At 49.4% G+C, this 69,513-nt stretch overlaps 2 protein-coding genes, 1 long non-coding RNA gene and 1 other non-coding gene across 8 annotated transcripts; 1 reads left to right on the top strand and 3 right to left on the bottom strand.

The window, feature by feature from the left end:
• The first annotated feature begins 13,015 nt into the window (after window positions 1-13,015).
• Window positions 13,016-27,953, top strand: ETV4 (ETS variant transcription factor 4). 4 transcript variants are annotated; one of them, XM_054510795.2, is made up of 13 exons: window positions 13,016-13,239; window positions 13,760-13,870; window positions 14,053-14,146; window positions 14,374-14,421; window positions 21,337-21,390; window positions 22,604-22,730; window positions 23,173-23,334; window positions 23,566-23,834; window positions 25,701-25,775; window positions 25,930-25,998; window positions 26,162-26,334; window positions 26,611-26,712; window positions 27,069-27,953. In XM_054510795.2, the coding sequence occupies exons 2-13, from the start codon at window positions 13,811-13,813 to the stop codon at window positions 27,291-27,293; spliced, it is 1,458 nt and encodes a 485-aa protein (XP_054366770.1). In that variant the 5' UTR covers window positions 13,016-13,239; window positions 13,760-13,810; the 3' UTR covers window positions 27,294-27,953. The 4 variants fall into 4 exon arrangements, with proteins under 4 accessions (XP_054366770.1, XP_064439219.1, XP_064439218.1 ...); XM_064583148.1 differs by having other exon boundaries at window positions 13,017-13,239; window positions 23,191-23,334; XM_064583147.1 differs by lacking the exon at window positions 13,016-13,239 and adding an exon at window positions 13,482-13,631.
• LOC129046236 (uncharacterized) lies at window positions 23,828-25,865 on the bottom strand. The gene is made up of 3 exons (XR_008507158.2): window positions 25,727-25,865; window positions 25,423-25,582; window positions 23,828-25,080 (listed from the first exon to the last, which is right to left on the bottom strand). It is a non-coding gene; the product is annotated as an uncharacterized LOC129046236 (long non-coding RNA).
• A 3,006-nt stretch (window positions 27,954-30,959) lies between the features above and the next one.
• DHX8 (DEAH-box helicase 8) lies at window positions 30,960-60,179 on the bottom strand. 2 transcript variants are annotated; one of them, XM_064583146.1, is made up of 24 exons: window positions 59,958-60,098; window positions 56,278-56,338; window positions 54,986-55,071; window positions 53,908-53,980; window positions 53,426-53,511; window positions 52,450-52,559; window positions 51,689-52,060; window positions 51,066-51,210; window positions 50,766-50,969; window positions 50,038-50,125; window positions 48,081-48,178; window positions 47,034-47,181; window positions 45,843-46,024; window positions 43,826-44,020; window positions 43,332-43,517; window positions 43,002-43,212; window positions 42,435-42,616; window positions 39,948-40,088; window positions 36,842-36,997; window positions 34,232-34,369; window positions 33,616-33,744; window positions 33,238-33,434; window positions 32,614-32,793; window positions 30,960-31,659 (listed from the first exon to the last, which is right to left on the bottom strand). In XM_064583146.1, exons 4-24 carry the CDS (start codon window positions 53,939-53,941, stop codon window positions 31,440-31,442), a joined length of 3,402 nt encoding a protein of 1,133 aa, XP_064439216.1. In that variant the 5' UTR covers window positions 53,942-53,980; window positions 54,986-55,071; window positions 56,278-56,338; window positions 59,958-60,098; the 3' UTR covers window positions 30,960-31,439. The 2 variants fall into 2 exon arrangements, with proteins under 2 accessions (XP_064439216.1, XP_064439215.1); XM_064583145.1 differs by lacking the exon at window positions 56,278-56,338 and having other exon boundaries at window positions 59,958-60,179.
• Window positions 38,289-38,361, bottom strand: TRNAM-CAU (transfer RNA methionine (anticodon CAU)). Its single transcript has one exon. It is a non-coding gene; the product is annotated as a tRNA-Met (tRNA).
• Window positions 60,180-69,513: the final 9,334 nt, after the last annotated feature.

Genomic DNA, 69,513 nt, shown 5'->3' with positions numbered 1-69,513 from the left:
TTCTCAGTCTGTTGAGTCCATTCACACAAGGGAAAGAGCACTAGACAGAATCAGAGAGCTTCGGGCTCCAACTATCATTCCTGGCTGTGTGGCCTTGGGCAAGTCACTTACCCTCTCTGAAAGCCCAGGTTGTGGTGATACTGTAGAGAGATGGGTGAGATTCAGCCACATAAAGCCACACAGAGATTATTCTGATGGCAGCTCCTTCCCTGTGACAGTTGCCTGCCCTGGGAGACTGGGTAGGGCGGGGTCAGAGCTAAATGTCTTGGGGTCTCCAGAGTTTGAGATCCGGAGGGGACCACAGAAGAGGGGTGGGATACAGAGTCACCTCCATTACCCCGGCCGTGGGAAGGTAGGGGACTTGGAGGGCATGGACAGACACCCTCCTACCAGGGGCACCTATGTGGCCAAGCACCATAGTGCGGCTCCGGACTGCCATGCTTCCCTGTCACGTGCGTTTGCCGGAATCGGATTAGGACAAAAGGCACAGCTTGATTCCCCAGCGCTGTCTGAGCAGAGAAAGCACACTCTGCAACTCCTAGAGAAGGAACAGGGGGGACCCAAAGTCTCAAGGCCCCCTCCTTCTCCCCGGGGAGGACAAACACACAGATCCATGTGGCTCTAAAATTACTCCACCGGGGCGCCTGGGTGGCTCAGTCAGTTAAGCGTCTGCTTTCAGCTCAGGTCATGATCCCAGGGTCCTGGGATCGAGTCCCGCATCGGGCTCCCTGCTCCGCGGGAGGCCTGCTTCTCCCTCTGCCTCTGCCTCTCTCCCTACTCATGCTCTCTCTTTCTCTGTATCTCTCTGTCTCAAATGAACAAATATAATCTTTTTAAAAATGAAGAAATAAATTTACTCCATCCTTGGCTAGAGCAGCAGAGACCAAATGAGGGCCTGATACCCCGAAGTACGGGTGTGAAGGGCCCAGCGTGGAAGGACCTCCAAGAGAAGCCACTGGTGAGCAGAGCAGGGGGCTCCGAACCTCTTTGGGCTAGAATTGGGGATGCCCCCTCTGAGAGCGGCTCCCCCCCACTTCATGTTGACTTCCACTCGGCTGGGTTGCCTTTGGTGCCTCAAACTTGAGTTATGAAAAATGTTATTATTATAACATCACACTGCCCCTCCCCACCCACCTCCCCGACTAGACAGGAAGCCCCTGGCAGGTAGAGGCCTGTTTTCTATCTCTGTGGACAAGCCCCTCCCCCCAGCACCCACTCACTGCTTCCTTCCTTCCTTACTTCGCTAATATTTATTGGCTTCTGAAATCAGACAAGGCTGGGTTAATAGGCTGGCTTTGCCCCTTCCCAGCTGGGCGACCTTGGGCAAATTCCCTCTCCTCTCTGAGCCTGTGTGTTCCCTGCTATAATAAGGGGATAATGATAGGCTCTCCTCTTCCCCCACAGAGTTTTCGAGAGGATTACATTATTCTCAACAGGCTTAGAATAATGTCTGGCACCTAGTAAGCTCTCAATAAATGTGAGCTATTGCTATTTGACTGAGAAGTGCAGGAATGAGGTGGGGAGCACCAAGCACCCAGCTCGAACCCCTTCTTTGTAGGCGGCGGAGGGCAGGCCGGGGCGGACTCCAGTGACATGGGGGCTGAGCTCTGCTCTGGGTGAAGCTGTCACTTCTCATCCTGTAGCCTCAGGATGGGGCTTGTGGTGACAGGCCGGGCTCTTCCCTGAGGATTCTAAAATGTGCTTCTCCATCTCATCCGTAAGTTAGGCTTCAGGAAAGTAAGAGCATGGTGTTATTTGGGGCCCTTTCTTCCCCTCCCGTGGGTTCCCCATTCCTCCATACTCTGGAGGGCTCTGGCAAGAAGCTTGGAACTGGAGCCAAAGCCCCCACCCGCTTGTCACCTAAATTTCCACCCCTGCAAAGGTTCTTCTCGGCCCCCTGGGAAGGTTCCTGCTGGGAAGATGGCTAATGGGCTGCCTTTGCTCCTGACTTGCCCAGAGATACTTGGGCCCCTCCCTTGAACTGCCCAACCTTCAATGCCCAACTCCTACTCTTTGAATTAGGTCCTCTACACTTTAGAGGAAGGCTCGGTGAACTTTCTCTGTCAAGGGACAGAGAGTAAATAATGTAGACTTTGAGAGTCTTACATACCATCTTTCCTGCACCTGAACAACCCCTCTGTTGTAACACAAAAGCAACTGGGCAATATGGAAACCAGTAAGCATGACTGTGTCCCAGTAAAACTAATCATAGACACTAAAAGTTGAATTTCTTATATTTTTCATATGTCTTTAATGTTGTTTTTCTTTTGATTTTCTCCAATCATTGAAAAAGGTAAGAACCCTTTGTAGCTTACAGGCCATACAAAAATAAGCACTGGGCCGGACTTGGCCCACTGGCCACAGTTTCCTAAGCCTTGCTTCAGAGACTCCAGTCCTTCCGCATCTGCCCTGTGAGCATTCCCTGGCCACAAACTCAGTTCCACAAACTCATCTTCAATTCAGCTTCAGCAGGCCGTTTGCAAAGCCCTCACTCTTCCAGGGGCCGGACTGGGCACCACAAGGGGGTACAGAAAAGGAGTGGGGCCCCCAGACTGCCCTCAAGGAGCTTTGAACCCAACGGGGGTGTCCAAGACAAGTCCAAGGAGGAGTCTAATACAAGGTGGAGGAAGGTCAGCGTCATGAGAGAGACCTTACCTTGTCCAGTGAATAAATTTCTGGCAATGTGCTTGGCGAAGCTGGAGGAGAGTAACCAGCTTCCTGGGGGAAGAAATGTACCAAGAAAGACTTCATGGAGGAAATGACATTGGAGATGAACTTGTGGGAACAGGAACTCTAGGAAAGAATTGGTCACCCCTAGTCTACCTTCCTCCACACAAAGGGTGCTCTCTGGCTTTTGCACAAAAACATTGTGACCTGTTAGCTATTTCCCTGGCCTCATACCCATAATGCCATCACCAGATGGTGGGCTCCTCAGGGCAGGGGTAGGGACTTAACTCATTTCTGAGCCTCTGGGTCCCAAGAACATGGTTTTTGCACAAAGTATATTTTAGTAAATGTTTGTCGAGATTGAATTGAGGTTGGGGTTGGGAAAGAGGATGACAAAGGTTTTTTTTAAGATTTTATTTGAGAGAGAGAGAGAGGTGGAGAGGGGCAGAGGGAGAGGGAGAGAGAATCCCAAGCAGACTTCAGTGGAGCTGGACGAGAGGCTTGATCTCACAACCCTGAGATCACGAGCTGAGCTAAAACCAAGAGTTTGATGCTTAACTAACTGTGCCACCCAGGTGCCCCAGATTTTTTTCCTAAGATTTATTTATTTATTTTAGAGAGAGAGAGCACACCCACACAAGTTGGGGGGGGGAGAGTCAGAGAGAATCCTCAGACTCCCTGCTGAACAGGGACCCCAAGATCATGACCTGAGCTGAAATCAAGAGTCGGACACTCAACCAACTGAGCCACCCAGGTGCCCCAAGGATGACAAAGATTTGATGGAAATTGAACCAACTAGGTTGTGTTGTTCCCTCTATTTCCTCCAGCTCCCCAGGCCCCAGAAAGGCACTTCCCAGGGAACGCACCAGCTGTCTTGGGCACAACGTAAGAGTCTCAGAGGAGACTCCTCATTCTGGAAGAATTACTGCAGCCTTCTGACTTCTTGAAAATGAGAAGGGAAGTGGCGACTATTATCTGTGTGTGTGTATACACACACACACACACACACACACGCACGGGGACCCACAATCCTCCTGTCTCTGACAGCCACCTCCTGACTCTTAACTAGACCCCCCACTTCTCTGCCAAAAAAGGTGAAGTCCCTTAGACATCCCAATAGCCACAGCAGACTGGGCTCTGGGGGCCTCAAAGCCAACTCCCCTAGAATCCAAATGAACCTGGCCACCAACACCCAGGGAATGGGACAGGTCACTCCCTCAAAGCCGGCAAACCAGAACCACGGCTGAACAGCTACTGATGCATGCCCAAGCAGCATGCGGAGAAGTGGGAGGAATAGTCAGGATGGGCTGAAAAGAGCCCTCTCCTCCCACCCCTACACCTCTTGCTTTCTCCTTCTCACCCTGGCCACCAGGGCTGACTGATCTCTCTGAGAAGAGTTCTCAGGTGACTGGGACTCAGCTCCTCCCACCGTGGGTGCCCTTGACCCTGAAGCTAGCCCACCACTGCCCACAGGCCATGCTGCCTGTCCAAACATCAGCCCGTACACTGGGAGCCTGAAGTGGAGGAGGCAGCGAAGTGAGGGTGTACCAGGAAAAGGGGACAGCCACGGGGACCTCGCACATGCCTATATGTTGCCCAGACATACAGAGAGAGACCAGAAAATGGCTTGTTCCTGTTAACTTGGCATTGACTACACATTATCTCTAGTCCTCTCACTCCTATGAGGTCACTGAAATCAAGAGCCAAGGGACGGGTGCCTGGGTGGCTCAGTCGTTGAGCGTCTGCCTTCGGCTCAGGTCATGATCCCGGGGTCCTGGGATCGAGCCCCGCATCAGGCTCCCTGCTCCATGGGAAGCCTGCTTCTCTCTCTCCCACTCCTCCTGCTTGTGTTCCCTCTCTCGCTGTCTCTGTCTGTCAAATAAATAAATAAAATCTTAAAAAAAAAGAAAAAGAAAAGAGCCAAGGGAGATCTTATTATCCCTACGGTACAGATGAAGAAACTGATGTTCAAAGAGATTGCTTGACTGACCCAGATCACAAAGCTAATCAGAGGCACAACCAGGATTTGGATCCAGGCCTGTCTATCTCAAAACCCATGCGACTAACCCCCAGAGCCTCGGGCTAAGCAGGGCTTAGCCTAGGGCTTTGCTAAGCAGAAGCACCAATTTTTTTTTTCTTTTAAATACTTAGTTATAGGGGCACCTGGATGGCTCAGTCGGTTGGGCGGCCAACTTTTGGTTTCAGCTGGGGTCCGGATCCCAACGTCCTGAGATGGAGTCCCACATCGGGCTCTGGGCTCAGTGGGGAGCCTGCTTCTCCCTCTGCCTCTCTCTCTCTCTCTCTCTCCCTCTCTCTCTGGCAAATAAATAAATAAAAACCTTAAAAATACATACAGACAGACAGACTTTGGTATTGGTAGTCGGGATAAAAATCAAACCTTTTTGGACTTCCTCTAAGTTATTCTATGGTTTCTATTGTTTGTATTTTAATTGCATGGCAGGTGGGACAATAGGCACAACCATCTTAACAATACATAGAACAAACTCCAGCAGCATGAATTGCTTCTTGAACTACTTGTTCTCTGGTTGTGCCAGGCTCTGTCGGGATGAAGTTTCTTTAGCTCATGATAGATTCAGGCCTCGGTGCTCACAGTTCCACACCATGTGTGTAAACAAAGGACAGATTACTGTCTGAGTGTGAGGTCTGGATTTGCTGTATATAGATATGCAGGGTCTACGTCACCAAGAGCACACAAGAAACTGAACATCTTGGCTGCCTCTAGGAAGGCCAAATGGGTTGCCAGGGGAGAGATTATAAAATCTCACCAGAGAATATTATATGACTTTGGAATTTTGTACCATGTGGATGTCTTACCTACTCAAATAAATAAATAAGTGCTTTACAACGTTTACAACCTTGGTTTAAGCAAAAACAACATAAAACGTGAATTCGGTAACTTTTGTTTTCAATTCTGCCGACCTACCTGGGACCAAAAATCAAAGGTCTGGTTACTGCGTCGTAACAATGCAGAGAGACAAATACAGAGAACCAAATACAATTTAAAGTCTCACCAAATGGGATTCATGCGGAATAAGGATCCAGCCTGGGAAGTCAGGAAAGCGCGAGGGAGGAAACTGGGCAGAGAAGAGATCTGGTACCAACTAGGGAGGCAGAGAAAGGGGCTCCAGAGGCCAAGCCCCTCCCAGCATGAGTTTGCATTGAGGTTGGGTGGGGGGAAGGGGGAGGCATTTAAAGAGAGAGGAGCCCAGCCCGTGATTCCAGCCCTTGAGATACACCGGGAAGTCAAAATAGGGGAAGAAGGTGGAGGCACGGAGAACCAGCCCCGCACACATCACTGGAACTTCAGGGGACCCTTCACGAATCTAAGACTTCGTTTCTTTGTCTATAAAATGAAGGGTTTGGCCCAGAAAGATCTCCAGGTGCCTCACAGCTCTAATATTCTCTGATTTGATGGCTGCAACCTTCTGCAAACGTGCATAAAATAGATTAGTTTTAAGCAGTAGTAAAAGCAAAACTGAAAATCAGATTTATCATTTTAATTAAATATACTTTACATTCTAATTTCTAGGAAGCAAAATGCTACCCCACCCCCATCAGTTTTCCCTTCGTGGGAGACATTCATGTCTGATGCACAATTTAAGAAAATGCCGAACCACCCCCTAAGAAGATCCACAATTAACAAGACCCTAACAGGTATTTCTTATCAGGAAAGTGGGACTTGTGGAGTGGCGGGGGGAAGAACATAAAAAGGAAATGTCAGGGAAGGGAGGGTCAGGTGGGGTCAGGGTATGGAGGACTAGGAATGAGCTGCTAAAAACAACTTGCTTTTGTCTCCTCTCTCCCCTCAGAAGCCATAGTTAACCCTGGAACTGGGTGGAGCTTGGGTGGGACTCAGGAGCTAGGAGTTTGGTCCCCCCCCCCCACCGTGACATAAGGCAAATTGCTCCCTGAACTTTAGGGCGCTCAACTATAAAATGGAACTAAAAATACCAATTTCAAGGAGTGCTAGGCAAATGTAAGAGAACATATCTGAAAATGCTTAGGAAAGCGATAAAGTATAAAGCGTGTGTGCAAACGCCGTATTTTGGAAACTCGAATTGGGATCCAGAATGCCTAGTCCCCTCTGATTAGGTACTATGTCCTCTCGGCATGCGTCCCCCTCCTAGTCCTTCCTCCCTGCCACACACTTTCTCCACCCAGGCACTTGGTCCCCACGGAGAGAGAAGAAAGCAGAGCTTCCCCAGAGGGGAAGTGTCATTTCCTGGGCTCTGGGCTCCACCGTCCCAGCCCGTAAATTAACAAATGTGGTTGTAAATTACCAGGTAACTCTGGGCTGGGGTCACCAGCGGGATGGATGAGAATCAACAGAACTAAATCTACAGCGGGGGCTCCCTGAGTCACAGGGGAGCCCCCACGATGCCTCAGGAGCGGTCAGGGGCGGGGGGGGGCGGGTGGTAACAGAGGAGTTTCTGTTGTGAAGAACAAAAACACTCAGAAATAAAACTGGGAATCCCCACGGCCACCACTCTTCCCCCCAAAACAGTCCAGAATGAGTCAAGGGCCCAGGCTTCTGCCAGCCGTGGCATTCCCTGCCACAGCCTTAGCGAGTCAGAGCATCCCCTCAGTTGCCCATTAATCGTGATGACAAGAGCAGATATAGACACTCTCAGAGAACTGAGGAGAGACTAAGTGAAATAAAGGGTGTTTAGTCTTTAAAAAGAGAAGTTGCCTTTACTTGGTAGAGCCCCGCCCCAAAGGAGCTGCGGCCCCTCATCACGCAAGTCTGCACTTAATTAAAAAGGGGAGCATTCTGGACTCTGCCCAATTGGTACCAATTCCATTCTAATCCTTCAGGCTGCTGACATTTGTCTGTTTGTCCCTCTTTGACAAAAAGCGGAGAGGGGGGGAATCAAAAGAGGAAAAAGCATCTCCTATCCTGCAGCTTTCAGACAGGGCCTGAACTTGAGCTGGGGCACTTGGTCTCTAAGTAGAGGGTTGAGAGCTAAATTAATAGGGGAAGAGACAGAACAGAACAAGGAAGTTTTTGCATTTTGAGGGAGTCCCGATTGGCTGCGGGCAGCAAATATGAAAAGCTGAAGTCACCAACACCTTCTAAAATAAAAATGACTCTCCTGGGGGCACGGTTGGTCTCTCTTTGAACTTCCAGACTCTTGCCAGCATTAGGCTCAACCTTTCTCCTTGGGACAATATTCCAGATGAAAGGAGGACACATGTATTCCGCCTTGTTTAAAAATACTGAAATGCTAGGGGCACCTGGCTGGCTCAGTCGGTAGAGCATGTGACTCTTGCTCACAGGGTCATGAGGTTGAGCCCCACGTTGGGTGTAGAGCATAGAGTTTACTTAAAAATATATATAAATAACAAAACAAAAAATATATATAGGGGCACCAGGCTGGTTCAGTCAGTAGAGCACGCAACTCTTGATCTCAGGGTTTCGAGTTCAAGCTGCACACTGGGTGTAGAGATTACTTAAAAATAAAATCTTAAAAAAAAAAAAATTTAAATGCTCTTCACTGGATTTCTGACAAGTTCTTATACAGCTCCCCAAAAGATGGCTCCCCAGGAGGAATCCTAAAATCAGCCACTCCCAGGGGTTGGCTTGGCGCCACGGAGGTCACTGTGTCCATCCGTCTCCTCCTGAGAATATCACAGCTGCCACACAGAAGCGGGTCTCTGCCGGGAACTGGAACCTCCCCCCTCAGATTCCTGACTGCCAGTGCCATCTGCTCTGTCATGGGTTCCCATGCTGCGGGAGTTAGACTGGTGCGATCACCTTCTAGTTCTCCCAAGGTCTTGAGTATAACCACCCTACAATACCCAAGAGAAAGAGAAGCCCGGTCTCCAAGGATTCTTTTTTTTTTTTTTTTTAAGATTTTATTTATTGATTTATTTTAGAGAGAGAGTACAAGCAGGGGGAGGGGCAGAGGGAGCAAGAATCCCAAGCGGACTCCATGCTGAGCACTGAGCACAGGAGCTGGATGCCTGGATGCGGGGCTCGATCTTACAACCCTGAGATCATGACCTGAGCCGAAACCAAGAGCCAGATGGTCAACCGACTGCACCACCCAGAGGCTCCTTCTAAGGCTTCATCTTTAGGGGGCCCCTGGGTGGCTCAGTCGTTAAGCGTCTGCCTTCGGCTCTGGTCATGATCCCAGAGCCCCGCATCGAGCCCCAAGCCCCAAGCCCCACATTGAGCTCCCTGCTCAGCAGGAAGCCTGCTTCTCCCTCTCCCACTCCCCCTGCTTGTGTTCCCTCTCTGGCTGTTTCTCTCTGTCAAATAAATAAATAAAATCTTTTTAAAAATAAATAAATAGACTTCATCTTTAGGACTTTTTTCCTGAGACAGGGTGCCCTCTGGAATTGAGCAAGACGTCAGCTTTACCTGTACCTTTCCTCTTTAGCCTGACATGCTCCCAGTCAGCTGACTAGAAGGAGGGCTCTCTCTTCTGTGGGGTCTCAAGAAAGGTCTCAGGCCGGGGCGCCTGGGTGGCTCAGTCGTTAAGCGTCTGCCTTCGGCTCAGGTCATGATCCCAGGGTCCTGGGATCGAGCCCCGCATCGGGCTCCCTGCTTGGAGGGAAGCCTGCTTCTCCCTCTCCCACTCCCCCCTGCTTGTGTTCCCTCTCTCCCTGTCTCTCTGTCAAATAAATAAAAATCTAAAAAAAGAGAAAGGTCTCAGGCTAAGTGGAAGGTAGAGATGAACATGGAAGCAGTTGCACACCACCCCCTCCAAAAAAGGCACATCCTCCAAAATAGTGCTTTTCCAACCATTTTTAAGGTAATATATATTGGCAGGAGATGATGAAAGCTGTTGGCATAGTGGTTCTTAACCTGGAGATGGAGGAGGTGGGGGGGGTCACAGACCTGCTCTGGATGACCCCGAGAAAAGCCATGGCCCCTCTCGTCAGCAAAGTACATACGTGTGTGCACACGCCAAAGCAGCAGCTGGCCTAGTGGGTGGCACATCAGTGAACTCTGGCTTCAGACGCCCTATGCTTTGGAGGGAGCAATGTGAAAGTGGGACTGGGAGTCAAGGACAAAAGGAAGCCCATGAGTGGCACTTTGTTTTTGGTGGTCTTGACCCACCAGTCCACGGGGAAGACCCCATGATTCCCCACCCCTACTGCCTGATCCTGTTCTCTGGTTCATTCCCCCTGGTGACAGATCTAGTCTGGGAGCCACTAAAGGGACATAGGACACCACTTGACCCTGTTTATCTCATCCATCTGGCCTTACCGAGCTGTCTCCCTGGGTTACCTCCTGAGTTCCACCCTTTATGCCAATGGGACTCTGAGCTTTTCCAGACACTGTGGAAGCCAGGCCTTTGGAGACATTTTTGTCCTCCCTCATACTCACAGGTAGGCTGGACAGGTCACCCAGCGCCCCTCCACTACGCTCTCGCAAGGCTGCCCGGGAAAGCCGGCTTCTCTGATGGCTCCTGGGCTTCCCTGTCCGATCCAGGGGCCTCTCCCTTCCCATTGCAGTGCTCAGTCCAGCCGTCTGAGCAAGCCCCAGGCTGCTTTTATATGAATATTTGCATATCTAAAACCCACATTGACATTTTATAACTTAGGCTCCTGGGAAACGGTCAGAGTCCAGCCCCAATATACTAGGAAGAAGCATTTCCCTGGGCACCACCCCCAAGGTGTGTTGGGGGGGCGGGGTACCAGGGAGTATGTTGTGCTTCATCAGCAAAGCCGTGTGTCCAAGAGGGGACTGTGAACATCCTTAATCTGGGTGAGTCCACATGTCCTGTCCGTGTCCTGGCTCAGGAGAGTCCTCCAGCCAGCCTGTTGTGTGCTCCCTCAATGAAGAGTCTCTGTGACAAAAAGTCTGTTTGGGGTGCCCTCAGTCTGTTGAGTGGACCCTTGGGATAGATGTGTATTTGCAAGGCCTCAATTTCCCCATTTGTAAAGTGGACAAGACCCCTCACTGGACCATGTGAAAGTTGCATGAGTTAATGCAAGTCAAGCACTGGACATGCTCAGGAAATGTTGCTTATCATGACGTGATTTCCAACAGAAACCTCCGGCCCATTTATTCCTTCCCTTCCCTAACTATCTCTAGCCCTGGAAGAGGCTTGAATGTTCCCTCTAGAGATGTCGCTGCTCCGAGCCTGGGTGCTGAATCAGAGGCCAGGTGACGGCAGGGGCATTTTCTCTCCCTCAGCCAGCGTGCTGAGCCAGAGCCGGCGGAAGATCAGGAGGAGGGGGGTGGCTCTCAGCTGGGACCCCGGATGGGGAATAGAAAGGCAACACTTACTCCCCAGAGAGCCAGGGGCCTTCCAGAGAAATGCAAAAGCTCAGAACCACTGAGAGAGTCCCCACCTGGAGTGCCCGCTCTGGGACCAACAGGAAACTTCTTCATTGTCATGGAGACTACATCAGAGCTACTTTCCTGGAAGAATCCTCTGTCCTCCTCCCCCACTTCTTTTGGCCTTGAGACACACGCTCCTCCCTAAGCTGGTTCCATCCAGCCCAAAGATGGGATTTGCTGGGGCTTGTCTCTCCTGCTTTGGGCAGGGTTCCTGCTAAGCTCGATTAGTTTGGTCTTTTGCACCTATTTACTGAACTAGTATTTCAAGGGACTCTCCTAAGCATGAAACAGCTGGGGAAGATTTTAGGAGACAAAAGAGACCTCCTCCTCAGGACCTGGAGAGCTCTCCATACTTAGGGATGACCATGAGGCAGAATGAAAGATATCTACAACAGAGATATAGGCGAGAATGTTGGGGGGTCCTTTAGGAACTGACTCAGGTTATCTGAAAGGCTCCTTGGAGGAGAGGGGCAATAGACATGAGCCTCAAAGAATAGCTCCTCAGAGAAGAGAGAGAAGTTTGTTTTCATCTGCCCACGATGATCTCCTGGAATGAACACTAAATAAAATAAATAGCCCTAGACGCTAGAGGTTTGGTGTTCGAATCCCAGTTCTAACCTTGAGCAGCTTAAAGAGCTTACCGGTATCATTTCCTTCTCTGAAATGCCACTGCCTCATCTGTAAAGTGGAAGTGTTAGATTAGACAATTTTTATGGTTTGTTTATTACACAAACTCTCCGGCCAACGTGGGGTCTGAACTCACAACCCAGAGATCAAGAAAGAGCCCCATGCTCTACCGGCGGAGGCAGCCGGGCGCCCCAGGTTAGATGAATTTTGAAAGCAGTCCCAACTGGCCTGGGGTTCAGCTAGTCTCTAGTGTGTATCACAAGTAGGCAGGGGGCAAAATCGGGCTCTCCTCAAAGGAGTGCATGGACTGTAGACTCAGAGATTGTCTCAGAAAAAGGGCCCGGGGGACTTCATGTACTGTGTGCCCCCATGGCTACAGCCTAAACAGCCCAGCTCTTATCGGGGGTCTGTCTCGGTCACAGCTGCCTGCCTGGCACCCAGCACTTGTCTGGCACAATTAATGTTTATCCAATGAATTGGTGAATGATTAAGGGACCAGAGCCTATGACCAGCTACCCTGAAACCAGTCTTACCCCCAGGTCATCAGATCCCTAAGACCCTATGTTTGCTCCCAGGATTAAGAGGAAAGATGGCTGAGAGGGAACTGCACTTTCAGAGGTCCATTCTGGGGCCTCTGGTTTCTGGTGCAATCAACAGAAAGTGGGTCACACAACAGCTCTGCAAAGCAGACCCTCGAGGAAAAGCCTGGATTCCGTGCTAACTTACATTTATTGAGGGCCTACTGTGTATCAGTTGTTGTCACAAAGCCTTAATTCATTTAACTGTGTCCTCAAAGGGCTGGACAGGATAATGTGGGAGATTGGGGGCTGTAAACCCCAGCTGCGCTGAGTTACTGCAGCCAAGTCATCACCCCTCACTGGGTTTTCATTCTCAATCTCTGTAAAATGGAAACAATGGAATCACTTCGCCAGGTTATGGGCATGAAATGAGCACGTGGAAGCGGAGCGCTTCATAAATGCTAGTTATTATTGTTCCTCTGGGCACAAGTCCGCTCGCCTCCCCGCGGGGCGCACACACAGACATGTTCCCCCTCCCACGTACACGCAGATGCAGAGACGTGTGCAGACGCCAGCCGGGCCAGCCCGAGGAGCTCGCCGAGCCTCACACCCAGGGACACCGCGGAGCCCCGCAAGGAAGCCGTCGGGTCCTCGGCTTCGCTCCTTTTCTCTCAGCTCTTTATGAATGAACTCCGGCCGCTGAGGAGTTTATTTTTTTATGAATGGGAGCCCGAGCAGTGAATGAAGCCGGGAGCCAGCCCCCGCGTTCTGATTGGCCCCCGCGTCTGGGAAACTCCGCCCCTCACGGCTCGGCCGGGCGAGTCTCCGGATTGGCGGGCGTGCCCGGCCCTGGGGTTTCATTCACAAAAGTCAATGAAACAAAGGGAACGGGGTGGGGGGGGTAAGAGAGCCGAGGCCGAGGCGAAGGAAATGCACCAATCAGCGGCTCCCCGGGGCTCACAACTGTCGGCGGCGCCCGGAAAACAAGCCGGTGCGCGGGGGACCCGGGGCCGGGGCTGCCTCGCTCCGGCCTAGCCCCGCGGCCCTCGGTGCGGCCCCGGGGCAAGCTCGCGACCCCCCGCGGCTCCAGCTCAGACGCCCCGGCCTCAGGTGAGGCTGCGGGAGGGGGAGGGAGGGAGAGCGTCTGTGACTCCTCGCCTCGCCTCCAACACACTGCACTCTCTAACCGCCGCCTCCGCAGATCCTAGGGCGGGGGGGTGGGAGGCGCTGGGATTCGGGGTTGGAGGGGGTGCGGGAGTTGTGGGCGTGCGAATGGTGCGCGCCTCGCCCGCTCCTCCGCGCTCGAGCGCGCGCGCACACACACACACACACACACACACACACACACACACGTCTTATGTAACCGAGCCTGGGCAGAGCAGGGCTGCAGAAAGCAGCCGAAACGGCGAGCCCGGCTCCCAGGAGCAGGTGGGACCTCCTTTGGCGGGAGGGGAGTGGTGGCGGCGCTCAGCTCGGCAGGCGGAAACCTCCCCATCGCCTGAGTGAGTCGGAGAAGTTTTGCTGTCGGACCCAGAGCCTCGGGACTGCCCCTCCCTGTTGCCCTTACCCACCCCCACCCCGCTGCCTTCCCTGGACGGTGTGCGAACGCAGCCCCCCCCCCCCCCCGCAGGTCTCTGCCCCCGCGCGGGGCCCGGGCTGTGCGGCCGGAGGGAGCGGCCGGATGGAGCGGAGGATGAAAGGCGGATACTTGGACCAGCAAGTGCCCTACACCTTCTGCAGCGTGAGCGCCGCGCCGGCCTCCACTCCCGCCCCCGCCCTGCACCCCGCACCACAGCCCCTTCCCCGCGGCCCCCACGGGGTCCAGCACTGCCCGGCCCCTGTGTCACCCGGGGACCCCAGCCCCGCCCCCCCAGACCGGGCGGCCTCAGGGTGACCCGGGGGCATTCTTCCCCTTCCCCGCAGAAATCGCCCGGAAATGGGAGCTTGCGCGAAGCGCTGATGGTCCCGCAGGGGAAGCTCATGGACCCGGGCTCCCTGCCGCCCCCCGACTCCGAAGGTAAAGAGCCCGCGAGACAAACCGTGACCCTCCTCACCTCACACACCCCGAGGGCTGATCCTGGAGCCCCCACCCTGTTCTCCAAAAGACTCCCCTCCAAGGAACTCTGATCATTCTTGGGCCCCTACAACCAAGGGGGGGGGGCGGTCACCACCCAGCTCGCTAGGGCTCCCTCCCTCTTACCATCTCCTCCACCTCACCTCCAATTCCATTATTCACCCCCTCAGATCTCTTCCAGGATCTCAGTCACTTCCAGGAGACGTGGCTTGCTGAAGGTGAGTAGTTTTGTGACCTTTTCTATTATTGGGGCGGGGGATGCTCTCTACCCCTGATATTCCAACCTAACCCACTTCTCCTCTCTCCCTGCCTCAAGGAACTCTCCAAAGACACCCCCCCCCCAGTCCCCTTACTCCCCGCTCTCCCCAGCGCCCATTGTGGACACTTATATTGATATTTATTTTCTCTGCCCTGAGCCAGGCTTGTGTAACTAGGCCTGGGGATGAATCAGACCATTGTGTGGGGTATTTGCTTATTTGAATGGAACTTGGCCCCAGGCCCGTTTTCCTGGTTGAAATTTTCATTTGCAAAGTTTGTTTGGCAGCAGCCGCCAGGCCGAGGTGTGTGTTGGTGTGTTGGGGCAGGGGGGTGTGTGGGGGGGGATAAGGGACAGGAGGATGTGGAGAAAGAGCAATTAATTGTAACCTATCTTTAGGATTTGCCAAAACATTGATTTTTGCCCCCTGGGTTTCTCTTCTTCCCCGCCCCCAGCGCTAAACAATTTACTGTCTGAGCCAAAAACACAACAAAAGTTTAAATAATTCTTTTTTGCAGCACTTTGGCAGAGAGGGCCCAGGGCTTCCCCAACAAATAGCCTTGATTGTAATTCTGATGGCAAGTGATCCTCCCTCCCCCTTCTCTCCTGAATACCTCTGCCCCAGGCAAATTCCTCCTACTTTGGCTAGGGTGTTTGCTGGGGGGTTAACTTCGAGCCGGCAGGGGTGGGGTCAGGAGCTGGGCCTCCTCTGGGTAGGGAGCTGTGTTCTCAGCGTCTTCTGGTTGAATCCCTTGGTGCGTTTTTGTGGGGCCTCAGGGTGTCACTGGTGGAGTGGCAGGTAGAAGGCTTATGGTGTTTAGACAGTCTGAGAGGGAAGGGTTAATATCCCATCTTAGGGTCCCTTTATTTTAACACTCTGAAAACCAAGAAACCATTACACTAGGAACCCCTTTCTAAGGGCTTTTCTTTAGGATTTCCCCATCCCTCCACCTGGGTATCTTTGGTGATTTTTTTAAACTCAAACCCCGCTCCTCTGGAACCATCTTTCAAAGCTTCGAGGTAGAAGGGAAGGACCCCTGACAAGAACCCTGGAGTGAGACTATCTGTCTTGACTACCAGGGTATCCCCAAAAATATGTGCATTAACAAAACGGCTATTTAGCATAGAGCAAACGCTCAAGACTTTTTGTGGAATTCGTGGCCAAACGGCTTGTATGGGGGCTGGGGGGATCCGGGGGTTCTGGGGAGGGAATGATACACACCTTCCCTGACTCTGCAAGCCCCGTGCGCCCAGCTCTGAGATGCAGGCAGAGCATGTGGCCCAGTCTGCCCATCCTCCTCCCGAGGTTCCGGAGCTGGGCTGGAGCTGAAGAACGCAGGGGTGTCAGTTTCCACGGTCTCTCAAAGACTTCCTTTCCCAATGCCTGATTTCTGTCTGGCTCGCCAGCCTTCTTGTCTGCCAGCGGAGGGTCCCTCTGCCCCCCACAGTGGGCAGCTCCCAGGGCTGTGATGGAGGGGTAGGCTCAGGGGTTGGCATTTTGGCAGCAGCTGGTCCACTTGTGCCTGGGTCTGGAATGGGAATGGGAAGGGGAGGGAAAAAAACGCTCTCTCACCCTTGGAAGCCCCACCCCTTGGCCGTGGGGGTCTAGAGAGTGTACGTGTGTCTATCCGCATGTGTCAGTGTGAGGGCGAGTGTGTGTGTTTCATGCTGCTGCCCTGGGAGTCCCTGTACATTTAAATCCAGTGGGTGGGGAGATGGGGGTGGGGATCTCCTTGGTTCCCTCTCCTTCCTTCTGAGGGAGCAGCTCAGGTTCCCAGCTGGCGATGGATGGCCAGGCCTGAGAGGGGGATGCTGAGGCCACTCGCTGCTTCTCACTCTCTCTGCGGAGACAGATGCAGCTGCCGGGGCCCTGTCCCCCCGCACCAGCCCAGCACCAGCCCAGCCTCCTCTCCTGCCTCTTCCCACCAGGTCAGTGACCCCCAGAGCCCAGAGAGAGCTTTGGGGTGATGGGGGGGGAACTAGCTTCTTTGGAAGCTTGCCAGTGGTGGGGTACATCAGGAGGAATGGGGGCCGGAACCCAACCACCCCACTGCAAGTTTGATTTTTTTTTAAAGCCTCAATTTGGAGAGAAGCAGTGGGTCCTTGTAGTGTGGGTGGGGCTGTGAAGAATTTGGGGGATGCCAGGTTGGGTCCGCAAGGATGGGGTTGTGGGTTCAGTCTGGTGTCTGGGCTTATTTAGGGGTGAGTGTGAGTGGGCTCTGGAGAGACAGCTTAGACATCTTTGGGTTTGAGGTTTTTCTAGATAGTGTGTGTGGGGGGGGGTGTTAAGATAAGGCTAAGAGGGTGTGTCTGTTTCGGGTGCCTGGGATCTGTTGAGTTGCTACGGAAAGGATCCGTCGGCTGTAGGGAGACCCGGGCTCAGGCAGGCTGAGCTCAAACTGTGTCTGGTTAGGGTCAAAACGTGCTGCTTCTGGTTGAAGCTTTCTTTCCAGGCTTGTCGGGAGCCCTCCCTCGGGAACCCTCAGGGACAATGACTTGGGTCTTTTTGGTAGCAAGGAACATTGAGTCTGGGCCACGTATGTCCTTTGTATGAGGCTGGGGTCTATAACGGAGAGTCTGGATTCACGGAAGCTCGGTTGTAGGAAGTAGGTTGCAGGGGTGCTTACGCCCTCCGATATCGTGTGCAAAATTGTTAGGGGTGCACCATACACAAAGGAATATGGATTTTTCTATGAAGAGAAGATCCATAGGCTTTAGGGGATTCTTAAAAGGGTGGGTCTGTGCTCCCCTTTTCAGAAGGTTTAATCTCCCAAAGCTTCCTCTAAGGTCTTCAGTCCCTTTGCCTTTTGGTTCCCCCCAATCACATTTGCAAGTCCAAAAAGAGAGCCGGTGTGTGAAGGGTGTGCACGGAGGATACGTTTTACCCGTGTGCAGCCGTGTAGTAAAAAGGAAGTAGGGTGTGTGTGGATCCGTGTGTATGTATGCACGCTGGTGCCTCGGCATGTCTGTGGGACGAGATGGGGTTAATCCCCTCCCCCAGTTTCTCCTAGCTACAATGCCTCCTTCTACATCTTTCTGTCTCCTCCCCTTCCAGAAGGCTCTTGGGGACAAATGTCCCTCCATAGATAGAGAACTGGTTCCTTCCAGTACAGAGGCTGCCAGGGTGGGGGCAGGGTAAGGGTGAGAGACAAGGCCAGTGGTGACACAATGGAGAAGAAGCTGCGGAGAATGTCTCCCCCGCCTCCACTGGAACTCCTAAAGAGACCCCTTCACCCAGTGATTGGACCCCAGGAAGGGGAAAAGGTGATGGGACGTAGATGATGTAGGTAGGTGGCCAAGCTGGGGTGGGCTTAACTGCTTGGCTGCTTTAGCCTCCCAGTTCTCTCAGAGCCCAGCTTGGGAGGCTCCCAAGGGAGCCCCTTCTCTTCTACTGACCCCCCCCACCGCCTCCCCGCATTGGAGGGACGTTCCCTAAAATTCTCTCCTCTCTGGGCATGATGCTGACGGGGCACTTTTCTCATCCCCTCCTTAATCATCTGCCATGTCCCCAGGCACATAAACTCCACCTTCGGGCCAGGATGGAGTTGAGAGCAGCCCCGGGCACATACTAGCTTGGCAGCCAGACCTCAGCCAAGTCAACAAATAAGTAGAGTGGCATATTCTCAAGCCTGAACATGGTAGTTAGAAATTCTCCTGCTCTCCAGGAACTCGGGGCTCGGTGTCACTGTTCCTATTTCTATTCTCGTTGGCAGTCTCTGAGCGAGGCCCTATCCTGTCCCTTTGGTTCGAGAAGCCAGGATTCTGGGGAGGGGCCAAGCAGAGACTGGGATTCACACCACAGCCCGTTTTTGTCTTGACTGATTTCTCCTGGCCCTGGGAAGAAGATGGCACCTCTTCTGGGGTACAGTCTATGTGCCGGGGGTAGCCTCCTCTGGGAACTGCCGGGGTGTGGGGGTTCTGGTCAGACCTTCAGGCCTGAGGTGGGAGGAAAGGCAAGACGACCCCTAGGGCTCTGTAACATCATGTGAACTGGCCTTTGATGCCATAGGAAATGCCCCCAGCCCATTACCTCAGTGGAAACTGGCAGTTAATGAAGCCCCAAAGGGGGCCCAGAATGCGTCAGCCTTCCCCACATTCTCCACCTCCTCTGCCCTCGGGACCCTCCTTGCCAAGGTAACAGGGATGTAAATGTTGCTCATCCTGCTCCCATCACCCCCATCCTGCCAGCTTTGGGGGTATCGCCTGTGGCCGGGCCAGAGGGCACATCAGGGATGAGCTTGGCCCTTGCACCCCTGAGAAGGTTTTGCTCCTTCCCTTTATCCAGTGTTTCCCAAACCTGCCTATTCTTAAGGGCCACCGAGGGTGCTTTTTAAAAGTACAGATGCCTGGACCCCAGCCCAATGCTTATGGAATTAGACTCTCCAGGGGTGGGGACGGGGAATGTGTGTGTTCTTTTTAAGTAAATTCTATGCTCAAACTCATGACCCCGAGATCAAGAGTCACATGCTCTACCTACCATCTGAGCCAGCCAGGCGCCCCAGGAATGTGTATTTTTAACAATAAACTGGGGATTCTTGATTTAGATCAGTTTGGGGATGGTTGCTTTTGTGCCTTAGTTGTGTTCCTGAACACATACATGCTGCCTGCCTGTCTTTGCCAAGGGACTTCGTGTCCTGCTCACTCATTCGATCACTTCAGAATAGTTTTCTGCTGACTTTTCATGGAGTTCTTCTTTAGCTGCTGGTGGCTTCTGATTCTTAAACCCCTCAGTCCCATCCCTCTGTCAAGAAGGCAATTATCTATAAATGTGTATTTTTTTTTCTAAGATTTATTTATTTGACAGACACAGTGAGAGAGGGAACACAAACAGGGGGAGTGGGAGAGGGAGAAGCAGGCTTCCCCCCCCCCCCCGCCCCAGCAGGGAGCCCGATGTGGGGCTTGATCCCAGGACTCTGGGATCATGACCTGAGCCGAAGGCAGACGCTTAACGACTGAGCCACCCAGGCGCCCCTATAAATGTGTATTTTAAAGCACTTGGCACCTCTAATATTCAAAGCAAGTTGATGAAGAACCCTGCCAAGCAATTGATCACAGCCCAAAGTATTTCTTGTGAGGTGTGCTTTCTCTGGAGGGAGGGCCTGCCTCCATAGTTACCCTGTGTAGGGGCACAGGGAAGCCCCCAGGAAGAAGGAAGAGCTGGTTGGTTAGGATCCCTTCCATTCTTGCTCCCACTTCCACCAAGAGGACACCCACCAGCCTAAGGACGGGGTCATTGTATGTTTATTACTTAGTCAACAAATAAAGCATTTGAGTATCTTTTCTTAGCCAGACCCTGTTTCCCCTCTCTGGGGAATCATCAAGACAGTTAAAGCCCCTGCCCCCAGGGAGCTTAAATTTCAAGCAGAGAAGGTAGAGGGTAGACAACAAACACATAAATGTAAATAAATTAAGAAGAGGCATACACGCTAGGACAAAAATAAACGGGTTGTGATAGGAGCCGAGCCGGGATGGACCACTTTGGTGTGGGTGGTCAGAGAAGGCATCTGAGGAAGTGACGAAGTGAGCTAAGCCTTCAGTGGCCAGAAAAAAAACAGGCAGACAAAGGTCTGGAAAAGAGGAATCAAGAGCTCTGGAGAGGAAAGGCAGGTGGGAGAGGTAAGCAGGCCAGACCCCATGGGGCCTCAGGGGCTGGCCAAGAGGAAGAGTTTGGGGTTGGAGCTTTAAGCAAGGAGAGAAGGGAGTGGACTTCTCTTGCAGAGAGACCACTCTGACGGCTGTGTGGAGAACCACCTGTTGTAGGAGGTGAGCATGGAAGGAGGGAGTTCCAACAGAGGCTCTGGCTGAAATCCCAGGAAGAAACTGTGGAGCCTCTGCTGATGGGGAAGCCATGGAGGCTGGGGTGTGTTCGGGTAGAATTAGGCGTGAAGCTGTCCCCCAGCCTTGTGTCCTCGTGTCCTTCATCCTTACCAGCCTTTCTCGACTCTTGTTGTTTTATCCGTCAGTTTCCCCATTGTCCACTCTAAGAGCAGTCTCCTCATCTTCCAAACCCTCACCTTCAAGCCACTCTTTCTGCTATCAGGAAGTTCTTGGTGTCTACCCTTCCCCTTCCTGCTTTGATCTATTCTGGAGAGGGGGTGGTCCTCAGCCATATGCCCACCTGAAGGAGTTGGAGAGGCCAGGGTAAGAAACTAGAAATCAGAGCCCGAAGGTCCAGGTTGGAGGCGACGGATGACCTCTGTGCTATCGAGGCCTCACTTCCAAACCCAGCTCCGCCCCCACTGACACCCTGGGAGCGCTTCTCAGACCTTCCCCTCCTAGCTACATGCTGAAGACACGAGGCACGGTGACCTGCCCATGTCCCCAGCCACTTCCTCTCCCACTGTCCTCCTATTCACCTCTCCTGAGCCACCCCCTTTTCTCCATCTTCTTTCCCAAGTTCTCCATTTCCAGGGTTCACCCAGCAGGTTGTATAAAACACAGATTCCTGGGCCCAGCCCCGATTCAGAATCTCCCGCATGTTATTCTAGGTCCATAGGATAATGGACCTGTCCCTTAATGTAATGCCTGCCCATCCCAGATGTGACTCTGCTGGGAGCCCGGAGAGGGAGTTTTGTGAACTCTGAGGGGCAGGGCTGCCTTCACTTCCGAAAAATGCAGGGAATAAAGACAAAGCATCTAGGAAAAGACTCTGGAATCTGCTCAGACAGGTTCTGGGAACTGGCAGCGTTGCCTCCAAGGTCTTAGTGGAGCCCAGAGATGGAGGGCACTAGGACCTGGGGTGGGGTTACTTTCAGTCCTCGGAAGGCTGTTTCCCCCTTTGGGCCAGTGCTAATCTGCAGGCCTGCCTTAATGGTGTCTCCCGGGGGCCGCCACCCAGGGGCCGCCACCCAGACTCACCTCTGACCTCTCTCTGCAGCCCAGGTACCTGACAGTGATGAGCAGTTTGTTCCTGATTTCCATTCTGAAAACTGTGAGTGGAGGGCCCTGGGTTGAGGGAATGGGGAGTGGGGGAGGGCAGGAAATGAGTCACAGGGATAGAGAATCACAAAAGATCAACTTGTTCTCTCCTAAAGAAAAGGGGGAAGAACGGGGCTCCCCATTCTTGGGTTTGGACGCCAAGACCAAGGCAGTGACTGGGAGCTGGAGACCTTGGTTCAAATCAGGGTTTGTGCCCCGCGAGTGGACACTTCTCTCTGCTCCCCTCCCCCCATTTCCTGATTTCTGAAATGAGGGGCTTGGACCAGTTCAGCGGGGCCCAGTTCTACCCTTCTAAGTTACTTTCATCCAACTGGGGGGGGGGGCAATTCCCCCCCCCCCCCAGGAGACATGTGCAACGTCTGTAGACATTTTTTGGTGGTCACGACTGAGGGTGGGGTGCTACAGGCATTTAGTGGGTAGAGGCCAGAGATGCTGCAAACACCCTATAATGCTCAGGACAGCCCCCCTCCCCCCCACACACACACAAGAAAAATTATCTGGCCCAGAGGTCCTCAGTGCACTGTTGAGAAACCCCGCTTTAATGTCAGATACTCCGTTCTCAACTGTCTTCACTCACCGTTGAAATGAACTAAGGCACAAATAAAGGAAAACAGCCGATAACAGAACCGTCCACTGGCGTTGGGCTCAACACCATAAGACAGAACCTCACACTCGCTTGGAACCAGCTCTGTGGCTCAGTCTGGTGGCTGGAGTTTGCGGACCCAGCAGGGGCCACAGGAAAGACCAATGTTCTTCACAGATAATTAGGAGCATGTGCTTAATGGTAGTCAGCTGACATGCAAGTGGGCGAATATCCAACCTGAACCAGAAAAAGAAAGATCCTTTATAGCCCCAAAGAAGAAAACATGTCTCTCCCTTGGAATTTTCCAGGGCACTCAGGAAAACCACAGGCCCTATGTTGGAGGTGCTCACGCCTACAAAGGTGTTTTTGGGGGCTTGGGGTTGCATTAAATGTTGAATTTTAGACAGCCTCTTTGGTTAATATTGGACATTAGCCCGACGTATAAAACTAGACATAGTGTAAATAGCCCAACTGCCCTTAAAAGTGTCTGACCAGGAGTCTCTGAACACTGAGCCCCAGGGAATCTCCCGGCTGGTGCTCAAAGAGCAGAAGGTGTGGGGAGCTCTCCTTGCGTCCTCTGTGACCCTCTCTGGCCTTGGTCTGCCTCCTCCCCCTCCTGCAGTAGCTTTCCACAGCCCCACCACCAGGATCAAGAAGGAGCCCCAGAGTCCCCGCGCAGAGCCGGCCCTGTCCTGCGGCAGGAAGCTGCCACTCCCCTACCACCATGGCGAGCAGTGCCTTTATTCCAGGTGAACCCCAGCCCGGCCCGGGGAAGGGGAGGAGGGAGGAGGAGGGAGGAGTAAAGGCAGCAATGGGATGCAAGTTAGACAACACAAAGGATTTCTGAGCCCCTGTAAGGGAGCCCCACGGCTCAGGATTTCCTCCCAGTGGTCAGGAGACGGCAGCAGGGGGCTCAAGGGGTGTGTGCTAAGGCCCGGGCAGAGCATTTCCACTGGAGGAAGCCATTTTCCTGCCCAGCCCAGTTGCTGTGGGCTGGGGAGAGGCATTCTCAGGATTACACCCATTTTCAGGATTTACGAGAAGGGAGAGAAAGAGTTCACTTGGGGCCCCCCGTCGCTCATGCCATTCCTTTCCCAGCGTGCCCTGCTTTTCCTTCTCTGGGGATAAAGGGTTCAAAGATGCTCGCCCAGCTTCTCTGCCCCCTCACCCCCGTCTCCCCCTCAACTCCAGTGCCTATGACCCCCCTAGACAAATCGCCATCAAGTCCCCTGCCCCCGGTGCCCCCGGACAGTCGCCCCTGCAGCCCTTCCCCCGGGCAGAACAACGGAGTTTCCTGAGATCCTCTGGCACCTCCCAGCCCCACCCTGGCCACGGGTACCTCGGGGAGCAGAGGTAAGGAGACAGGAGGCCCACAGAACCTGTGGGCCCAGGTCTCACCGGTTCTTCCTCAATCCCTGAGTGTTCTCCAGCTGCCCCTAAGAGACCTGGCGTGGGGGGAGGTGGGGAAGAAGGGACGTTGACACCCCCCCCCACCCCAGAGCCCAGTCTGCAAGCTCTGGGAGTGGCGGGCACAGGGACCGCTTAAGTTAATCTTCTCTTCCTTCTCCACCCAACCACATCCAGCTCTGTCTTCCAGCAGCCCTTGGATATTTGCCACTCCTTCACCTCCTCCCAGGGAGGGGGCCGGGAAGCCCTCCCAGCCCCCTACCCACACCAGCTGTCGGAGCCCTGCCCGCCCTACCCCCCGCAGAGCTTCAAGCAGGAATACCTGGACCCCCTGTATGAACAGGCAGGCCAGCCCACGGTGGGCCAGGGTGGAGTCAATGAGCACAGGTACCCAGGGGCGGGGGTGGTGATCAAACAGGAGCAGACGGACTTCGCCTACGACTCAGGTAAGAAATGCTCCTGGGGAAGGGGGTTGGAGGAGTTGTGCTGGGATTGCTGAGGAGGGTGGCATGTGATCCTAGGAACAGCTCCGTGACACCCAGAAGTTCTCCCTACAGGTTTTTGTGTTTGTTTGTTTTTTTTACCTTCCCAACCCACCCAACCACTCCCTTTTGGTCATAGATTCAAAAGAATTGTCATTTTTCAGTCAGCACACTTCTACTCAGATAAAAGATAAGAGGGTGCAGCTCCTTGCCCTCAGGCAGCTTGTGGTTTATTTAACAGGAAAGTTGAGGCATCTCTTCCTTTTCCTCTCTGGCAAGTGTTTGAGGTTACAGTTACCTACTGAGACCCAGGTGCTGGGCTGGGAGCATGAATTGTGTGGAGTTGGAGGGCACAAAGATGAATAGGATGTGTCATTGGTCCCCGTCCCCACGGAAGCTTAAAAATACTAACGGATTTGAATGAAGAGAAACATGAACTTGAAAGGAGCCAGGCTCCTCGTTCCCAGCAGGAACGCAGGGTTACTGTTCCAGCCTCCAGGCTGATGGAGCTGGGTACGAAAGTAGGGCTGCTTTGAACTCTAGCTCCACCTGACCATTGACAAGAGTGAGGGGCACTCAGCCAGATTCTTGGCCAGCTAGAATGCAAAGCCTCCGCTGCCAAGGGAGGGCCATTCTCATTTAGGAGGGACCCAGAAAACCTTGGCTTCTGTTACATTGTCACCATCCCCAAATTTGAGTTTATCAGCAAGTTCGTGTGAGAAAAATAAATACTGAGATTAGAGTAGGCTCAGGGCAGGCTAGATCTTTCGAATTTCCCATCTCCTGCAGTTCAGTGTTTTAGGGGGAGGGGGACGAACCACAGACCCCCGGGCTGCCCGAGTGAAACCACAAGGGTGCGCCTCTCCGACGTGGGGCATACGCTGAGCCGGGCCTGGCTGTGAGGTGGAGGAAGGAGGAGGGAAACGCTCTGGTTGCTGACCTTCAAAGGACGTAGACCGGAGGAGATCTTGTTACTTGCCCTTGAACTCCTGCCCCTCCCCCTTGAGCTTCCTCTCAATGGAGTCAGGAATTTCATTCACAAAATGGAGGCATGAATGAGCCCACCCTCCCGCCTCCTCCCGGAGGTGTCGGGTTTCACCATCTCATTCATAGGTGGGAGTGCGGGGGGGTAGGGCGAGAAGGGGCTGGAACTTGAACGGGTGGCTTCACACAACCTGCCTCCTCCAGGTGGAGTAGGGCTATTTCAATCCTAGGGAATGGAAGGAAAAGGGGGTGAATGCGCTCTGCTGTCAGACCTGAAAAAACACGGCCCAGTGCCCACCGCCTCTTCCCCAGATCCAGATACCTTCTGGTGTGCTCTCTCGCTCTCCCTCCCACCTCCCTCCCGACGGGTCTTCCCCCAATCCCCATCCTCCTCTGTTTCCTCCCTGCCTGCACACGCACACGCACACACGCACACGCCGCTAGGAACCGGCTAGGAACCCGACCTGCTGACCGGAGGTTAGCCCATTCCAAGGGAGTCTTAGGCATGGACACTGAACCCTTTCCCCGGAGGTTCATCCCTCCCCTCCCTCCTCCCCCCTGAACTCACAGGAAACAGCTGTTGCCTGGAATCCTGGGCCTTGTGCAACAGCTTTGCCCAGCCCAGCTGCTGCCGGCCATGCCCTCTGGCCCAGACTTCAAGCTGAGAGGTTCAAGCCTTGCACTCCCTCTGGGTGAACTTGCCTTGGGATTTGGTGGTTGGCAGGCAGCTGGGGAAAGAACCGGAATGCAGGCTGGCAGGAAGAAGTTCCTGAATATGGGCAGGACTGCCACCCCCCCTCCCCCCGCAGCCACCTGTAACATCACCCTTCTTTCCTCCCCTCCCAGATGTCCCTGGGTGTGCATCAATGTACCTTCACACAGAGGGTTTCTCTGGGCACTCTCCAGGTGACGGGACCATGGGTAAGGCAGCCCCGTCCTCTCTGCCAAGCCCTCCACGTTGGAGGGGGGAGTCCTGCTGTCGGGGAGGGTCTCCTGGCCAGGAGTCCCTCTGGACGCTGGGGGCTCATAGCAGTGAACCCCCCAGATCTGAATAACCCCCAACTTCCTCCTCAAGGTTATGGCTATGAGAAACCTCTGCGACCATTCTCAGATGATGTCTGTGTCGTTCCTGAGAAATTTGAAGGTCAGAGAAGTGACTGTTCATGAGAGGGTCAGGATCTGAGCCATGCCCTCTGTGTCCCCACCTGCCCCCCCCCCAGGAATCCCATTACCCCTGCGGAGAGGAGAAGGGGTTGCTTGGGGGACCAGAAGGCACAAACCTGACAGCTGTTTTCTGTGTTCCCCAGGAGACATCAAGCAGGAAGGGGTTGGTGCATTCAGAGAGGGACCGCCCTACCAGCGCCGGGGGGCCTTGCAGCTGTGGCAGTTCCTGGTGGCCCTGCTGGATGACCCAACGAATGCCCACTTCATTGCCTGGACCGGCCGGGGGATGGAGTTCAAACTAATAGAGCCTGAGGAGGTGGGCCTCTCAGATTCCGTACCTCTCCTCCCATTATCTTTGGGGCCTGGAGATACGAGGACCTGGGGATGTGGCAGAGGCCTCCCCAGCAGAGTTGCCTTACCTGACCTGAATTCTTGTCAGGCTTGGGTCTGGGGGCTGCTGCGTGGTGTGCAGGGCCAGCTTCCCATTTTGTACCGACAATCTCAGGTGCTTTCTCTGACCTGTCCCCCCGCCTCCCCATTTTTTTGTCTGCTGAGCTAGCACCACCATCCCAAAACTCTGACCTGTCCCCAGGTTGCCAGGCTCTGGGGCATCCAGAAGAACCGGCCGGCCATGAACTATGACAAACTGAGCCGCTCGCTCCGATACTACTACGAGAAAGGCATCATGCAGAAGGTGGGGGGGCCGGGGGCCCAGGGATGGGAGGGTGAGGGGCGGCAGCTATGGGAAGATGACGGGGCCGGGGGGGGCATTTCTCAGCAAGTCTGTGGGAGCAGATAATGCCCCAGTCAGAGGGAATGAGAAACTGTGGACAAGATTTCCCTCTCCCAAGAAAGTGCCACACAGTAACTGAAAAGCCCGAAGCGTGGAGACAGGGAGGTTGGAGAACAGGAAGTGTGCAGGGAGCGGGCCTCTCAGAGGAACCAGCGCAGGAGAGAGATGCGCCCCACGCGTCTGCTGGACCGGCGTCCCCCTGTCCCCCGCCGACCTGGAGGGAGAGCTAGGCCCACCCAGCCCCTCTCTTCCCACAGGTGGCCGGCGAGCGCTACGTGTACAAGTTTGTGTGTGAGCCTGAGGCCCTGTTCTCTCTGGCCTTCCCGGACAATCAGCGTCCAGCCCTCAAGGCCGAGTTTGACCGGCCGGTCAGTGAGGAGGACACAGTCCCTTTGTCCCACTTGGACGAGAGCCCTGCCTACCTCCCGGAGCTAGCTGGCCCTACTCAGGCCTTTGGCCCCAAGGGCGGCTACACTTACTAGCCCTGGCCACTGCGCCCCTGCCGCCCTGTGTACATATAGATGAATTGGGTGTTGGGGAAACCCTCACTCTGAAACCCACAGATGTCTTTGGAGCAGATCCCCACTGGCCCATCAGTCGCCCCTGCCCAGACTCTGAGTTGCTCACCAGAGTTGATGGGAAGGAAAAATGGAGAACGCTGCAAGTGTAAAAGGTGGGGTCTAGGAGCTCCTCTGGGGGCGTCACCTCCAGCCTCTTCCCTTAGAGGCCCAAGCCGCACTCCTCTCCCCCCACACAGAGAACAAGAGTTTGCTCTGTTCTGGGGGACAGAGAAGGAGCGTTCCCACTTTGTCCTGGTGGAGAGGGGCACGTTGAGCTCCCCAGATCTCCCACTGTGGGCAGACAGAAGCCTGGATCCTGCACTCCGCTCCAAGCTGTGGCCCTGGAGGGTCCTGCTTGTCCATTCTTGGTGCTCTGTGTTCCCAGAGGCAGGGGGAGGCTGGAGTAAGGAACCTGGGGTGGGGGAGGGGCTGCAGGGTGGAGGTGGGGAGGGCTGGGTTTCCTGCTTCTAGGGCCCTTTGCCTCTTCTCTGCCTTTTCTTAGGCCCAGGCCTGGGAGTCCGCCTCTAACCTCCAACCTCCACATCTGCCAGACCCCAATAAAGGCCCCTGCTTCTCCTGTTAGTTGTCCTGTGTCCTCTTTGCCGCGATGGGAGAAGGAAGGACCTGGGGTTGGAAAGAGCTTTGGCCTTGGGGCAGATGCCCAGGGTTTGGGGCCTGGCCTTGACACTTAGCTTCCCAGATGGATTTGGGTGGACAGTTGACCTCTAACTTTCCTCTGAAAAATGGGCTCAGTGATACCTGTTCGTCCCCCTTGTTCTATCCTCCTCCAGGATTATTGTGTCAGGATCCTGAAATAATGATTGACGGGTACTTTATAATCTGGCCCGGTGCCCCCAGGCCACCGGCTGTCTATCAGCTGGGCAGGGGCCAGACAGGGCTGAGCTTGGAGGCCCTCCTGGGGCTTCCTCAAGCAGAGTTTGGCCTATGGTTTCCGTGATGCACTTCCCATGATCGCGCTACCCATGTCTATACCCCAACTGTGTGTCCCCCCCGCTTCTGTTGTGGCTCCAGGTTTCTGTTTTTGCTGAAGCTGGGGACAAGAGTTTATACGGAGAGGACCTGGAGAATGGGGAGAGAAGAAAGGCACCAAGGCAAGAGGGTGCAGGGAGAGCCCTGTGTTCTGACCAGTGAAGGCAAACGACCCTGGGTCTTCAGGGAAAGGGGAGTAGGAACACAGGCTCCTTCCCCACATTTAGGGGAGACTAGAAGGCTGGGGCCTGGGTGGGTGGATGGGAAAGGCAAAGCTAAGTGGTAACACCAAGGGAGGGAGTAGACCTGACAAGGGGTAACTGTCCAGGTACGAGGGGAAGAATGGAAGGTTCTAGACCCAGGCTCTGGTTGAAAATGCTGTCGTTAAACCAGAACTGCAGCCCTGCTAAGGCTGCGCCAGCCCAGCCCTCATTAAGGCTTGAGCAGCTTGGGTCCCCAGCCCCTGAGCCCTCAAAAGAGCAGATGGCTGTCAACCACTACCCACAAGTAAAAAGCAACGTTACTGTTTTCCTAGAAACTGAAAACATCAACTTTCATAATTTAGAGCAAGGAACAGAACATTTTAAAATACAAGTTTTAAAAAATATACATGTTTTTTAAAAATACATAATTTCATTCCACATTAAAGCCAGACTATCTCGGTGGGAAGCTGTAGAAGTCCGTAGAAACCCTGAGGTCCTGAGTATGTGTAAAGGAGTGATAGAGATTTGGATGAGAAATGGTATCCACCGCCTGAGACCTGTGACCTCTACCCTCTGAAGTGTTTATTAACACACTACTCCTCACAGCTCTTTGTTCAAATCCTTAACCTTGGAGGGCCAGTACTCAGAGGAGGCAGTCAAGCTCCGGACTGGATGAAGGTGAACCCTGGACCGAGGAGCAGTTTACACGAGCAGCACCGGGATGATCCCCCCCCACATACACAAACACACTTAGCACATGCGCAGGGGCAGGAAACTCCGGAGCTAGGCTCCTGCAGGGGTGGGGTGAATGGCCTAGAAGATTCCAGCTCCCTGCAGGAGACCCACATCCTCTCCTGGGCTGTCACTCAATCTCTGGGAAATATTGTTTCAAGGAAGAGAAACAAGGGCCCCATTGTGTGGGAGCAGCAGACAAGTGCTCCTTCCCAATCTGGCTCCTTTCTCCCTCTGAGCAGGCTCAACAATGCTGCCTCCATGCTGTTTCCTGACGAACAGTCTGAAGGTCAGACCCCTAGCCATATTGACAGAGCAGAGAAGTGACCCCAGCTCTTGGGGTAGATGTTCAAGGAACACCCACCGAGCTAGGGTCCTTTTCGCTCACGTAACCCACAAAAGATGACTAGCCCTGCTGTCTCTCACTTTGGCCTGTTAAACAAACATGTCCTTCCCAACCTCAGCCGAAATCCCAAACCTCCCCACCCCGCCCCATGCCTCCCAGGCCTGGAGACCTCCTAGGTGCCCATGCCTCCCAGGCCTGGTCACTCAGTGGGGCAGGCGGCTGCCAAGCCTGGAGTCTGTTCCTGAGCTGGAGACTGGGGAGCTGGGTGCCCAGCCCCTGCTTCACATTCGGTTTCCTCTGCAGGCCCCTGCCTGTCTCTCCCTGTAAGGCCTTAAAGGCGAACACACAAAGACCCCCTGCCCATAATTACTGGCCTGGGCTTCCTGAGCAGCACTCGAACAGAATCAGCTCAAGGACAGGGCAGGGACTTCCATCAGCAGACGCCCTGGCCTCTTTTCTGCTGCATCCTCTCTGAACTGTCTTTAGGGTGGTCAGTTTGCTGCCCCAAAACAGCCTATATTCTTTTACATCCTAGAGTCTCAGCATCTGGTGTACAACTCAGCATCTGGTGTACAAATAATTTACATCATTTCAGAACTTACTAGAATAGGGGTGGGGGAGGCAGTGCAGGCCATAATATCCCATGTGCCCAGTCCCCCAGGGGCTTCTCTACCAGCTCCACACCTAGACCCGCCTTCCAGAAGCCCCACCGCCTGGCCTAGCAGCATCTGTCTGATCTTCTTCCCAGTCGAGAGCTTCCTCAGGCACCGCGAGAGGGGCACTGGGAAGCGGCCATTCCCCAGCCAAATGCTACGAGAAACCCACTCAGCAAGAGCAGTACAAACTGGCTCTGAGAGGGGTTCTATGGGTTTTGTTTGTGGTGGGGGATGAGAGGCTTTGACCAGAAAAACCCTTTGTTAAAGCCCATCGAGGACCCCAGGGGGGAAAAAAATAAAAGCTGTGACATCGCCTGCATGTTTCAAAAGGAGAAAGGACGCGCCGCCCCCTGGGTGGCGTGCAGAGGAGGTAGCCCGGGAGAGCTCTCTGTATTCAGCGTGCTGCATCTAACCACTGAGGCGCCCAGACTAGGGCAGTGGATGCGGTTCATCACGGGGCCGTGTGGCAGAGCCGGGCTTGCGCGGGCGTCAAGAGAGAGGACTGCAGGCCTGGGTTATGCGTCACCTCTGAGCCCCAAGAGGCCCAGAGCTCTGGTTACAGGGGACTTTCCATCACGTGCACCAAAGCCACCCATCTCCCACCCTGGGCCCAGGCCAATATCCTAACCTTCCAGCTAGAAGAGACAGCCACAGAAAACCATTTATGTTTCCTTAAGAAAATAAATATTTCTCGGAGGTTAAGCAGGACAGGGGCTGGACAGGGGCGGGAAGTGGGGCCAACGCTGGCAGTGAGCTTCGTGGCTCCCTCCTCCGGAGTCCCAGCTAGGGCGTCAGGCCCTCACTGAGCCTGGGGGTCAGATGCTCGAGACTCCCCTTCCCTCCTAGGGCGACAGGAGTTGCCCATTTCGTGGAGATGATGCCCTGTACTCCCACGCCGGCCATGAGCCCCCACTGGCCACAGTGCCTTGAGGTGGTAGGGGCTGGAGGCTCTGGTCGAACCAGGCAGAAATCTCTGTTTCTATTTTACCACCAGGGAAGAAGTAAGAGTCAAGTTTAGAAAAGGCCCAGGGAAGATAAGTCACTGGACAGCTGTATCCTCAGGACCAGCTTTTCCTCCGTAAGAGTGAGTCCAAGCCCTGGGCCACCACTGCAGGAGAGACAGACAGAGAAGTCTCGCCTCTCAGCGCCGGCGGAAGGCCCGGGATATTCTCCAAGCATTGGGCTCCTCGTAGCGATTGTACAAGGGTTCGAGACGCTGCTGCTTCTTCTGCTTGCTCAGCTTGGTCGGGTCGGAGACCTTGAAGAAGGCTGGAGCAAACTCCACAAGCCACCTGGGGTCGATGGTGGTGACCTCACGCATGTACTCTTTCGTGGTCAGCACCAGCTCGTGGTACACCACCCTGAGTAGGGGACAGAGAGAAGGCTGCAGCCTCCCATGCAGGCCCCACTCACAGTCCCCATGGTCCCTGGCGGCCCTCAGCTGAGCTCACATTTTATCCCCACACCTCCCCGGTGGGGCCCCTCAGGAGGCTGCAGTCTCTGTTTATGACAGCCACGCTCCAGTACTGAGGACCTGTACACCTCTAACTGTAAGAAAGCTGTCAGGATGTGTTCTAGTCCTGGCTCTAACTAGTCTCGGCTCTAACTAGTTAAGTGACATGAAGCCAATCACACCCCTTCTCTGGACCTGGATTTCTTGCTCTGTGGGATGGGAGGGTGGTTTTTCAGGCTGTCTCCACAGAATTCTGGGGCCCTGAAGAGGCACCTCGGGGGCTGCCGCAGGGGCTGTGGCAGGCCAAGCAGCAGGGTTCTCATCTCCAACCCCTCCTAGCATGACAACCCCATGGTTTTACTGCAGTTTGATGTTAGGGTGCGTAAGAGTCTAAGTGCTACTTTAAAAAAACTTGTTTAGGGGCGCCTGGGTGGCTCAGTCGTTAAGCGTCTGCCTTCGGCTCAGGTCATGATCCCAGAGTCCTGGGATCAAGCCCCGCATCGGGCTCCCTTCTCCGCGGGAAGCCTGCTTCTCCCTCTCCCACTCCCCCTGCTTGTGTTCCCTCTCTTGCTGTGTCTCTGTCAAACAAATAAATAAAATCTTAAAAAAAAAAAAAAAAAAACTTGTTTAAACTGTCTCACTAGACGATCTCTAGATCCTCCTAGGCTCTCAGCCCTATGATTTTCTTTCTCTCGAATGGGCCTGACACCACACCTATGTCAGGCTTCTGCCACTCTAGAAACGGAAGCGATGTTAGAGGAGGTAATGCCGGGCTGGGCGAAGACCTGAACGCAAAGTGCTGGGACAGTTGCAGGTCCTTTCTGCCCACGCCGGCCCCCAGCCCCGCGTCCTGCCCACCTACCATTCGGGCTGTCTGTTGAAGAGAGCGCTGGAAGGGTGGATGTAGACCACCTGCTGGTCGATCAGCGTCCGGTAGCCCTCCTGTGGGTCTTTCTTGGCAGCGTTCCGGAAGAATCCACTGCAGATGGCCTTCTGCACTCGCACCGTGGACTTGCCACAGGAGACCACATCCAGCTTGTGTCTAGCAGGAGAAGAGATCAAGAGAGGATAAAGATGCAAGACTACTCCGCAATCAGAGGTTCTATCTTCCAGAATGATGGTGCCCAACACCCCCACCTTGGGTGCCCAGAGTCCAGCCCTACGTGTACCACAGGGGCAGCTCTACAGTGGGCAAGACGGATGCAGGAAGAGCCAGAGATTTTATTCAATTCAACCTATAATGTTCCAGATGCTTATAAACAAAGCATTTTTCAATTACTCCGAAGTAACCTTCTTAGGAACTTTCTGAAGTGATTCTCAGCTGTAGCCTAGCCTGGGGATGGGCACAACAAAGATGGAAGAGCTGGAGGAATGGGCGTATGTGAGGAGCCTTTAACTTCTCAGGTGCACAGAGAGACAGACAGACGAACAGACAGGAGAGTCAAGCAGGCTCCACTCAGACAAGGGGCAGGTCGCCGGACGTCACCTGTCCATTATGCCTAACATCTGCTTGCGAATATCCTGGGCCCGGCGCAGAGAGCGAGCCTGGATGAAGTTCTCATAGCACCACGGGTTGGAGAACTTGTTGTTCTTCCAGGAGTTGTACACGGCCAGCAGGGTGAGGTGGTCCCCTTCGGTCTGGTGGAACTTGGCTTTCTTCTGGTCTGCGAGGGCTTGTTTATCCTGCCAAGAGGTGGGGCGGAGGATCATTTTCTGTCCAACAGCCACTAGGTGAGCACTTAGCAGTTGCAGAGAGTCCTACCGGGCCCTGTCGAGTGTCCATATGAAGCACTGCGGTGGCAACAGGCTGATGTAACCCAATGTCACCACACCCTGTACCTGAACGTGAGCCTGATCTCCCTACCTTGGGCCTGTAGAAGACGTTCTGCACCGACAGCATGGACACGATGGTCAGCATCTCCTCGCTGCAGCCCAGATGCACGGACATGATCAGCATTTTGCACAGCATCGGCTCCAGAGGGAATTCTGCCATCTAGAGGGAGAAGCGGGGACTACAGTTGCTGCCCTGCGGAAGACGCAGCTGTACCGACCAGTGGCAGCCGCTGCTCGGTCCGTGTGGGCACCAGCCCACGGGACCTTTACCCCAGCGTGATGATGTGAGTTGCCGGTCTCTATCAGAACAAGGCTGTTTTTTAATTTCCCAAATAAACCTCAACGAAATGCATGTGACCAAGAACATAACTACTATTGGGGTAGACGGGAATTTTGCAGACGTCTTTCAAAATTAAGGCTCGACTCAGTCATGGATCCTGAAGTAAAACTGACTATGGACAGAATTCCTTTTTCTGTAAAGAAATAGTTTTAAGGGATAGGGGAAAATCCAGTTTAAAAACAGGCATCTAGAATTCCACTCAAAGTTGACCGAGGGCCTCAGAGTTTGATTTTGCACAGAACAAAGAGTACGGAAGGCTGGCCAGGGACTGTCCCCGAGAGCACCAGAAGTTCAGTTTGGCTCCTACCCTGCGGCCCAGGCGAGTGAGCAGGCCCTCGTCATCCAAGGCCCCCAGCGTGTACAGCTGCTCCATGGCTGTGATCAAGGTTTCCATTGGAGGCGCATCCATGAAGTCAAAGGACAGCAGGTCATTGATGCCCATGGCCTAGAAGACAAGGGAAGAAACTGTGTGACGGGAGGGTCAGGCCTGCCAGCATTAACGGGGAGGGACAGTCCTTGTCCACTTCTTTCCTGTTTCTTCTACTGCAGGTAGGAAGTCATCAGCAAGCTTAGCAGTCACCTCCAGGGTTGGGCCACACAAGACACTCAGACTAGTAGAAAACATATATTTTCTCAGGAAACTTTAAAAACTGCTCCTTCAGAATAAATGTAAATACAACTCAACACCAAAAAGATGACAATTTAAATATGGGCAAGGGCCGGGGGGTGCCTGGTTGGTTCAGTCGGAAGAACTTGCAACTCTTGATCCCGGGGTTGTGAGTTCGAGCCCCACACTGGGTGTGGAGACTACTTAAAGAAATAAATAAATCTTAAAAAAAAATAAATACGAGTAAATAAAAATGGCAAAGGATTTGAAGAGACATTTCTCCAAAGAGGTTATAAAAATGGCCAAAAAGCACATGAAAATATGCTCAACAGAACTGGTAATTAGGGAAATGCAAATCAAAAGCACAATGAGATGCCACTTCATACCCGCTAGGATGGCTATAATAAGGAAAAGAACAGAACCAAGGTTGGCAAGGATGTGGAGAAACAGGGACCCTCATGCGTTGCCGGCAGCAATGTAAACCGGTGATTTCTCGGTAAGTTAAACATACAATCACCATATGATCCAGCAATTCCACTTCTAGATATGCCCAAAAGAACTGAAAGGAGGGACACAAACAGATACTTGTACACTAATTTTCATAGCAGCATTATTCACAATAGCCAAAAAAGCAGAAACCACCCAAATATCCACCAACAGATGAAGGGACAGACAAAACACAGTGCACGTACACCATGAGTATCGTTCACCCTTAAAAAGGAATGAAATTCTAACACATGCTACAACACAATGAACCATGAAAACATGATGCAGAGCAAAAGAGGCCAGACACAAAAGGACAAATACCGCATGATTCCATTTACATGGAAATTCAGTTGACAGAGACCAGAAGTGGACTAATGGTCACCAGGGGCTGGAGGAGGGGAGAAGGGATGGTTCAGTGTAACGGGGACAGAGTTTCTGTTTGGAATGATGACAAAGTTCCAGAAATGGATGGTGGTGATGGCTGCATACCCTGGGAAAGTACTTAATGCCACTGAACTGTACATCTTAAAAAGCTTACAAGTGATAGTATGTTGTGTATTTTACCAAAATTTTTTTAAAAAGGACAACACACCAGCTTGTCCTGTCTCTTGCATACAAAATTTCTACTGTGCATCGAGGAAGTGCCTTGTGTCAGGTGGCACGGATATGAAGATGACTAAGATATGGCCCCGGCCCTCAGAGAGTTCACAATGGTGAGACACGTGGACAAGAAACTGCAGTAACACAGTGCAATCTGCGTGCCGGGCAAAGAGTAGGCATTCGATGCGTCTGTCAGCTAATTTGATGAATCAAAGAAACAGATGAGTGATGCACTATCCAAGTGTGTATAAGCTGGGTGTGGTGGGACCTAAGCCTTCTGTTTCTTTCCCCTAAAGTGACTGTGACCATAAACACAGCAGGTGTCCAATAAATGCTTATTGTATGAATAATAACTACAAGGAATTATGTTAGCAATCAGCAAGCACTGCACCAAGGGCCTTTACCTGTATTATCTCATTTATTTTCACAACAGATACTATTAATAGCCCACTTCTAGAAAGGATAATATAGAACAGAAGGCCGAGCAGATAAATTTGCCAAGGACACAGAGCTCGGAGCTGAAGTCTGAGCCACAGATGCTTCTCTGTTCTCACACCAGAGACTGGAGCAGGGTTTTCTGGTCTGAGCTCTGTTTCAGCCCCGCTTACAGTGGATGAATAATACATTCCAACAGAGCACTCCGCACCAGCAGAGCGCCGGTGCCCCAGGGCAGCACCAGCATCAGGGGTGGGAACGTCATCAGCTGGGAAATTATTCATGCAGCCCCCCCTGCCAAAAGAGAATGAGGGTCCTCACTGGGGACCGAGAGAGGAAGAGCAATGATTCAGAATGAAAAGCCAGCCCCCAGAGGGTCAGTCTGAAACCTGTACTGAGAGTCTCCTTGCAAAGTTTTTGGACTGGGAGTTTCGCTTCCATTCTCAAAGAGGAGAACTGGATCGGGGTTGAAGGAAGTGTGCCTGTCCACGGGTTGGCACTCATTAGATTTTTCTAATATCCTTTGCTCCTAACTAAACTCTTTTATAACCAACTATCCTGCTGGTTATGAGGGTAAGAAACAAACGTGGATCACAGCAGACATGCCAACTTAGCCCCAGACCCGCGGTGGAGAGGCCGTTACCACAGCCATTTGCATTCCATTCAAAGGGACTGGTTCCACGAGGTTACCGAAGTATTTAACAAGGTTCATAAAACTGACGTTCATTTACTATGGACATACAATTGGACTGTTCCACCAGCCCATTCTAACAAGACAGTGATTTCTACCTTGAGCGAGAGCACTGTGCTTGCTAGGTTGGTCCTCTGGATTTCCGGCACGTTGGTGGTCAGCATTTCATCTCGGTAGGCACGTTCGGTGTACAGCCTGTAACACTTCCCTGGGCCCGTTCTCCCGGCTCTGCCGGCTCGCTGCTTTGCCTGAGCCTACAGGGGTGGGCGTATAAAAGTAACATATCTGTTAAACAGTGCTCAACAGCTTTGCCCAGGAAATCGACTAAAAGGGGGGCACTGGGCATTTCAAAACATGAAATGCGGTTTATTTCACTTCCTTTAGGACCATTTCCAAGACTATCAATGCTTTTACCATCCCCTCTCTAAAACTCGGCATTTCAGGAAAGTTTGTTCAAGTGAGGCAAATATTAGCACCATGAATGGAAGAAATATTGTAAAGATCGTAGAAATGCACATTCAAAATAGTGTGGCACAATATAAAAGAAAAAGCGTAACACAGTGTGAAAACTACCATCCTCACAGTTGTGACCAAAAACGTTAAGTGAACTAAAGAAATGATATGTTAGGGGACCCTGGGTGGCTCAGTTGTTGGGCATCTGCCTTCGGCTCAGGTCATGATCCCAGGGTCCTGGGATCGAGCCCCGCATCGGGCTCCCTGCTCCGCAGGAGGCCTGCTTCTCCCTCTCCCACTCCCCTTGCTTGTGTTCCCTCTCTCGCTGTGTCTCTCTGTCAAATAAATAAATAAAATCTTTAAAAAAAAAGAAATGATATGTTAATCATATCAGCGATGACTCGGCAGCGTGTGTGTGTGTGTGTGTGTGTGTGTGTGTGTAAGTAGGCTCCATTTACAAAAGAATTATGAGCTCCACTGACTTCATGGCCCAGCATGGAGCCTAACACAGGGACTGACCTCATGACCCTGAGACCAAGACCTGACCGGAGACCAAGAGTTGGACACTTAACCATCTGAGCCACCCAGTGCCCCTCCCAAATCAGACTTGAGACTTTCAATAACCAAAGGAAATGTTCATGCACACAGGTGAAAAAGCAAGTTACAGAACAATACTAATTTTGTAAACAAAACAAAAAAAACTACCAGAAAGAAAAACCAGGACAAAATGCCCTAAAACTATGGCCAACTCTCATGGTAGGCTTACAGATCAGTTCCATTGACTTTTATCAAAGATCTGATGTTGAACATTATTATACCATAATAATCAAGAAAATTAAATATTTAAACAAAAAATACACAAAAACACACACTTAGTAGACTACTAGATTGCAAACAAGAAAGAAACAAACAAAAGAAGATGGGCAGGAAAAGCATCAAAATGATGACGGGGTGGTAGGAGGATTACGAGCAATTTAAAATTTTTTCTCCTCTTTCCCCCCAAAATAATGTAATACTTCTTCTCTGCACTACTTAGGGGAGAGGGGCGCTAATTTCTAAAAAGTTTTTTTTTTTTTAATTAAGTAATCTCTACACCCAGTGTGGGGCTCGAACTCACGACCCTGAGATCATGAGTCCCATGCTCTTCCAACGGAGCCAACCAGGTGCCCTAAGGAGCGCTAATTTTTAAATTTAAAAAATATATGTAAGTTTAGCCATAGGTTGCTAGGAAACAGTGAATGGCAATCTGAAGAGGGCCATTTGCTGACAAAACCACCTGTCTTACAAATGGCATCAGGATTTTACAAATTCCTATTCCAGCCCCAAACCAAAGGAGAGAGTATGCAAAGTCACTAAGCACACCGAGGCGGAGACTCCATGGCATTCTACAGATGGTCTCTCTCCAAATAAGAGAGGATGATTGTAGCTAATTTCTAAATCACTGCGAGTTGCATGCACCACCCCGAGAAATGGTAGGGAGCATACATGCAGGGGCCAGACCGCCCTGGTTCAAATCCTGGCTCCACCAGCTGTGTGACCTTAGGCAAGTCACTTAACCCCTCTGTGCCTCCTCATCCATGCAATGAGGGTAAAAACATCCACCACTGGGGATGGATGCAAGAATGCATGCGAGAATGCAAGGAGTTCATGTATGTGCAAGTACCTCGTGCCTGGCACTTAGTAAGCACTCTGCACGTGGTGGCTAGCATTACTGAAGGTTCAAAATGACAACAGCCTTCTGATTTTTATGCATTATGAAAGTCACACATCCCTTCTATAAAACATGAAGATAATATGTAAAAGCATAAGGAGAAAAAACGCACTTCAAGCCCTCAGCACAGTAACCAGCAGCTCTACCGACAAATAACCCAACTACCATGCCGACTACACGCTGTCTCGGGCGTGCGCACACGAACACGCACACACGCACGCACACGCACACACGCGCGCACCATTCATTTTTAAACAAAAGTTGGGATTCTACATGCTATGTTTCAGATCACTTTTTTCAAATAACACATCATGATTATATGCTTATGTCATGAAACACAGATGCACACCACCATGTTAACGCCACAGAACATTCTATGGTGGGGATATACCATATTTTATGAAATGACTTCCCTTTTGGAGTTCATTTAGAATTTTCCCCGGTTTCCTTTCATATAAATAATGCTTCGGTGAACACCCTTTTCCCTTACCTTCAGATGCATGCTTACTAAACTTTCAGATGTATTCCTGCAAGAGGAACCATTACATTCAAAAGATGAACTTTTAAATGTTGGACACCTTGTAGCCAAAATGCTCTCAAAAAGGCTGATCAGGTTATTCATTTTTAAATATAATTTGGGCAAGAAATTATTCCACAATTACCAAAGAAACACATTAATATCTCATGAATTATTACTATCTCAGATGTCTATGGCTAAGTACAGTATTTTTTAAAAAAGGAATATCTCTTTAAGAAAAAAAAAAGAGGGCGCCTGGGTGGCTCAGTTGGTTAAGCGGCTGCGTTTGGCTCGGGTCATGATCCTAGAGTCCCTGGATGGAGTCCCGCATCGGGCTCCCTGCTTGGCAGGGAGTCTGCTTCTCCCTCTGACCCTCCCCCGTCTCATGTGCTCTCTCTCATTCTCTCAAATAAATAAAATCTAAAAAAAGAAAAAAACAATCAAGTTCAAAATACAAAACCATAAAAAATTTAGAAGCCCTAACGAGGATTTTCAGGACAGCTGTGGGTAAAAGCTGCCATACCTGAGAAATCGGAGTGACCACGAGCTGGTCGATGCCGGTCTTGGAATTGTAAACTTTCTGCTTCACAAACCCAGGGTCCACCACATAGTAGATGCCGTCAATAGTCAGTGAGGTCTCTGCGATGTTGGTGGCAATCACGACCTGCAGACAAGAGGGACACAGCTGGACTGAGCCGCCCAGGCTAAGCCCCGAGGTGTGAATCAGGACATCTGACCTCGGACATTTCCCTGAAGGTCTATGCCATTCTCTGCCTCTCTACATGATTAGATAGCACTTAATCTGTTGGGCCTCAAATGGGTGGAAGGGGCGGTACCTTCATCTTAAAGGTCAAGTTGGGCACGGGGTGGTACCTGAGAGGAGAAGTGGAACAGGAAAAAGCAAAGGCCAATCAAAGCCAATTTCATTTGGTGCAAATGGCTACACAGCTCATTTTCTAGATCCAATGTTGATTACTACAATTTTAATTTTCTTGCACCCTGGGAAAGCAGAGATTTCCTGGCATCACATGTACCAGTGCAAAATGAGATTTTTCTTCCCCCATGGGGACATCTGGACTACAAAATGGGCTATTTCTGTATGTGGAACAAGAGAGAGATGCGGTTTTGTTTTGTTTTTTTCCTGATCCTAAAATGAACGAGTCGGCAGAGGAATTTCATGGTTTGTGTGTTTGCAGCATATGTGTGATCTAGAAGATCACTGGTCTCGGCTTGGCACTGCCACTGTTCTTCCACCCAGAGGTTCAGCTAATAAAACACAATCGCTTGGAAAAATCATTGTGAGGAAGCACCAGAACATCCCACCCTGTGCCAGCATCTCACTGGCCCTGAAAGACTTCCACCTGCCACCGCGCTGCAGAGCCCTCTTAAAAAGTCCATGGGGCGCCTGCGGGGCTCAGTCAGTTGAGCGTCTGCCTTCAGCTCAGGTCATGATCCTGGGGTCCTGGGATCGAGCCCCGTATCAGGCTCCCTGCTCAGCGGGGAGTCTGCTTCTCCCTCTCCCTCTGTGCCCTCTCTCTCTCAAATAAATAAAGTCTTTAAAAAATATAAAAAAAAGAAGTCCAATCATCAGGAAGAGAACAGAGGAGGAATCGCCATCCTTCCCCTCCCCAAAGCTGTTCCTCCTCCATGTTTCCCTCCTCGTTACCCTCTTCCATCCAGCTGTTCAAGCCAGAAAACTGGGAGTCATTCCTGACTTCTCCTTGCCCTTCTCCCCTGCACTTCCAGGGACCCATTATGGCTCGTCCATTCTAACGCTTCAGTGTTATTCGAATTCATCCGTCTTCCATTCCTAGGTATGTACTCAAGAGAAATGAAAACATATGTCCGCACAGAAACTTGTAAACAAATGCTCATAACAGCATTACGCATAATAGCTAAAATGTGGAAACAACCTGAATATCCAACAACTAGTGAATGGAAAAACAAAAATGTGGTACATCCACATTCTGGATGTAGAATATCATTCTAGGATAGGATACTGTGCGGCAATAAAAAAAAAAAAAAAGTACTAATACATGCTACAACGTGGATGAAACTTGGAAACATGCTAAGTGAAAGAAACAAGTCACCAAGAACCGCATATTATATTACTCCATTCATATGAACAGAGTCATATGAATAGAGTTTATTCCATCCAGAATAAGCAAATCCAGAAATACAGAAAGTAGATTAGTGGTTTCCAGGGACTGAGCAGAGGGGTGAATGGGGGGTGATTGTTAAGGGGTACCGGGTTTTGTTTGGAGGTCATGAAATTATTCTAAAATTAACTAGTGATTAATGGTTATGATTAATTACCATCAGTAATGGCAATTAATGATCAAACGATTCTGTGAATATACCAAAAGCCACCCAATTGTATGTTTTAAAGGGATGAATTGTATGGTATGTAAATTATATCTGTCAGGCTGTTATTTAAAAAAACCCAACTGTCTCCTCTCCCACTGTCTCATACGCACACCCACGCAGTGAGCTCCAGCTGCTAGAAGGACGCAGCCTCCTGAGACGGCCACACTCTCTTGTCCCGAGGCTATCACAGGCTGTCCTCTCAGAATGCTCGTCCTCCTGCCCTTCTTGCCTAGAGAACAGCCACGTGCTCTTCAGGACGAGCTCAGATCCTTACTTCCTCTAAGAATTCTGGGCAAGGGGCTCCCCCTCGGGGTATCCACAGCCCCAGCAGCTCTTTCACACCATACATTCAAAGCCTGTCTACCAGTGCGTGCCCCACAGCAGAGAGGCCTGGCCTCATACCACAGCCCTGGTGTATACCCCGAAGCCTGGTAGATAGATGCTCAATATCTGTCCAATATAGGAGAGGGTAAGGAGCTGGGGCCACATACAAGATCCTTATTCCTTAACAAACTGGTTGGACTGTTTTCTAAGACATAAAAAAACAAAGCTCGAGTGCACCTTAGGCAATCCCTATTAGGGCCAGGTGCACACACCGCGTGGTTCCAGAGCACACGGGAGCTTCATCCCTGCCCACTGTTACCTTTCTGCTGCCAGGTGGAGCCGGGTCAAAGATTCGGGTCTGCATCTCACTGGGAAGAGCAGAGTACACTGGCAGGATGATCAGCTCTGGAACATCCGGTCCCAGGGATTTCATTCTTTCATAGAGGATCTCGCAAGCGGTATCGATCTCCTCCTGACCAGTCAGGAAGACCAGGATATCACCTAAGAAGAGAACATTGACGTCCTGTGTGTGTGCTCCATAGAAGGCCACAGTGACATGAAAAGAATGCCAAATGATGAAAGACACACTCCTATTCCAACCTCTAATAAATCAAGCAGTTTTCATCTGTCCGTTTTTATTTTGGTTTTTCATTTTAGCGTGTTCTTATTTTTAATATTTTTTGACTTCTAAAAATTTGTGTCTATGTTTATTTGTGTGTGTGTCTACGTTTAAATAGATGCATTTAAACCCTGCCACTGCTTCGAACATGCAAGACTTAGGCTTACAGAGAGACTGATATTTAAAAGGCATTTTTTAAAAGATGAGAGAAAATCGAGCCACGGCAGGACTTTTGACCTAAGAGGGGAAAACGCTCTTTCCTCCCACCTGGTGGTTCTGTTAAGTGGATCTGCATGACCGTGATCAAGCTGGCGTCCAGATAATCTGTCTCAGGTTCCTTTGTGTACAGTATTTCCACTGGGTATGTTCGACCTGGGATGGTGAAGATGGGCGCTTCATAGAAGTACTGAGAAAACTTCACTGCATCCAGTGTGGCTGAGGTGACAATCAGCTTCATGTCCTGCCGTTTCTGAACCGTCTAAAAGGGAAACACAACGTGGATAAGAAGGACTAAAGCGAAAAGGCACAGGGACTCAGATCCGATTCCCCGGACTCAGTCCCCAACAGTGGAAGGGTCACCAAAGAGCACCTAGTTACCTTCTTCAACAATCCGAAGAGCACATCAGTGTGAATGGTTCTCTCGTGCGCCTCGTCCAACATGATGATTGCGTACTGCGTGAGGTCAGGGTCAATCAGGCACTCCCGAAGCAGCATCCCGTCTGTCATGTACTTGATCACTGTCTCTGGGCTGGTGCAGTCCTCAAATCGAATGGTGTAGCCCACCTAAAGCAGAAGCGAAGCTGAAAACCTCAGACACAAACCTCTCCCTTCTGCAATCACCAGGCAAGACTTCAGCCTGGTCAGAACGTTATCTGCAATCTTAACAGGTTAAGAATTTGACCAAAATGTGCAGTGATTTCCTCAAGTAAAATCTGCCTTGGACTTGAAAATAGATTAATGATGACAATGAGAACCCTCTCCCCCTCGGGAGAAACCTGAAGGAAGATAGTACCATTCCCATTTTACAGACAGAGATCTGGGCCTGTACACTCTCTTCCGGCATTTCCAGAACAGCTTCATTACCCACTTACCTCTTGGCCCAAGCAACAACCAAACTCCTCTGACACTCTTTTGGCCACCGACATGGCTGCTACTCTTCTGGGCTGGGTACATCCAATCTTGCCCCGGGACGTGTAGCCTGCCTCCGCCAGGTACTGGGTGATCTGCGTTGTCTTCCCAGATCCTGTCTCTCCAATAACAATCAGGATTTGATTGTCATGGACAGCCTGAAAGCAACAGTATAAATACAGTCATTAAAAATTTTCCACACACTGGGGCGCCTGGGTGGCTCAGTCAGTTAAGCGTCTGCCTTCAGCTCAGGTCACGATCCTAGAGTCCTGGGATGGAGCCCCGCATCAGGCTCCCTGCTCAGCGGGAAGCCTGCTTCTCCCTCTCCCACTCCCCTTGCTTGTATTCCCTCTCTCGCTGTGTCTCTCTCTGTCAAATAAATAAATAAAATCTTAAAAAAAAAAGTCCCACACATTACTCTGGAAGAAAATAATTAATGTTTACATTCTAACACTAAAGAAGAAAAAGGGGATACAATTATAAACGTATGGTAGGATTACAACCAGAGTCTAAGTTATTTTTAATCATGCGTAGAAAAAAATATTAATGGTGATTTTCTATGGGCAATGCTCTTTCTTATTTGAACTGCATGTATAACTTAAATTAAAAACTTGAAACTTTATGGGTATTCTCTTTTTGACTGACGCAACTCTATTTTTTTTAAGATTTTATTTATCCGTTTATTAGAGAGCGAGCGAGAGAGAAACAGCATGAGAGGGGAGAGGGTCAGAGGGAGAAGCAGGCTCCCCGCTGAGCCAGGAGCCCGATGTGGGACTCGATCCCAGGACCCCGGGATCATGACCTGAGCCGAAGGCAGTCGCTTAACCAACTGAGCCACCCAGGCGCCCTCAACTCTATTTTTTAAAATTTTATTGGTTTTCTTAAATTCATAAGAACATTAAGGTTGATGCTAAAAGCATAAACTACCAACCAGATATCCCTGATTTTACATACGTATTTTTTAAGTACTATATGCACACTGTTAAAGAATTCAACAGTAAATAAAAAGGCATATAAAGTGTTCCTGGCGCGCCTGGGTGGCTTAGTTGGTTAAGCATCTGCCTTCAGCTCAGGTCATGATCCCGGAGTTCCGGGATCGAGCCCCAAAACGGGCTCCCTGCTCAATGCCACTGCCAAATCTCCAATACCTCACCCCAGAAGTCATCTTATTTCTACAGCGTTTATAACAGCAAAGGATTGCCATCAACCTATATGTCTATTAATACAGGACTAGTGAAACAAGCCAGAGCACTTCCACAAAACAAAGCATCAAAAAAAAAGGAAGATTTTCTGAGCTATATCACTAAGGAGAAAAAGCAAGATGCAGAACATAGCATGGTATGCTGCCATCTAGAAACATACAGTAGACATAAAACATGTAGCATTTATGCATGCACGTACAGATGTATTTGTACTTGCTTGTATATGTTTGACATAACATTGAAAGGATTCACTAAGAGCTAGTAAACTCGGTTGCCTAGGGAAAGTTTGCTGGTCTTCAAATCCAATCTCCAAAAAATGGAAAAAAGTACCTGCAGCAAAGTCTTGCCCATATGGGATCCCTGGCCAAGCATCCCCATCTGTCTTACTAGCCAGAGATGCTTCTCTGCGCCACACAACACTCGGAACCGCTCCAGGGGCCCCTCTGTCAAACAGGTTTATCTCCTCTTTGGAGAAAAAAAAATGTAGGGGCCCCTGGCTGGCTCAGTCAGCGGAACATGCAACTCTTGATCTCAGGATCATGAGTTCGAGCCCCACACCAGGATGTTTATTTACATAAATAAACCTAAAAAAATGTATAGACTAATATATGTAATATACATTTTAACGTACTTGGATATGTTCTTTTTCCTATCCTCTCTGGAAAAGCCACTTCAAGTGTACACATAGCCGTCCAGCTAATTTCAATTCAAACATGTCATCCTTCTTTTAGAAAACATCGCTACTCCCGCACCAATACATCATAAAGGGGCTTCTCACCTGGACCAGCTGCTCCTTCAGTTTGTAGATGGGCAGGCTCTCTCTCTGCTCAATGATTGACATCTGGGTCTTTTTCCCGTAAGAAGCTTTGTTGCCCCCAAAGGCATGCTTCTTCCACTCGGGAATGTCATTGGGCATCATCCCAATACCCCTCATATTGGCAGCAATCTGCCTGCCTTCCGCTGCAAAGGAAAACAGGCGACTTAGTATTATCCTCAAGCTACCTCGGTGCCCCTGCCCCCAACATTCAACAAATCCCATTTCCCCAGTTGATCCCTCCTGTCTGCTACCTCTGTGTTCAAGCCACCATCCTCTCTCCTCTGTTAGAAAAGCCTCCTACGTCAGCTCAGGTGTCTACACTTGCCCCATCTGATCCATTCTGCAGGGCACCCTCCACAATCCCTTGGAAATGCAACTCTGATCGTGCCCTTCCCCTGTTTAGACCCTGGCAGCATCTACCAGTGGACTCTAGAATTGAGCCCCAATTCCTAAGTCCTGGCCACCCCACCTCATCCCCACCACTCAGCTCACCACTCCAGTCTAGCCACACAGGCCTACTTTCCACCTCACAGCCCCAGCCCAGGACACACGCCCCAAGCTCACTTCATCCCCTCTGACAGACAAAGTCTTATTTATCCTTCAAGTCTCAACTTTCTCAGGGAAGTGACCCATATTACCTGTATTTCTTCACACAGCACTGGTCATGATGTGGTTAGTTAGCTGGTAACTGTCATTAATTTTCATTTTCCCCACTAAACTATAAGCCTCGTAAGAGAAGGGATCATGTCTACTTAATTCACAGCGCACCTCAAGCTCCCCAGTTGCCTCACACAAATTACTAAGCACTTGTTGTGACTGTATCTGGCAGTTACTTAACATTGACTACACAAAGAATTATGTGAAAAAAGAAGCTTCAAAGCTGTATTATCTTTAGCATAAAAAATTCTTGGGGCGCCAGACTGGCTCAGTCGGTAGAGTGTGCGACTCTTGACCTTAGGGTTGTGAGTTCAAGCCCTACACTGGGTGTGGAGACTGCTTAAAAATAAAATAAAATAAAAATTAAAAAGATTTTTTTTTTTTTTTAAGTAAGCTCTATGCCCAACATGGGGCTGAAATCAAGAGTCAGATACTTAACCCACTGAAGGCTCAGATTGTTTTTGAACAGTCCATATGCCCCTCCCAGGGTCTTACCATCAGGCAGAGGATCAACCCAGTGTTTGTTGAGCCCCATGGGAATAGAATCCATCTCTGCTTCCCGCTGGGCCTGCTTGAGTTCCCGCCTTTCTTTGGCTAAGGCACTCTGCATCATTGCTGCTTGGGAGAGGGAACCATCCGGGTTCTAGTGCAACAGAGGACAAACAGCATTAGAATGAGATCTCAGCATGCAGCAAATGTCCAGGAAATAAAATGTAGAGGTTAAGCCCCTTGAATCTAAGAAATGAGACCCACCTGGAAGGACATTCATCTCAATGTACTAAACTACATTGAAGGAACTGGGGCTGCTGGCTTGAAGATGAGAACCCCAAGAGAGATGGGACACACAAGAAAGGGGTAAGACTTCTGTATGGTCCCAAGAACTAAAATTAGGACCAACATGGCTGTCTCGGTAAGAGAGATTTCGGGTCCGCCTAAAGAAGAGCTAATGATCAGATCTCTCTGAAGATGGAATAGGTCTCCTTAAGGGCTGGCGAATTCCCTTGTCACCAACAAGGTCAAGCAGACAGAAAACCACAGGGGAGGAATGCTGCAGAAGGGTACGTGAGTGAATTACAAGCACTGTATGGGTGACTGGACTGGAAGACCTTTAAAATACCCTCTTCCAAACCTAAAAAGGTATAGCTTTCCATGAGTTCTTCTCTTCACAGCCCTGCCATCCACAGCACCCAGTGCTATAGCTTTCTACTGAGGGCCAGCCCCAACTGGTCAAGTGAGCCCTTCAAAACTGCCTTGGAATCTGCAAGGGCAGTAATAGTAGATCAAGCTCTCCTATTTCCTCCTTTCTTCCCAAAATAGAGCAGAATGAGAGCAAAAGAATTAAAAAGGCAAACGTAACAAAACCAAGTCAATCACCCTTTAAAACAAAAACATTCTAGACCCTGACCAACAGTCAATACTACCTTCCAGCCTGAGTTCTGCTTCCACAAATGTAATAGCCTGCTCTGAGAAATTAACTGAACAGTTATTTTAAGAAAAGAAATTCACTCGGCACACCCAGGTTAGAGGTCCATCATTTCTCACCTTAACAATTTTAATAGGGCTCATGTCCATGCTTTGCTTGGTGTGCCCTCTCAGGAATGGAGGCTCTTCCTCAACCAGTTCGATCTCAAGATCTTCATCTAAAAATCCCCCCAAAAGAAGAATTAGAAAAAAAACTAAGAGAGAAATAACCTAATCATTTTCACCAAAACAAATGATTTCCATGGGCACCAGTGATCTTTATCAAAGACAGCTCCCAAGATCCAAAACCCAGCAATTCAAGTGAAACTCTAATAGAGAGGACTGTTTCTCCTGCCCTCCAGGTACTTCTGGGCATTTATGCTCTGACTGAAGAAATGATCAGAGGAGCCACCTTCAAAAGAAGTTAAGCCTATGGAAAAATGTGGTCTAACATTCTACACGGTCCTAAGGTATTTGCCATCCAACTTCATTATGGAGTAACTTAACCCACAACAGACTGGCAAAAAAATTAGGTTGAACAACTGGACATACCAAATGTCCGCAAGGATGTGGAGCAACAGAAGCCCACACTTATGATAGAAGCGTAAATGGGGGGGTGCCTGGTTGGCTCAGTTGGTAGAGCATAAGACTCTTGATCTTGGGGTTGTGAGTTCAAGCCCCATGTTAAATGTAAAGATTACTTAAAAATAAAATCTTAAGGGCGCCTGGGTGGCTCAGTTGGTTAAGCGTCTGCCTTCGGCTCAGGTCATGATCTCAGGGTCATGAGATTGAGCCCAGTGTCAGGCTCCATGCTCAGCATGGAGTCTGCTTGAGATTCTCCCTCTCCCTCTGCCCCTCCCCACACTCACATTCTCTCTTTCAAAATAAATAAAATCTACAAGTACATTTTTTTTAAGATTTTATTTTTGAGAGAGAGCGTGAGCAGGAGTGGGGGGTAGCGGCAGAGGGAGAAGCAAACTCCCTGCTGAGCAGGGAGCCTAATGTGGGACTCAAACCCAGGATCCTGGGATCATGACCTGAACCGAAGGCAAATGCTTAACCGACTGAGGCACCCATGAGCCCTCAAAATATATAAAATCTTAAAAACATAAATAAAAACACAGAAACAGCTCATATGCCCATCGAAAGTGAAATGGATAAATTATGGTAAATTTACATACAGAAAACACTACAGAAATGATAACGAAATACAACTATAAAAATCATCATAGATAAATATCAAAAGAATGATAAAAAAAGGAATTAAGTTCAAAAACCAACTAAACGAGGCAGTGGTTAGGAACAGATATTTAGATATGAAAACGCTAAAAACACCAGGGAAATAATTAACACAAAATTTAGGATGGTGGTTACCCAGAGAAGGAAAGAAGAGCATCTAATCAGAGGGGGACAGGTAAGGGTTTCAAAGGTGCAGGTAAAATTCCACATAACCTGGATAGTAGGTACATAGTGTTCACTTATTACTGTTATATAAATTTGATGTCCCATTGTTGGATTTCACAATTTTTAAACACTGTTAATAGGCTGAGTTAAAAGTTGTTTCCATGGCAACTCAGAGATAATCTAATTGGACCCACGGTCTTTAGAACAATTAAGAATATCAGATAAAAAAAAAAAGAATTATCAGATGAAATTTACTACCCAAAATACAACTCTTTATATCCTGAACACATAACATAGGGGTGCCTGGGTAGCTCAGTCAGTTGTGTCCAACTCTTGGTTTTGGCCCAAGTCATGATCTCAGGGTCGTGAGACTGAGCCCCGAGTTGGGCTCTGTGCTCAGTAGGGAGTCTGCCTGAAATACTCTCTCTCCCTCTGCCCCTCCCCCAACTTGCTCAGCATGCACACGCTCTTGCTCTCTCTCTCTCTAAAATAAATACAATCTTAAAAAAAAAAGTACCATGACCAAAAAGTACAATATATAAATGTCTGTCAGAAAAATGCATTTTCTGCTTCCATCCTGGAGGAACCTGGTTCTCAGGATCCATGATCCTACTTGATCCAAGTAGCTAGTTACCTTCTTCATCATCCACTTTAGGGAGAATGCCAGTCTCTTCATCAAAGTCCGGAAACTCTTCTTTGGAAAGGACATTGGCAGCAATCATCTAGTGGAAGGACAGAAGGCAGCACTTGTAACCTGCTAGGATCGAAACCCTTCCTTTGTAGGAGTTAATACAGAGGTTCCACATAGGAAACCTGGGTTTTTTTCTCTTCTGCCCCGGGACTGCAGGACCTCAAACATCATCTATCCCATCCCTAGGGGGCACAGCCTGGTGCCTAAAAGTAGGGCTCAAGGGTCTCACCCCCAGGAATTGTTACCTGCTCCTTCCCGGGTTTCCCCAGCACTGTGCACATTCCCGGTTTTACAACATCCAACTGTGACAATGATGTTTCCATTATCTCCTCCACTGGACTTTGAGTTCCTCAGGAGTAAGGAACCATGATACATTCACCTCTGTAGCCCTAGCATCTACTCAGTGCCTGGCGCCCCGTGGCTCTGATGTGCACTGACGAGTGGTGAAAACAAGAGCCCAAGCGCTTCCTTTAATCCCCACAATGCCCCCCTGGCCCTGTTTCACAGATGAGGGCACTGAGGCACAAAGAAGTCAAGTAGCTTGGCTCAAGATCACACAGCTAGTAAGCGGCCAGAAATCACCCCAGGCCACTGAGCTCCAGGGCTCACCCTCCTAACTAGTAAGACATATGCAGAATGATTGTGTGGCCATAACGGCAAATGGCCCCAACCTGTTTGATCTCCCACTTCTCCGGGTCAGAGATGCGGGTAAGGCGCTTGCGCTCCAGTGAATCATCCTCTACTTCAGGGGCACTGACGAGGGAGAGGTGAGTAGGTCTGTCCGGATTCCTCATGGAGGTCTCCTCATTGGTCTCCCCAACAAGATTTCGTCGTCGATTGGGGTTTAGATCTTCTCCAGTCTCTTGATCCACATCCTAAAGCACATATAAAATATAGGAACTAACTCATTCTCTGTCCTCTTATGTTTCCTTGGCCATCAGATGCAGAAACAGACTGGATATCTCACCTACCTTCATGCTCAGACTGGTCTTGGTCCCAGTGAAGGACAGTACTTTGACCTTCACCCTCTGGCCTTTGCTCACCACATCAGCCACATTGGCCACACGGCCTTCTCGACGGAGCTCAGAGATGTGCACCAGGCCTTCCCACCGCTTCCTAAGGGGAAGTCACACACATCTGCAGCATCCCTAAAGTACTTTTCCCCAACCGATTTCCACCCTTGCTGGAACTCAACAATAGGAAGTGGTCTTAAATACAAAAACTTGAGAGAAAAGTACCAAGAAGGTGGTCAAAAAATAAAATAGTGGGGCGCCTGGGTGGTACAGTCAGTTAAGTGTCTGACTCTGTTTTGGTTCAAGTTGTGATCTCAGGGTTGTGAGATCGAGCCCGGCATTGGGCTCCACACTGAGCATGGAGTCTGCTTGTCCCTCTCCCTCTACTACTCCCCCCACCCCTGCGCATTCTGTCAAATAAACAAAATCTTAAAGGAAAAAAAAAAAGTCAAACTCTAACAACCTGATATGGTTGATTTGATTAAAGCGGCACTAATCATAACTTTTTAGAATGTGAAAATCCCCAGTGTTAAGAGAAATTCTGCCCATCACAGATGTGAAAGAAGAGTACCAGCCATTACCTTAATCCCTCCAGCTGCACAAAGCATCCAAACTGCATGATGCTGGTAACTTTGCCATTGTAAATGTCTCCGATGGCAGGCTCTTCTGGAGGAGGGCGGTCCACATGCTTATCCCGCCATCTGTCCAGATTCCTTTCCCCATACTTGTCCCGGTCCTTCCTGTCTTTAGGGGGACTCTGACTTCTGCTCCTTGACCGATACCTAGACTTCCCTTTATTCCTCTCCCGGGTCCTGGAACGTGACCGGGAGCGGGACCGGTGTCTCCTCTTGTGGTCTCTATCACGGTCTCGGTCTCTGTCTCGGTCCCGCTCTCGGTCACGTTCTCGGTCCCGGTCCCGGCTCCGGCTCCGCTTCTTCTTCTTCGTCTTGTCCCTAACAAAGCAACAAACACCTGTTTGAAAAAGAAACCAGCCCAATTTCATCTCTGCATCCCCAAGCACCCAGCACAGCTCCACACACATCAGGTGCCTACTAAGCATCAAAGTGAATTAGAGTTTCTCTAACTGTGGCACCCCTGTAGGCCAATAAAGGATGAGGTCACAAACATATTCAGGCTCCTTCGATCCAGACTTCTATCTTACGGACAACTTAGCATTTGCTGCGTCAATACTCTTTGCAGGGAGCAATGAAGTAGATCTAACAATGTGGTACATGGCCAGTCTAGATTCTGTAAACTTGCCCAAAATTTTGCTTAGTGGATCCACAAAATTCAACTATCACAGTACCCTAAACCTCCAAAGGCTAAGACGCTAAGAACAAACCGGTGCTCAGCATCTCTCTGCTTCTCCTGGCCCGCTGCACTGGGCATCAAGGCCTCCAGTTCCTTCAGGACATCCACAGCGACTTTCACATCATCCTCATCCAGCATGGTCTGTAACAGCAGCGACCGGCAGAGTCAGGAGAGGGGGAGAAAATCATGTGAGAATCTGCACTCCAGATCCATCCACATTACTCCAGCCCCTAGATCACTGACCACTTTATGTGAAGGAAGCAGAAGCAGGTGGAGATTTCGAGCACAATTTGAGAGAGAGGCAGAAGGAATGAGCAAAGGCTCACTACTACATTTGGCAAATTCCCTTTGTCCTTCATACAAGCCTACCGAGGGCAATCAGCCTAACCACCCTTCCAGTGAAAGCATCCAAGTGATGATTATAAATAGAAAATAGATGTTAAGGGGCGCCTGGGTGGCTCAGTCGGTTAAGCGTCTGCCTTCGGCTCAGGTCATGATCTCAGGGTCCTGGGATCAAGCCCAGAATCAAGCCCTGCTTGGCAGGGAGTCTGCTTCTCCCTCTCCCTCTGCCCCTCCCCCTGCTTATGCACTCTCAGGCGCACATGCTCTCTCTCCCTCTCTTTCTCTCCATCTCAAATAAATAAAATCTTTTAAAAAATAAATAAATAAAAATAGAAACACTTAAAAAATTAGACCTTCTAACATGTAATAGAGCAAAAAAATCTAATTTCACGTATCAGGTATCTGTTCTAGAGCTATTTCATACTTATTTCATATCCCTAATCACTGCTCCCCACAATTCTCAATCCCATTTCCCTCAAACACCATTCTCTGAACTGTAATACTATTCTTTGCATAGTGCATACTCAGAGAGTGATCCAACACTTTTAATTCAAAAAATATATTACAATGAACACAAACTTAAAACTAGGAACTGATGAGACAAAAGGGACAGCGATGGGGGAAACACCCAGTTATAGTAGGCATTCCCAAAATGGTATCAGTACCCGGACAGAAGGGTTGTCTGGCTGGCAAAGGACTGGGAAGAGTTCCTTCAGCTTTTCTTTTCCAGTTTTGGGTTTAACAACTGGATCTTGTTTCATCAAAGCACATAAAGGGATTAAAAGAAAAAAACAATATATTTAAGATTTTTAACAAAGAACCTCAATATCAGATTTGCATCAAACTAAAAACTGAATATGGCATTTTTCTACAAATTACTCACATATTACTATAAATATAATTTAATTTCCTAAAAATAACACGATGACAAAACCCTCGACAAACTATCTGGGCATGTGGTGGAGGGTGTTGGGGGGAAACATCAGAATTCGCTTGGTTAGTTATGTCTTATGAGTTTAATTTTAAGTCATTTGTAAAACTTTACTAGACTGTGTACTTGGCTCAGGACAGGGAAAGAACACAATTTACAGGATGCTCACACTCTAAACCGTTCTGGAGGCTAAGCGCAGACAGACACTCTACTCACCTTTACTAGTAGAAGGCTTTGCTGGAGGCCGCATGGTTTGTATGAGGCGCAGCAAGTTACTAATAAGAGAATCCTTTGAAAAGAAACAGAACAAAAATTATCAGCCCCTGAATTATTGCTTAAAAACACTGGTTTTAGGGGCACCTAGGTGGCACTGTCCGTTGAGCATCTGACTCTTGGTTTTGGCTCAAGGTCATGAGATTGAGCCCCATGTTGGGCTCCATGCTCAGCTTGGGGTTAAGATTCTCTCTCTCCCTCTGCCTCCCCGCCACATACACATGCGCTTTCTCTCTCTCTCACTCTCTCTAAAATAAATACATCTTAAAAAAAGAAAAAAACTAAGAAAAGGTGGTTGTATACCTGAATGGAGCTAACTGGAACAAATGAAGCACAGAGTATCAATTTGATGGGCATGAACCTAGCAAATAGCTTCAGAGAAAGCTGATATTTAGGACTCTTTGGGGGGAAAAGTAATTTAGTTCCATTCAACCATTTTTATTTTCCACTGTTTAGAATTACTTTCAAAACCTAGACTCTTTTGTTTTTGACTTTGGATTCAGAGAACAAGAATATAAACACTCAGGGGTGCCTGGGTGGCTCAGTCGTTAAGCGTCTGCCTTCGGCTTGGGTCATGATTCCAGGGTCCTGGGATCGAGCCCCGCATCGGGCTCCCTGCTCAGTGGGAAGCCTGCTTCTCCCTCTCCCACTCCCCCTGCTTGTGTTCCTTCTCTCGCTGTGTCTCTCTCTGTCCAATAAATAAATAAAATCTTAAAAAAAAAAAAAAAGTGTATAGCACTGAGCAAGCACTTGATACAAAAAAAAAAAAAAAAAGAAAAAAAGAATATAAACACTCATAAAGACTTCATGATGGAAATCCTGCCCCATTTTCCTAGAAAGGTATTGCAGGAAATCCGGTTGTATCACCACTGCTCAGTGGCATGAAAACATTACACACTTAATGGTTTCTTTGATTGGTATGTAAAAATTATCTCCTTTCTCCATCAAAATCCTATGTGAAATCCTATCAAAATTTCAGTAGTGACATTAAAACAAAACAGGGGTCTCCAGGTACACATACCGTGAATTCGGCACCATTTTTGACCAGAGAAGCCTTAAAAGTGTCAAAGGTGGTATTTTTCTCAGCAAGACTGATCACAAACTCAGCTGCAAAGGAGAAAAGGGATTAAAACTGGAATGGAGACTAGTAAAAAAACCACTTTCAAGTACATTAAAAGCAAAACCAATTGGCCTATCCAACCGTCATAAAAACAAAAGAGCACCATCCAGTGAGAGTAAAGAGAATTTAGAGTACCAAGATTATTATCCAGGTATGTTCCAGTTAATTTTTAGAAATGCAAAGAAGATATTACTAGAGAATGGCTCACCAGGCCCTTCAGTGCATCAAAGGGAGAAATATCTCCCTCCCTCTCCAGATCATCATACTCTTCTCATGAGACTAGTAGCTGTGCACATTGCCATACAGACTCCAGAGGTAACAATGCCCAAAAGCAAGAGCCCTCTTTTCCCCGCCCCTCATGGACGTACACAGTAGGATGCTTTCTACAGTTTCAGGAAGGTCAGACCCAATCCATCCACGGGAGTCAGGCAGCTGCTGGGTGGTGCAGTCTCCAAGTTAAATCAAAGACTCACTTGCCCCCCAAATTTCTCTCTACAAACCTGCCCAGTGTTTGAAATGTCTAATATTAGAGCTATTTATTAAGTAAGAGACTTACGGAAGAAAAGTGCATTTTATGAGGGGCTGAGATAATAAGCCTCACGCTGTGAAGAAAATGGTAATGATTTCATCCTGATTTTAAACCTAAAACATAACAATAATAGCATGGGGGCACCTGGGTGGCTCAGTCATTGGGCATCTGCCTTCGGCTCAGGTCATGATCCCAGGGTCCTGGGATCAAGTCCCGCATTAGGCTCCCTGCTCCACGGGAAGCCGGCTTCTCCCTCCCCCACTCCCCCTGCTTGTGTTCCCTCTCTCGCTGTGTTTCTCTCTGTCAAATAAATAAAATCTTTAAAAAAAAAAAAAACAACAAACAATAATAGTATGGAGGATCTGGATAACGAACATAAACTAGTGCTACCATACCAATTCCAAGCTGGCATTTGCCTTTACCTTTTCGATGACATTAAGTGAAAGCCAAATGCCATGGGGCTACATGGACACAGCTTATGCATAACAATGCCAACGGTTAACGCTCTGTGACCACCTGCCACATGCCCAGCAAACACTATGCTAAGTGCTTCACGGGAGTTATCCCCAGGATCCTCACAACAACCCTCATTGGTAGGTACCATTATTATCCTTTTTTTTTTTTTTGCAGATGAGGAGGCTAAGGGTTGGAGATGCTGACCTACCCAATAATAACTGGTGGAGCCAGGATTGGAACCCAGGAAATCTGACTTCTGAGCCCACATTCTGTAGAGAAATGTGGAGGGAAAAGTAAGTCACATGGTGCTAGGCATGCAAAGCTCTAGAGACTATTCCAAAGCAATCAGCAGCATATTCACACTGCAGCTGTCATTAATCAGGTCTTTTTTTTTTTTAATTTTCAGAATTATATGGGGGCATCATTAAATTAACTGAACTATCAAGATTTTTTTTTTTTTTTAAGTGAGCTCTACACCCAATGTGGGGCTGGAACTCACGATCCGGAGATCAACAGTCACATGTTTTACCAACTGAGCTAGCCAGGTGCCCCAAAGATGAATTAGTAGTTAAAAACAAGTTCAGTGCTGAAAACAGGAAAAATAATGACACTGATTTAAGTGATAATACATCAGGGTGCTTGGGTGGCTCATTCGGTTAACTGTCTTGACTCTTGATTTCAGCTCAGGTCATGATATCGGGGTGGTGAGATCAAGCCCTGCGTCGGGCTCTGCGTTGGGTGTGGAGTCTGCTTAAGATTCTCTCTCTCCCTCTGTCCCTCCCCACCCATCTCCCAAAAAAAAAAAAAAAAAAAGATAATACATTAAGGCCAAAATCAAAAGAATCAAGTCAATAAATAAAACATAAAAGTAGCAAATATACACCTTTTAGTTATTAAAATCTCTCTGGCAATTTAGTTTCAACAGAACAATACTATCTAGGGCGCCTGGGTGGCTCAGTTGGTTGAGCGACTGCCTTCGGCTCAGGTCATGATCCTGGAGTCCCGGGATCGAGTCCCGCATCGGGCTCCCTGCTCGGCGAGGAGCCTGCTTCTCCCTCTAACCCTCCCCCCTCTCAGGTACTCTCTCTCTCTCATTCTCGCTCTCTCAAATAAATAAATCTTTAAAAAAAAAAAAAAGAACAATACTATCTATCACATTTTTCCAACTTTAGTAACTTTAATGTTACTAGTTTTATAAATCTGTGTTTAACACTGTGATATTGTGATTTATAAGAAGAAATATGTGTTTGGTATTCATCCCCTTTCCAAGCACAGCACTCCTAAAAACCCTTGGAATTTCCAAAGTGTGGAAAGTGAAAAAGGTCTTCTGTTACATTAAGGAGATGACTTTAGGAAAGCTCCTAAATAAGGGTGAGGCTGAGGGCTAGTTGCCATGGAAACCAGCCATGTGTTTGCAGGCTGGAACTTTCAACCCCACCCCTGACCTCTGGAGAGAGGAAAAGGGGCTGGAAATTGAATTCTTTTACCAATGGCCAACGATTTAATCAATTATGCCTTTTTTTCCCCCAATTATGCCTATTATAACGAAGCCTCCACAAACACCCAAAAGGACTGGGTATGGAGAGCTAGTGGGGAGGTGAACACATGGAGATTTGAGGACAGTGGGGCACTTAGAGAGCCTGGAAGCTCCTCAATCTTTCCCACATACCTTGCCCTATGCAGCTCTTCCATCTGGCTGTCCCTGAGTTATATCCTTTTATAATAAACCGGTAGGGGCGCCTGGGTGGCTCAGTCGTTAAGCGTCTGCCTTCAGCTCAGGTCATGATCCCGGGGTCCTGGGATCAAGCCCCGCATCGGGCTCCCTGCTCCGCGGGAAGCCTGCTTCTCCCTCTCCCACTCCCCCTCGTGTTCCCTCTCTCACTGTGTCTCTCTCTGTCAAAAAAAAATAAAATAAAATCTTTATAATAAACCGGTAATCTAGTAAGTAAAATGTTTCTGAGTCCTGGGACCCACTCTAGCAAATTAATCAAACCCAAGGGGTGGGGGGTAGGGTCATTGGAACCTCTGATCTATAGTGACTGGGTCAGCACAAGTTGACAACCTGACCTTGCAAATGGCATCTGAAGTTTGGGGTGGGGCAGTCTTATAGGTCTGAGTCCTTAACCTGTGGGATCTGATTCTATCTCCAGGTAGACAGTGTCAAAACTCAGTTCAATGTAGGATACCAGCTGGTGTCACAGAACTGCTTAGCAGTACTGGCAAAAAACACACATCACAAATGGTGTCAGGGGCGCCTGGCTTAGTCGGAAGAGTGTGCCACTCTTGATCTCAGGTTCGTGAGTTCAAGCCCCACGCTGGCCATAGAAATTAAATAAATAAATATTTTTAATAAATAAATGGTGTCAAAATTACAAACAGAAGAAAACATATTTGTGGTTCATTTGCAAATTAAATGGGGTCTTCAGTTACATATATGCTAGAAAATTATGGAGTTTATACCTCATTTTATTTTTGTATATAATGAGGTTAACATCATAACGATTTAACACTGGCTCAGTAAACGTTTGCTGAACGAAGGAACATACAACCCAGACAGCAAACTACAAGATTGTCACTCATTACCATCTAAAAGAGAAGGAGAATGAAGAAAAATGATACAGGACAAGCACACCTTGACTGGGAAGCAAGAAAAAAATGAACTAAAACATACTGGCAGCAGGGCTTCTTCCTAGGTGCAACATGGTAACCCCGAGAAAAACACATCATCCCCATTTCACAGATGAGGAAAACAGCTTCTGGGACATTAGGTATCTTACTCAAGGTCACACATCCAACCTCCCTGACCCCTTTTGTCACATGCCCTTTCCCTTCCATCTCTCCCGTTGATGACTTCATCTTCATTTAGAAAACAGAACAATTAGGGGCGCCTGGGTGGCTCAGTTGGTTGGGCGACTGCCTTCGGCTCAGGTCATGATCCTGGAGTCCCGGGATCGAGTCCCGCATCGGGCTCCCTGCTCGGCGGGGAGTCTGCTTCTCCCTCTGACCCTCCTCCCTCTCATGCTCTCTGTCTCTCATTCTCTCTGTCTCAAATAAATAAATAAAATCTTTAAAAAAAAAAAAAAGAAAACAGAACAATTAAATGGAAGTCTCTCCCTCATCTTCCTACCACCAATCCCTAAACCTATCTGCATCTACGACCACATTCTCTGTCCTCCTTCCTATTAAAATGGATCAAGCATCCCTGTACCTATCAAAGGTCAACCCCTCCACTCATGCTCTTGATTCCACCCATCTCTTTGCTTCCATAAGGACTCCACCTGCCTGTGGCCTTAGCTCTAGCCCCCTGGCCTTTTTCAGTTCCACGTTTTGGTACATTCTGTCCCCAAACGCCTAAAAAGTGGTTGAGAATAGTTAAAGGCAGACTTCAAAAGACTTGGGATTCCAAATTAGGCTCACATTTGGTATATAATTTTGAGGAGGATTACTTAACTACTCAGAGCCTTGTTTTCTTAATCGAAAAACAGGTAATACTATCTCATAGGGTCGTGTGAAGACCAAGTAAGATAATGTAAGTAAAGCACGGTGCATAGTATCCGCCCTGTCAATAAAAGTCGGCCATCATGATCGTCATTACAACGCGGCTGCGGCTGCTGTCGCTGTTAACGCTGTTTAATCAACTAGGGCGGGGGAAGCAAGGAGCAAAGCGACAGCCGCTCCGGGTTTCACTGACAGCTCTAGGCAATGGTTTCTAACAGCTCAGCCCCGAGGGTTCTCAAGGGGGGGCCGCGGGTTCCCTGGGCCCAAGTAGCTGCGACAGAGAGGGAAAGAGACTCACAGGGACACACGCAGTCAGCCCATCAACCCCATTTCTCCTTCCGCTTCCCTCGGCCCCAAGCCCAGAGGCCGCAGGGGCCTCCCCGGGCTTACCCAGATCCTTGTCGTTGATCCCCAGGTGATTGTCCAGCTCGGTGCAAACTTTCGACACTAAAGACAGATACTCGAGTTTGGCGAGTTCTTCCGCGGGGCCTAGGTCCGTGGTGGTGACGGCTCCCGCCAGGGCCACAGCCACCGCCATGCCTACGGCCGCCGCCGCCACCCAGCTCTACAGCCGGCCTTCTGAGCTACTGCGGGCCTGCGCCAGTTTCCACTTCCGGGTCGGCGCACGTCCCTTTTGTTTACAGTAAATTGAAAACTTTAGCAACTTCCCATGACGCAACCGAAGAATCATAGAGATCCGACAGGAAGTGCTTAAGGAAGGGACGGCCGGGTAGGTTACCCTGCACGCCGGCAGCGCCCTCTACAGGACAGCGAGATTCTCAGTCGGCTCTCAGGCCCGGACACGTTCACTTTCAGCGTTCTCCCACCTGCCGTCGGCAGAGGGCGACCGTGGCCTGTGCAAGGGGCGCCAAGGCGGTCACGACCCCCCTCCCCCCCCCCCCCCCCCCCCCGCCTCCTGCGCGCCTGCGCTTTGAAAGAGGAACCCGAATTCAAGCCTGGAAAAAGCCAAGCTTGCTTTACGGCGGTTCCCTCTATTCCCGGAGCTTTGCCGCTTCGTGGCTCCTGACTATCTGGAGCGATTCTGTAACAAGCCAGTAGGCATGGGGCGCCTGGGTGGCTCAGTCGGCTAAACGTCTGCCTTCGGCTCCGGTCATAATCCTGGGGTCCTGGGGTTGAGCCCCACCTCGGGCTCCCTGCTCGGTGTCCACGATCTCAGTTCTCATCCAAACCTCAGGCAGGGGATCCTGCTTCTCCCTCTTCCTCTGCTGCTCCCCCTGCTTGTGTTCTCTCTTTCTCTCTCTCTCCCTGTCAAATAAATGAATAAAATCTTAAAAAAAAAACAAAAAACAGTAGGCGATAGTCTAGTTCTGTTATTAATTCATTTTACAGATAAGGAAACTGACACTCCCACTATCTATCTAAGTGACATTGGGCAAATTAATCTTTGGGGACTCCGGTTTCTTATCTATAAACTGGGATAATGTTCTAACTGGGCTTGGATGATGACTAAATAAGATAATTGTGCAAGGAGCCTGACGCATCGTAAACACACTACAAGTGCCAGTTACTATAATCCTAAGCGTGAGATAATGGTCACTTGTAAAATTCATCTGTCAGGTACAGATCCCCTCAGTCTGAGACCCCAGAGAACCACCTGGCTCGTCTCTTGTGAAAACCGCTTCTCAACTCCGGATTTTCCCGTGCCAACACCCTCAGAACTTGTGCCCCCAAAAAGCAGCTGTGCTGTGAACCTAAGGTCCTAAGCTGGGGTCTCCCAACTTCTATTTCTGGTCTCCATTTTCCTTTGCAACAGCTCTAAGGTGAGGTAAGGATTTTCCCACACTGCACTGTTCTGTGTGATGAATAAGGAATTGAAGGCACCCGGAGTTAGTGGCCCTCCAATCAAGCAAAAGGGAGGAAATCAGACCCTTCTGCTTTTAGCTTCAGGCTACATTTACACGGCTGCACCTTTGGACTCTGTCCCTCCAACATCTCACCATGGACTAAAAAAATGACAGCAGAACCCCTGGAGCAGTAGCTCTTACTGACTCCAAGAGCTCCATGTTTCCAAGTTCCTAAAGAATCAGTGCTGCACTGATTCTTTTTCCTCGTGAATGGAAAGGAAAATCCTGCTCTTTTACAGAGAGAGACAGTGAGAGAGGGAACACAAGCAGGCAGAGTAGGAGAGGGAGAAGCAGGCTTCCTGCCGAGCAGAGAGCCCGATGCGGGGCTCGATCCCAGGACCCTGGGATCATGACCTGAGCTGAAGGCAGACGCTCAACGACTGAGCCACCCAGGCACCCCAGGAAAATCCTGCTCTTGATTCAACGTGCTCAACTTGCCAGCTTGGAATTAGGATATTAGGGACTTATTCCATTTGACTTCCTTTCTCTGTGCTTCTCTGCTTTCAGAAATTTTATATTTATATTCTGCTTTTCTCCAATATTTAACTGGAAGGGGAAAAACATGGAGTTTGTTTTGTCTTAAAAGCGCTGTGGGGGAAAGGGCTACAGAACCACAATGGGTGGTGGTAGCCGCAGTGAGTACTGTAAGAACGCTTAGGATTGGGGAGCCTGGGTGGCTCAGTCAGTTAAGTGCCTGCCTTCAGCTTGGGTCTTGATCCCGGGGTCGAGCTCCCTGCTCGGTGGGAGGTCTGTTTCTCCCCCTCCCCCTGCTCCCGTGTGTGTGCTCCCTCTCTCTCTCTCAAATAAATAAACAAAATCTTCAAAAAAAAAAAAGATTCTCTCTCTCCCTCTGCCCCCCTCCCCCGTGTGCTCTCTCTCGAAAAAAAATAAATAAATAAATAAATAAAGTTGAACTTTTATCACTCTTAGGATTATTTGGGAATTATTGAACAAACATCTCAACAGTAAATACTAGCAGCAAAACTTACTAGATTTTATTTACATATACATGTTTTCAAGAGTGCAAGTTTGTTACACAATACACATATTTCCTGTCACACCAAGGAATTTTTTGAAGCCAAAGGAAAAGAAATAAAAGCAAACATACTGGGGACACCTGGGTGGCTCAGTCAGTTAAGCGTCTGCCTTCAGCTCAGGTCATGATCCCAGAGTCCCGCATCGGGCTCCCCGCTCCACGGGGAGCCTGCTTCTCCCTCTGCCTCTCTCTCTCTCTATCTCTCATGAATAAATAAATAAAATCTTTAAAAAAAAAAAAAAAGCAAACATACTGGATAACTTCACAGCCCAAACACAGATGCACATGGGATCTTCCTCTCCCCTTAAGAGACACAGAATCAGGGCGCCCGGGTGGCTCAGTTGGTTAAGCGACTGCCTTCGGCTCAGGTCATGATCCTGGAGTCGCGGGATCGAGTCCCGCATCGGGCTCCCTGCTCGGCAGGGAGTCTGCTTCTCCCTCTGACTCTCCCCCCTCTCATGTGCTCTCTCTCATTCTCGCTCTCTCAAATAAATAAATAAAATCTTTAAAAAAAAAACCAATAGCCCATGCTTCATTGCCACCCACACCACCACCCATTATGGATAAGAAATGATCTCTCACCACCTTCTTTGTAGTAACAAGGACTTCGCTTTGATGCCTATTCCTAGACTGATACATGTGTTGGGCCCTAACCGCAATCCCCGCATTATTTCTGCTCTGTCCCAGAGACTCGTCACAGCTGCTGGCATTCGGGTAAGAAGTTGGGGAAGGTAGGAAGCAGAGAAGTAGTGAACCTCTTAACAATCCTGGATTGGATGGGGGAGGGCAGAAATCACCTAAGTGTGTGTGGCCGAAAGGTGGCATCCTTAGGGAAGTTGGTGAGAAAAATCACAGGACTTCCTGTCACCAGAACAAAATGGTATTGCTGCAACCAAGACAGCCCTAGCTTTTTCTGCTGGAGTAAAACTCAGATCTTAGGGGAAACACCTCCGCTCTGGAAGGCAAAAATCAGAATGATTTGCTTCTAAGCATATAACTGCCACTCAGCTATTCATTGTTATTAATGCAAGGGGACTTTAGACAAAATGGCCCCTCCTTCATTGCTCCACTGGGGCCCTGACCCAGCCTAAAGACATCGACGAAAATGGCCTAAACCCTTTCATCTGAGGTCCTCCCTGATAGGGACAGGACCCCAGAGAAAATGACGGAGTGAAATCCCTCTTTGACTTTTCCCCCAAATTCTTCTCCAGATTTGAATCAATTCATCAAACTACTTTGGACCCAGGCACTTTGGTTGGTTCTGGAAAGGACCCTTAGAGATCTGGAAGGTGGTGGGAAGCCATCAAGGAAGAACTAGAATACTCTAAATGCTGAACTTGTGGCTGGTTGGCAGAGCTGTGTTTACAACTCTGGTCTCTCAGCTGCCTAAACATGAGGGCAGGTGATTGGAAGACAAAAACAAAGCAGGTCTGCTCCCTGTCATCTGGGGGCAGTTGGGGGAGGGGAGGGGCCAGACCAGGGCCAGGGTCATCTCACAGGACAGTTTCTCCTGCTGCAATCCATTATTTGTCAGCCTTATCTTTTTATGCCCAGGCACAGCCTCAATTTTGCCCTAAATGTCCCTGACCTAAAATTCCCTCTCTTGTTAGGCCATCAACCTATCGTCAGTAATAATGGATATTTTGGTTGCAAATTCTCCAAAGCTTCATAGCATTAGGCAAAAAATATTCCTCCTGAACAGGTCTTTCTTTCTTTCTTTCTTTCTTTCTTTCTTTCTTTCTTTCTTTCTTTCTTTCTTTTTTTTTTTTTTTTGTCACAATCAAGTTTCCTCCTTCCTCACTTCCAGGGCTATCTTAAAAATATCAGGAAAAAAGAAAAAAAAAATCAGACACCCAGACACCCTTATGAGGTGAACTTTGTAAAAAAGAATTATTCTCCCATCTCCACTTTCTCATCTTCTGTGAGAATGGTAAGGAACTTTCACATATTTATTTATGAGTTAATCACCCTTTAAGTGACCCTGCTTCTTAAACTTAATTTAAGTTGGTTTTCTTTTTGGGGGTGCCTGGGTGTCTCAGTCGTTAAGCGTCTGCCTTCGGCTCAGGTCATGCATGATCCTGGGATCGAGCCCCGCATCGGGCTCCCTGCTCCGTGGTAAGCCTGCTTCTCCCTCTCTCGCTGTGTCTCTCTCTGTCAAATAAAGAGATAAAATCTTAAAAAAAAAAAAAGTTGGTTTTCTTTTTTTTTTTAAGTTTATTTATTTATTTTTTAGCAATCTCTACACCTAACATGGGGTTTGAACTCATGACCCCGAGATTAAGAGACACATGCTCTTCAGACTGAGCCAGCCAGGCACCCCTAGGTTGGTTATTTTTAAAAGTCAATATTGCAAGTATGGGCAACAAATTGACAAGATACATTAGGCTTCTTTTTTCTCTAACGATTTTTGTAGCCTCTGGTTTCTGTTTGAGGTAATTCTTTAGGAACTTCTGGTTACTGTTTGAGGTAATTCTTTAGGAACTTCTAAGGCTTTCCTCAGGAGAGATGCAAAAAGTAAGCCCAACCATATTTACCCCAAAGATACAAAAGTAGGGACCCGAAAGGGTACGTGCACCCCGATGTTTATAGCAGCAATGTCCACAATAGCCAAACTGTGGAAAGAGCCAAGATGTCCATCAACAGTTGAATGGATAAAGAAGATGTGGTGTATATATATACAATGGAATATTATGCAGCCATCAAAAGGAATGAGATCTTGCCATTTGCAATGATGTGGATGGAACTGGAGGGTATTATGCTGAGCGAAATAAGTCAAACAGAGAAAGACATGTATCATATGATCTCACTGATATGAGGAATTCTTAATCGCAGGAAACAAACTGAGGGTTGCTGGAGTGGGGGGTGGGGTGGGAGGGATGGGGTGCCTGGGTGATAGACATTGGGGAGGGTATGTGCTATGGTGAGCGCTGTGAGTTGTGCAAGACTGTTGAATCTCAGATCTGTACCTCTGAAACAAATAATGCAATATATGTTAAGGAAAAAAAAAGAAGAAGAAGAAGGTAGCGGGAGGGGAAGAATGAAGCGGGGGAAATCGGAGGGGTAGATGAACCATGAGAGACGATGGACTCTGAAAAACTAACAGGGTTCTAGAGGGGAGGGGGGTGGGAGGATGGGTTAGCCTGGTGATGGGTATTGAGGAGGGCATGTTCTGCATGGAGCACTGGGTGTTATGCACAAACAATGAATCATGGAACACTACATCTAAAACTAATGATGTAATGTATGGGATTAACATAAGAATAAAAAATTAAAATAAAAAAAAAAAAAAAGCAAGCCCAACCAAGAAGCATATTGATAGGAAGAGACCAGAATAAAAGAGGGGCCGACGTTCCATTTGCAAGCCAAACAATGTAAACAGCTGTCCGCTTAGTCCCAGACCAAAGATCTGGGTGAATCTGCATGTTCTTGCCACTAACTCAAAAGAAACTGCTGCTCTGGAAACTCCACTTCTTCTTCCAAGTGAAGGAAGATGAGTTTCCAGCATGGCCTCCATCTAAAATCTGGAGTGCACCGCAGAGCAAGCCATGCAAGAGTCCTTCCCCGGCTCTCCAGGCCCTGAGCCTCAGGGAGCAGAGCTTTGGTGGGAGCGTAGCTGCTGCTCGCCCCCTCCCCTCCCCCCCATGCCTAGAAGAGCTGCTTCTCCATTTTGGGTTTACAGCAATTATGGTGATTTATGCCTCCAGAGTGAAAATTAGCAATCTGGTGAGGTAACTAAAAATGAATGCATCTCTTCCCGGACTTCACTCCACCCAGCTGAGCCACCCAATAAAACCAGCATATGGGGCAATTAGAGAGCCGAGCTCCTGCTTTCAGACCTCAGCAGAAGGAGGCAGAGTTCCGGGGCCCGGGTTCCCCTGCCTGGTTCAATAATGATCACAAGTCCTAACAAGCATCCCCCTCTGCCCCTCTCTAGTGCCCCTACTCATCTTGTAAACACAAGCCTGTGGGTCCACCTTTCAAGGTCATTTGTTCCAGGTCGCCTATGTTACCCTCTTTTGTTGCAAACTGGCTGAGAGAGGGGAAGGGGGAAGTAAGGATAAACCTCTCTCACATGGGTATATGTGGGACAAAAGATATTTTTTCTTCTTAGTCATATATTTGCCTTGACATGACCCAGGAAGACTGATCTTCCCTAACTTCCACAGCCTACACTCAAATATTGGTGTGAGTGGGGCACCTGGGTGGCTCAGTCGCTTGGACGTCTGACTCTTGATCCCAGTTCAGGTCTTGGTCTCAGGGTTGTGAGCTCAAGCCCCGGTTTGGGCTCCATGCTGTGACCCTTTAGAGTTGGAAGAGATTTAAGAAATAATGTAATCAAACTCATTTTGAGATACTGAGTTAATTGGTCTAAGTATGACCTGGGCATCAGGATTTTGAAAAGCTCCCAGATGAGTCTACTTTGTAGCAAAGTTTGGGAACCACTGCCCTAATCCCCTAATGCAAGGTTTCTCAACCTCAGTACTACTGACATTTGGGGCCAGGATCATTCTTTGTTGTTGGGGTTTCCTACTCATTGTACGTTGGTTAACAGCATCCTTGGCCTCTCTACCTAGTAGATGCCAAAAGCATCCCCTGCCCCCACTTGTCACAAATGTTAAAAAATGTCTCCAGAGGGGCACCTGGGTGGCTCAGTTGGTTAAGCGTCTGCCTTCTGCTCAGGTCACAATCTCGGGGTCCTGGGATCGAGCCCCACGTCGGGCTCTGTGCTCAGCAGGGAGCCTGCTTCTCCCTCTCCCTCTGCCTGCCTGTCTGCCTACTTGTGATCTCTCTCTCTCTCTGTCAAATAAATAAAATCTTAAAAAAAAAAACAAAAACCCTCCTTAAGAAGACTCTCCTTAATGTGGCTTTCTCCAATACTGCCCTCTGACTCAGTATGCAAGGACATATTGATATTCAAAACATGTTTACAGAGTGGACCTAGAAGTTGCTCACATGTCTTTTGCTCACCTCCCCTTAACCAATTATCTGCAAGGGAGACAAGAAATGTGACCTTCGTGGTGACAGCCATGTCTAGCTAAAAACTGGGGTTCTGATCCTACAGTACCTTCAGGTCCTGTCTTTTTCCCACTTTCCCCACTTCCCCCACTTCCCACTGGTTGGATGTGCAGATGTGGTAGTGTTGAGTCATCTTGGACCATATGAGCAAGGTCATGACCCCGGGGTTGTTGAAGCAAAATGACAAAAGGACCCTGAGTCTCTGACCTCCCAGAGCCACCATACCAGCCCTAGACTGCTTACTCCTGAATTGTTATGTGACAGAGAAAGAAATATACTTCTGGGGAGACTGGCTGGCCACTCTTGAGCATGCAACTCTTGATCTCGGGGTTGTGAGTTCGAGCCCCACATTGGGCATAGAGATTACTTAAAAATAAAATCTTCCAAAAAAAACAAAAAATGAAATACACTTCTGTCTGGTTTAAGCTACTATTATTTGGGCGTCCCTATTATATCAGCTGAACCTACAACCTTGACAGATTCATTCAAGTTCAACTATCACTTCCAGCAACGCTCAGATCTGTCTCCAGCCACTGCAACTCTCCCAAGCTCTGAGTCCACATTTCAGTTACCTACTGGGAGCGGCAGCTGGATATCCAACTAGGATCTTTAACTTGTATCTCTAAACCCTCCACTAACTCCTCCTGCTATTTTTCCTAGCGCTGCTTAAAAGACATCCCATTCTCCACGTTGCTCAGGCTCCAAATCTTAAGGGCACATCTGAGTCATCCCACAGAAGTCCATCCCGAAGCCTTGTATGTGGTCGGCACAAAAATTGTTCCTCAAGTTGAAGGGCTCAAGAAGCTTTGCCCAAAGCCACACGTCCAGTTAGAAATGTTTTGCTAGATGATGGAGATTGCACATTCAGATGATAGACGATTTCCTGCTTTTTTTTATGGGGCTGACAATGTCATGAGGACACGGGCTTCTTAGAAAAGGTAGTGATTTGAGAAATTCTAAACTACAATTTAAATAAGTGTTCTGCCATTTTGAGCCTTTGGCATACCACGTACTATGATTATATCCATGTGTCTGTGTAATACAAGATACAATATCAGCATTTTATGTATTTTCATGGAGGAGATGTGACTCTTCACCCAAACATGCTCATGCCTGCCTAATTCATTGTGGGCCAGGAAGTATTTAAAATACTGAGATATTTTTGAAATTAAGAATCACCGTGGGATCCTCTGGGCCAATTTTAAGCAAATCAGAAGATACCATAATCAATATTTGAGCCATTATGGCCTGCTTTTCCAATTGAATTGTCTGTAGCCAATCCTGTTTATGTGTCCATGATTTTATTTTTTTTAAGATTTTATTTTTATTTTTTTGACAGAGAGAGACACAGCGAGAGAGGGAACACAAGCAGAGGGAGTGAGAGAGGGAGAGGCAGGCTTCCAGGCCAAGCAGGGAGCCTGATGCAGGGCTCAATCCCAGGACCCTGGGATCATGACCTGAGCCAAAGGCCAACACCCAACGACTGAGCCACCCAGGCGCCCCAATTTTTTTTTTTTGAGCTATAGAAAGAGAATCAATATTCATTAAGTATCTACTTAGGCATGTGGCTAAATGCCCTAGTGGTTATCATCACAGCCTGAAGAGGTAAGTAGGGACTGCAAGATATGGGAAAGTGGGGAGATAGGCAGCAGGGCCATTTGGCCAGGCCTCAAATGATGGGGTCTCCAAGTTTCTCTGCTTTTCAGAAGCAGATTTGAGCATGGTTGGTTTAAACCTTGAACTATATCCTCCATCTCTTTCTAAAAGCCATTTGCCCCAGTTTCCTTGGCCTGGACTAGTCATTCACAGCTACGTGTAAATTCCAGCTGAGTTTGTGATCAAGAAACTATCCCCTTGGCCACTTAGGAGATAGTGTTACTATCACTCCGGCTCACAAGGAGATCTTTCTTCCTCCAGAGCACAAGGGAAGATCCTCTTTGGGTATCATCTAGTTATTTCTATGAATATAATAGAAAAACTGATTAATGGCACATACTCTTGTAGATTACAAATTGCATCTATAATAATC

This window comes from Mirounga angustirostris, unplaced genomic scaffold, assembly GCF_029215605.1.
Source record: "Mirounga angustirostris isolate CCGP_5_RB_7025 unplaced genomic scaffold, mMirAng1.0.hap1 SCAF_17, whole genome shotgun sequence".
Classification (NCBI taxonomy): domain Eukaryota; kingdom Metazoa; phylum Chordata; class Mammalia; order Carnivora; family Phocidae; genus Mirounga; species Mirounga angustirostris.
This window is presented reverse-complemented; position numbering and strand designations above follow the sequence as displayed.

What these genes read in the sequence shown, in the direction of transcription:
- ETV4 (XM_054510795.2), top strand. Translation starts at nt 13,811, where the DNA reads ATGGAGCGGAGGATGAAAGGCGGATACTTGGACCAGCAAGTGCCCTAC. An exon ending in GGGTACCTCGGGGAGCAGAG is followed by an intron (nt 23,335 to 23,565) that starts GTAAGGAGACAG and finishes AACCACATCCAG; the next exon opens with CTCTGTCTTCCAGCAGCCCT. An exon ending in AGAAAGGCATCATGCAGAAG is followed by an intron (nt 26,713 to 27,068) that starts GTGGGGGGGCCG and finishes CTCTTCCCACAG; the next exon opens with GTGGCCGGCGAGCGCTACGT.
- DHX8 (XM_064583145.1), bottom strand. Translation starts at nt 60,105, where the DNA reads ATGGCGGTGGCTGTGGCCCTGGCGGGAGCCGTCACCACCACGGACCTA. An exon ending in TGAAGGAGCAGCTGGTCCAG is followed by an intron (nt 44,021 to 45,842) that starts GTGAGAAGCCCC and finishes TGTTGCTTTCAG; the next exon opens with GCTGTCCATGACAATCAAAT. An exon ending in GCACAGTGCTCTCGCTCAAG is followed by an intron (nt 34,370 to 36,841) that starts GTAGAAATCACT and finishes CTTGTCTTCTAG; the next exon opens with GCCATGGGCATCAATGACCT.